This window comes from Juglans microcarpa x Juglans regia, chromosome 6D, assembly GCF_004785595.1.
Source record: "Juglans microcarpa x Juglans regia isolate MS1-56 chromosome 6D, Jm3101_v1.0, whole genome shotgun sequence".
NCBI classification, from domain to species: domain Eukaryota; kingdom Viridiplantae; phylum Streptophyta; class Magnoliopsida; order Fagales; family Juglandaceae; genus Juglans; species Juglans microcarpa x Juglans regia.
This window is the reverse complement of record NC_054604.1, coordinates 11,614,487-11,686,575: the sequence shown is the minus strand read 5'-3', so window position 1 is coordinate 11,686,575 and position 72,089 is coordinate 11,614,487. Positions and strand designations below refer to the sequence as shown.

Genomic DNA, 72,089 nt, shown 5'->3' with positions numbered 1-72,089 from the left:
TAGATGCATTAGAGACTCTTTCTCCTGATTGTAGAGTGGACATTCTTCAGATTTTTGATGGAAAATGAATTTACCAATTCGTGATTTAGTATGAAGAATATTTCAAAGTAGTTTCCAGATCAGTAATTTATGATGATCATGAATTTTTAGAGTCCACATTGGCTTGAAGAGTGATATTTAGAAGTCATGATGGTTTGATACTTGGGTTTGTAATGTTGCCTGATAAGTTGTTTTGACTGAGTATTTTCCATTGCGGCTTAGTGTCCAGACAACTTTATCTTGCTCAAGTGATCTTGCTGAGAGAGGAATTTTTTGTAATTCTGATACACTTTCCTGATCAAAGAGATTTTGCATTTTTGGAACATCCCAATTCCTAGGATTATTGTTTATGAGATCTAAAACTGTAAGCGTTGGATAATCTAGGGTCATACCTTGTATTTGCTATGGTTTGAAGTTATTCAGTGAAGGAATCCACAGGTCTGACCAGATATTTAGTGATTCTCCACTGTAGATTTGGTACCAACGACTTTTGTTGAGCAAGTCTTTTGTTTTGAGTATTCCCTTCCACATGCATGAATCAGTTGCCTTCTGTGTTGCCTCCTAGAAAGTTGTGTTCTTTAGGTATTTAGCAGTTATGATTGAGTACAAACCATTATTAGGTCCACTTAATTCCCACCTTGTTTTTGCAAGCATTGCTTGATTCATCTTCTCCATTAATCTGATACCCAGGCCACCTTCTTTTTTCGGTAGACAGATAGACTTCCATGACTTTAGTGTCATATGGTGAATTTTGTCTTTTGAGAATCCCCATCAAAAGTTTTGGAAGGCTATATTAAGTGTTTTGCATACTGATTTTGGCAATTGAAATTAGCTCATATGATATGAAGGTATCGTGCTTACTATAGATTTGATTAGCATGGTTCTGCCTACCTGGGCTAGTAGTTTTAATTTCCAACCTTCTAATTTTTTCTCCACTTTGGATATCATTACACTGTAATTTTCTTTTTTGCTTCTATTGAACGAGGTTGGTAATCCCAAATATTTCATTCTAGCTTATGCTGTTTTATCAGGCAGCCATTGAGAAATAGAAGTTTTTGTTATTTGGCTTGTATTCCTGGTAATAAACATTGAAGATTTGCTCAGATTTATCTTCTACCCAGACCAACTTTGATATTTTGCTAGACACTCTGAAATGTTTTGTGCCTTTTTTTCTGTTGCCTTTGCAAAGATAATTGTATCATTTGCAAATAATAAGTGTGACAATGTTGGACTATTTATACTAATTTGTACCCCTTCCAGTTTCTATTGAGCTTCGGCCTTTAATAAGATTCTAGATAGTGCTTTTGTGACCAGTATAAAAAGAAAGGGTGATATTGGATCACCTTGCCTGATACCTCTCTGAGATTTGAAAAAGCCTCTTAGTGAACCGTTGATGAGGATGGAGAATGACACTGTTGATATGCACTCATTTATCAAATTTATCCATTTTTGAGTGAAACCCAGATTTTTCATCACTACAAAGAGAAATTCTCATTCCACCTAATCAAAAGCCTTTTCCATATCTAGCTTAATTGACATCAAATCTTTTTTCCCTGTTTTCCTTTTGAGATGGTGAAAAAGCTCATGAGCTATGATAGTATTTTCTTTAATGTTTCTACTTGAGACAAAAGTTATTTGGAGTGGAGAAATGATTTTTGGGAGTAAGCTTTTGAGGCGGTTGACCATGATTTTGGTTATAATCTTGTAACTGACATTTGTAAGGCTAATGGGGCGATATTGGCTTGGACTATTTGTGCTTGACGTCTTTGGGACAAGAGCAATATTGGTATGATTAATCTACTTTATAAGTTGACCACTTCTAAAGAAATTCTGCACTGCTAGTATGACATAATGTTAACAATATTCTAGTAGTGCTTATAAAATAGGGTCGTCATTCCATCAGGCCTTGGAGCTTTGTTATTGGGAATCTGTTTTAGAGCTTCTAATATTTCCTTTTCTTCTGATATGGCAATTAGAGATTCATTCTCTATATACGATATTTGCTTATCAAAGAGATTATCCAAACGATCCGGAACGATTGGATTTGAAGAGGAATATATAGAGCTGAAATGATTAATAAAAGTAGATTCTATCTCAAGAGGGTCTATAGTCCAAATACCTAGTCCCAGTTTGATTAATTCAATAGCATTCATTCTTCTTCGGATAGTTGTTGTCAAGTGATAAATTTTGGTGTTGCATTGAAGTAAGCCAAGTGAATCTGGCTTTTTGTCTCCATAAGATTTGTTCATATTCTCTTTACTTGTGAAGTCTGTGTTGCAAAGCTCTTTCTTTTTCTTGGTTGGAGGGAGTCATAAGATTGTCTTGTGCCTTAAGAAGTTCACTTTCAATCTGAAGTATATTATGGTTGATTTTCCTGAAGTGAGTTTTGTTCCAAGCTTTGAGTGCTTCTTTGGTGGACTTAATTTTCTTGCATAGGATGTAGGATGGATTGCCCAGATGAAGTATACTCCATGCATCACTTATTATTTGGTGGCTTAAAGGCTCACGAGTCCAGAATTCTTCAAACTTGAAAGAAGGGGCTTGGAGTATATTGGTCGTGGTATGCAATAAGATTGGATAATGATCTGATGCTGATGGTGCTAAATGTTGTAATGTGACATCTAAAAAATGTAGTCTCCATTCTTGATTTGCAATTACACGGTCTAATATTTCTCTTATGAGTGCATTTTCTTATCTGTTATTAGTCTATGTGAACTTTGGGCTCATATAACCAATGTCGATCAGGCCATTTCTGTCCATGAGAGCTTTGAGGCCCTTATTTGGGTTGTTAGAGACGGGCCTCCCATATTTTTCAAATTGATTAATGAGATCGTTAAAATTTCCGATACAAACCCAAGGCCCCGGAAAAGCTTGATATAAAGAATCTAAGTGGCTCCAGAAGTTAACTTTGTTGTTCCATTGAGTTGGTGCATACACATACGTAATTAACCATAGTTGATGTAAATGATCAGAGTAGACTAAAATTGAGATTGCATTACTATTTATATATACATGTTCGATTTCTACACCCGGTCGCCATAAAAGTAGAAGGCCCCCTTTTTTTACAAACAGCAGGACTGTAAACAAAATGATGAAAATCTATACTATTAACAATAGATATGGTGTGGTCATCCGTCACCAAGGTTTTCGACAAAAAAACTACATTAGGGTTATATTTCCTAATATTAGCCCTTAAGTTTCTGATTGTTTTGGGGCGGGTTAGTCCCCTACAATTCCAAACCATTGTTTTCACTTAGCTTGTAGAGACATTTTTAAGCTTGTCTCGCTAACTGTTTTGGATTTTCCTTGGGAATGAGAGGGTGGTTTGCTGTAAGGATTGTATTTTGCTTTCCCTTTTAATTTTTTCTCCTTGCCCAAAGAACCCGAAAGCATTTCCAGAAGAGCTATGGCCATAGAAGATTCATCTATTTGAAGCTCTAGAGTTGTACACTCAATTGGGTCTTTTTTCTCAACTTTAATGAGATGTTGAGATTTTCTCTTGGGAGCTTCAGCAAGCTCAACATTTTGATGCATTTTTTAAGGTAGGATTACTTCAGTAATCTCTCTTGGACTTAGATCTTTATCAATATACTATGAAGCTTGAATGGGATCTGTAGATATTTTTGTTGCCATTTCCATCTGCATGGGACTAATTTCACACTGGGGATTTAAGTCTTCAATTAGTTGAAAATCGATCTGAGGTTGAAAATTCATCTGAGGTTGAGGTGGTTCCTTAACACTTTCAATATCTGGACTTGGAGCTGAAATCTCGGAAGAGTCACCTGGGACTTGAGTAGTTGAAGGGCCATACGCCTTGACCAATAATGGGCTGAAACATGTTGTGGGTTTAAAGGGTTGGACGGTCTTTTGAGCAATCTGAGGTGAAGGCATTGAAACAGGCCGTGTAGAGATATCTTGAGGGCCCATAAAAAGTGGCCTTGTTTCAATATGTGTGTGTTCAACAAGATGGGCCTAATGAAGACCAAGTCCTATCCCAAGCCTAGGCCAGTCTTTTTTGTTATGGGATTTATAACACTGCATAGCCAAGAAGATTTGATTCCATTAAGAGTTCCATGGTGAGTGCTTTTTCATTGACTTGATGGCTGAAATGATATTCTGAGATTCTTGCGTCTGAGGGATAAATTCGCATGCTGCCTACGCCTTTGAGCATGAAGACGAAATGGATATTTTGCTGAGGTTTGAACTGAAGTTGCAGGATTTTGTGGTTGGCTCAACAGTGAACACATTTACTTTTGTTGGTGAGAGAATTAATGGACTTTGATCACTGTAGTTGTATAGTGTTTGAGAATTTGCTGGCGTTGTTCTCTCGAAAATTTCATCTGCCTTTTGGAAGCTTAATGGAGAATGAAGAAATTGCCTCAATTCCCCTTTTTTTGCAGAGAGTTTCTCAAAATGCCCACTAGTAAGTCTATTTTGGCCTTCCAGAGTGAGTTCATACTGTTTATTCACAAAAATTGCTTGCTTTCCTTTGTTGTAACTATCTGTGGATGTCAAACGATTAAGGTTGTCTAAGTGTTCTGTTTCTTCATGTTGCCCATTGTCTGTTTGATGAAAGGCCTGAGCATTATCGGGACTGTTGTTAAATTTAGCTCTGATCCAAGGGCCGTATTTAAGCCTTGTTGGGGGTGAACTTAGGAAACCACAGAAAATTTGGGAATGACTAAGTCTTCCACATGCATAGCAAAAGTCTGATAATTTTTCATACTTGAAAGCCACCTATACTTCATGGTTTCTGAGCCTTGGCATCATGAACCCTTGTTGAAGAAGATTTGTAATGTCTAGCTCAACTTTGATTCTTATGAATTTTCTGAAGGCTAATCCATAGAGAGGGTCTTCTTCCACTTTAATCAAAGTTCCAATTGCTTTTCCAATTTCTATTGTATTGTTGAGAGTTATATGGTCTAGAGGTGAACCATGGATTTGCACATTGAAAATAGAATGGTTTAAATTGATTTCATGAAGAGTTGCACCCAGGGCCAAGGTTTCAGAATACGTAAATGCCCTTTAAAGTTCCAAGGGTCTTGATTAAGAACTCTGAACTTATCTTGAAGAGATCTAAAGGTGAATATAAATTTGCTTATATCCATGTCTTCAATGAGAAATTTTTTGATAAAGTTCCAAGAGGCTTTAATACTAGAATGAATTGCATATTTGTTCAAATGTCTATCTGCTACTAACCTTCCTATCAAGATTTTATCTGAGTTGGCCTTTTCTGTTTTTGGAGCAGGTTGAAGGTTCAGACCATTCTATGATAGAGCTTCCGTTTGTGAGATTAGTGATTCCATTTTCATCCAAAGCTAAAGTTGTGGTTGAAGAGGTTGCTGATTGAGAAGATGTTGAGATGGATTGATCGTTAAACTGAGCAACAACAAGTGCAGAAGAATTTTCCACCTCCTAGATAGAGAAGCTCTGACTTCTCTCTAGCCTGTTTTTATATCCATTTCTGCAATATATTATTTCAAATGCACAAGTAGTTACAAATCACTTTCTTCAAGAAAAAGCTAAAGTAGATTTTTGGTGGCTCTACTGCAATCGTTGGGGGCTCGTTGGTGACTTCCCGCTAGTATATTTTAGATTTTTTTTAATTTTTTTACATGTATTTTTTAACATTTTTAAATGTTTTTTTAAAAAATAAAAATTTACAACATCATTAAAAAACACTTCCTTAATCACTAAATAAAAAATAAATAAAAAATCCCAACGAGAAGAGCATCATTTTCCTTAGATTTTCTAGCAAAATAACAGACATCACATCTCTTATAGGAAAATGGTGGTATAGCAGCAAATTGGTGATGCAAAAAAGATTGTTTAGAAAAATAAATATAACCTAGTTTATAAGATAAATGATATTTGCAGTTTTAGAGTGTATAAGTCTCGCGTATTCCCTTTCAAAAAAATGGGTAAATATGGAACACACATAAAAGACTATTTTTTTTTTAATTATAGATCTCACTTTTTTTCAGATAAAGTGCGCGAGATTTGTACACCATAAGATTTTATCTAGCATTATTCAATCTATAATGCCACGAACTAGAGATGTTAGAGACAAAAGTTACAGCAGAAATAGGTGATACATTCGACAAAATAAAGAACGACAGAAATGGAAGGCAAAGCATAAACACTACCAAAAGCAAGATCTGTATTATGCTGCAACAAGAAATAGAGCCCATCCTTCTCTTCACCCTATCCAATTGTCTTCCATGCATATTGATCCGTGTAATTTATTGCACTTATCCTTAGCGTGCTCAGTCATGCCACAATGACTACAAATTGGTCTGAATTTTTGAGAATTGAACTTACCTCCATTTGGACGCTTTTGAGAAACCATAGGCCGAGCTATTATAGATGTGAGAAACAGAGATCATAGCTACTGAGTCATGACTCGAAATCATCTCAGATTGAACTTCATGTTGTTTTTCTTCTTAGGTAACCAAGAGAAAACTTTATTAATAGCAAGAAGGGGATCCATCTACCAAATTTGTGCTCACATAGGTGAAAAGGTTTCATTAAGTCGAAGGCCACAATAGTACTGTTTAGGCAAGGACCTATATTTTAGAAATTTATAGTCTAGAGACGAGTAAAATACCAACCAACCAACTTCTATAATTCAAAGATTTGAGGGTCGTCGCTCCGTGAGAAACGTTCTTTGAAGTCTGCCCAAACAACTTGTACAGTAAGCTCGCATATATTTCTTTTGGTATAGAGTTGAACAACCAAAAAATCACCATATCTATTTAATTATATAAAAGTCAAGTTTTCAATTGCTAACTTGGCATTCATACCATAAAATTCGGGAATGAAAGGATGCAAAGAGAGACTTGCACCAAGTGAAAAGAGAAGGTGATCTGAAATGTTAAGTGGTGAAATGAGAGAAACGTGTTTGGTCTTTGTTCAAACACGTTCTCCATATAAAAGGGTTTTCTTGACATACACTCTGTAATTCTCAGAATCGTTCTGGGGTGCATCCTAGGTTTTCTTGAAAGTGTGGGGCCATGTCGGCTGCCATTGGCCCCCCATCTTCTATGACAGAGGCATCTGATGGTGGCATGAAAACGTATGTACAAGCCGTGGTGAAAGGGGTGGTCTCTTCGTTCAAAATTCCGTTGAGATATCCTCTTGATATCAATGGCGAGAAAGGCTTTGTGTTTTCAAAAGGAGAGATGACGAAGGTTGCTGAGGAGATCAGATTTGCCTTAGTATTGAAGTTTGTTTGTTCCAGTCCCTCGATCGATGATATTGGGTTGTTTGTGATCAAGACTTGGGGGTTGCATGAGATTCCTACGATAAGTGTCATGGATGAGCATCATGTTCTTATTATCATGCAGTCTGAACGAGATTTCGTGCATGGTTGGGCTCGGGAGGGCAGATCGATTCTTGGTTGTGGTTTTAGAATGTTTAGATGGACGAAAGATTTTGATCTACGGAAGGAATCCTCTCTTGCACTGCAATGGATTTTTCTTCCTAGGTTGTTGTTACATTTATATAGATTGGATTGTTTGCAGATTTTCGCTACACAGTTTGGGCGCTATTTGGGATCGGATAACGCCACTCTGAATCGCATGAGGGCAACAGGGGCAAGGATGTGTGTTGAGATTGATTTGAAGGAGGAACCTATTCAAGGTTTTCCTATAGTTCCCTCGAATAATGTTACGGTCTGGCAAGAAGTCAAGTGTGAAAAGAATGGTTGTTATTGTTCCAAATGCTATCGACAAGGGCATATAGAGGTGGTGTGTAGAGTGGGGGAGAGGAAGCAGGTGATTTTTGTGGAGTAAAAAAAAGGCGGTCAAATAGGGTCTGAAGAGGAAAATTGGTGGAAGCTGATAAGGAGAATGAATGCGAGGTTAAAGGGAATGATGGTCCTCGAGTGCATTAGGAGGTGGGGAATAAATTGTTTGTTCCTGCAACGCTTATTGCGTCAGGTTCTGCAGTCGCGGGGTTAGGGCTTGGTGGTCTTGATGGTGTGGTTGCAGAAGGACATCTAGTGACGGATAATAATGATTCGGGGCTTGTAGAAAAGGATGGAAGGCAGTTGGTGGTTAGTGCTTCAGCTCAACCAACAGAGGGCGGGGTTGCGATAGTTAAACAAGGCATTTTGTTAATTGATTCTATTGGGATTCTGAGAGAAAAGGTGAATGAAGGATTTGAGAAGGCTATTATTGAAGGCATGGGGGGTGAGAATGTTTCGCCTAAGGTTTATATGTAGCTTGTATGTGCTCCGCTTGATGCACATTGTCTATCGGGAAGGGGGTTGAGGGATGAGTCAGTGGATGGTATTGTTTTGATAGTTGATGAAACACTGGCAATGGAGTGTAGGATGCAGTAGAGGGTGTTTCATGATCAGTCTGGTATGGTTAGTGGTTATGATTTGGAGCAGGAGTTTGAGAGGCCCCTATAGCCTCTTGCTCGAGATAAATCGTATGTGTCTGATACGGAAGTGGGTGCACCATCGACTATCTCAAAAACACAAGGAGCACAGGGGAAGAGGTTCTCACAGTGGGTTCATACTTGCACCAACAAACTTAATTTATGACGAACACCATATTGGTTTGGAATGTGCAGGGGTTAGGCACATCTTGGAAAAGCTTACGTTCTATTATTAGGAAAAATAATTCAGCTATGGTTGCTATCTCTGAGCCTTTTGCTGAGGATGATAAAATTCCTAGGTTGGCTTCTTTTCTTGATTTTCCAAGATTTTGTAGTAATGCATGCATGGGTGGTAAGTTATGGTTGCTTTGGAGGGATACTGTGTCTTTGACATCATCTCTATGTCAGAACAAATGATAACTGGTTGGTTCAATCAGGTGATGCCAAATTTTTAACTACATTTGTTTATGTGAATTGTCGCCAAGTGGATCGCAGGAACTTGTGGCAGGCTCTTGAAGAGGTACAAGTGGGGGATTCGTCGTGGTTGGTGACTAGTGATTTTAACATAATTCAGGAGGATGGGGAAAGAATTAGAGGCAACCCATGATCTTTGTCTGCAATGGAGGAATTTAATAGTTGTATAGATCACTATGGCCTTCTTGAGCATGGTTTTGTTAGCAGTTGAATGACCTGGTGCAACAGGCATGGTGGTCATTCATGGAGTTGGGCGAGGCTTGATAGAGCATTGGTTAACTCTGGTTTTTTAAGTAACTTCTCGGAGGCTAAATATGTGTGTCTTGAGAGGAAACACTCGGATCATTGCCCGTTGCTGGTGCATTGGCAGCATGAGGCACAGAGGTATGGTCCAGCTCCGTTCCGATTTGTGGACATCTCATGAGTCTTTCAGGTCTTTCAGGTCTTACGTTGAGCATGTTTGGACGAAGCAGACACATGAGCAGGGTCTGTTGAAGCTTGCCGCTTAACTGAAAAAGACAAAACTAGCTTTACGAGCTTGGAACCGACAGATTTTTTGTCACGTGAATACTCATATAAAGGAGCTTGAGGTGAGGTTGGAATCAATTGAGCATCAGTTGCAGAACTAGTTTGCAGAACTAGTTTTCATTTGAGTTGGAAAAGGAATTCTTGCTTACTAAGCTGGAACTTGAGACTTGGGAACAAAGAGAGGAGGTGTGTCTTGCTCAAATAGCAAAAAAGAAATGGCTATTGGAGGGCGACCAAAATTCTAAGTTTTTTCATGCGACTGTTAATCAGAGAAGGATGCAAAACTGTATTTCTTCCATGACTCTCTCGGATGGGTCGATTCTTTATTCCCCGTAAGCGGTGCATCTGGGAGCTGTCTAGTATTTTTAGGAGTTTGTTGCCGGTGATAAGGTATTTAATGATGTTGATCTATCTTCTATCCTAGAGGTGGTATATCAGTTGAGGATAATAATTCTCTGTGCCGACCTCTGGAGGAAGACGAAGTTAAAAGTGTCTTGAGTTCGATTCCGATCCATAGTAGTCCGGGACCGGATGGTTTTGGGTCTGGGTTCTATTTGAGTTGTTGGGAGATCATGAAGGGCGATTTGGTGGAGGCGGCAAAAGATTTTTTTCAGGGGTATGAGTTACCTAGATTTTATTCTTCATCATATATTGTCCTCATTCCAAAGGTGCAAAATCCTACAAGTTTTGATAAATTCCGGCCTATTAGTCTTTGTTCTGTGGCATACAAAATTTTCTCTAAGATTTTGGTTCAAAGATTGGCCAGGTTTCTTCCTTTATTGATTTCTCAAGAGCAATGGGCCTTTATCCTGGGGCGAAGTATTTTCGAGAATATTATGCTGTCTCAAGAGATGGTTAATTCTATTAATAAAAAAATTGCAGGAATGAATGTTAAGGTGAAGATTGATATGGCAAAAGTTTATGACAGAGTTGATTAGGGCTTTTTGTTTAAGGTCCTTTTTGCTTTTGGTTTCTCAGCTAATTTTTGTAGACTTGTGTAGGGGTGTGTGGACTCATCGTGGTCTTTGGTAATGATGAATGGCTCTTACAAGGGTTTTTTCAAGTCAACAAGGGGCCCCAGACAAGGGGATCATCTATCGCCTTACTTGTTTATTCTAATTGAAGAGGTTCTTTCTCGCATTCTGAGGCAGAATTTTGGAGAGGGAAGGATTCGGAGTTTCTCACATCCTTCGGGGCGCCTTTGATATCTCATTTACTGTATGTAGATGACTTATCAATTTTTGTTAATGGCGAGAAGAGATCCATTCAACGAGCGCCTTATACAAATTTTGGGAAAATATGAGAAATGGTCGGGGCAATTGATTAGTAAAGAAAAATTAGCTTTTTCTTTTCTAAACATATTTCTATGAGTAGGAGACAGAGGTTGAGGAGGTTGACTGGTTTTGTTGAGGGCTGTTTTCCGATGGTTTATTTTGGTGCTCCTTTGGTGGTGGGGCGTCTTAGAGTTCAGGATTTGGAGCCTTTGGTGACTAAGATAACAAAGAAAGTGGCAGGTTGGAAACTTAAACGTCTTTCTCAGAGTGGTCGACTTATTCTAATTAGACATGTACTTTCGAGCATGGCATCTCATTTGCTTGTGGTTCTTAATGTCCCCAAGGAGGTTATTAATAATATTAATGGTACTCTGTCTTCCTTCTTTTGGGGAGAAACAAATGGGAAGCAAAAAAGGAAATGGCGGGCTTGGGCACATTTGTGCAAACCTACGCTTGAAGGTGGCTTAGGAGTTTGAGATCTTGGTAAAATGCAACGTTCTTTCCATATGAAATTTGCATGGAGATTGTTGATGATGGATTCGATGTGGAAAAAAAAATTTTATGCGAAATACGTGAGAAATGGCCATGTTTCCTTGGTTGTCCCCTTGCATGCCGGGTCTCGATTGTGGAAGTCAATTTTGGGAGTTATTCCAGAGGTCTTAAGTTAGGTGCGGTTAAGGGTGAAGGAAGGGAGAAGTTCTTTTTGGTATGATCGTTGGTTAGCTAGTGGGCCACTTTCACAACACTCGGACTCCATTCTAAATCCCCAGTTACAAATTAAAGATGTATGGCTGGATAATGCTTGGGATAGAGATATTTTAATTGAGTTGGTGGGGGGATCAAAAGCTGATGAAATCATGAACTCGGTTGTAGCAGGTAAAGAAGGAAATGATGAATAAATATGGATGCCTAATAGTGATGGAAAATTTTCAACAACTAGTGCTTGGGATATCATTCCGGTCAAGGCCCCCGTTGTGCAAGATATGGATTGGTTTTGGCATGGGAAACTACCAAAGAGGATCTCTATTTGTAATTGGAAAGCTATATTTAATTACCTCCCAATTGATGACAGAATACAATTGGTTGGCATCTAAGTGTGCTTGTTGCAACAGGGGTCAACTGGAGTCTATTGATCATGTTTTGAGTAGAGGGGAGGTGGCGTCCTGGTATGGAGGTCTCGGATGGCGCACTGGTTTGTCTATGTGAGGAAATCTTATCTGCGTGGGCAGTTTCTTGGTCTCCTACCTAGCGTGATCACCTGGAGGTTGTGGTTCCACAGGTGTAAGGCTCGGATGGAGGGTTAGTCAGAATCAGTTGCTAGTATTTGGTTGGCTGTGAAGGCATGTCTGAGGAGCATTGTAGTGTAGATGCAGAAAGTTACGCCTATTACTACTTCGGACCGAGTGGTGCTTCAGGCTTTAGATATTCAGTCAAATTCTGTCGAGGAGCATGCTTCGTGTTTAGTGCAGTGGAAGAGACCAGTGAAGGGGCGTGTGAAACTTAATGTGGATGGGAGTTGTAGGGGAAATCCTGGCCGATGTGGGGGAGGGGGTGTAATTCGAGAGTCTAATGGAAGATTCATTGCTGCATTTGCTGCATTTCTAGGGCAGGGCACGAACAATCTAGCTGAGTTAAGAGCCCTTCTTGCTCGTTTGGAGTTGTGTAGGGAGTTGGGGTTCATGAATATTGAAATTGAGTGTGATTCACAGATGGGGTGGATTGGGTTACGCTAGGAAAGCTCGGTCTGGTATCTATGGGACTATTGTGACTCTCTTTTGCAGTTACTTGACGGTATTAATTTCTCTATAGTTCATCAATATAGAGAGGGGAATTTGGTTGCAGATTTTTTAGCACGATGCGAGGAGGAAGGCCTAATGAGGAGATTTGAGGTCCTAGATTTACTTCCTAGATTAGTGAGAGGGATGATGCGGATGGATAGATTGGGTTTGCCAAATTTTCATACCTGGTAGTTGCTAGTTTTTTTCTACTTGATTGGTTGGATAAGGGTCTATGTGTGAGTATTTTTTATTGGTTGTGGTTGGTTATGAGTGCATGTATAAGATTTTTCCTGTGCCATAAGTGAGAGTTTTCCAATAAAGTTCAGGGGTTCCATTCTCCTTTATTAAAAAAAATCTGAACAACGCGATGATCTTTGTGACTGGTCAAACAGTAAGAACATAGAGCATTTCCCATGCAATCCAAACAGAACATGTTGCATTCGCTTTTATGGGAATCTCCATGAATGGAGCAGGGAATGAAGTAACTTGCTCTCAAAAACTTTTGTATATTTATCGCAAGACAATCATACCTAAACACAACACACAAGCACATGATTATCTTCATGCTTGGATTTCTAAAGATGCATATGCTTCTTATACTTTATATGTTTGTTCTGTGTCGCAAGGTCTGGCGTGGTACAAGAAGAAAATACGCCTGCTCCTTTGTCGAAGCCAACGACATAGACGCCACCAATGAAGTTTCCTTCTCCATCCATTTCTCTGACGACTTCATCGACGACTTCTTCTTCTTCCGTTTCTCCTACGTGGGTGAGCAAAGGAAGTTGTCTGAAACGGTAGGACATGAAAATGAGAGAGAGAGAGAGAGAGAGAGAGCAAGAAAACAAATGGAGTGTGTTCAAAGGAAAGGGGCAGATTGCAATGCTGAATCGGTCCCATTGGTAGTGCACCCAATGACGCCATTCTAACTAAGGGATTTTCTAACCCGTGGCCATGGGCGAAGATTAAGTCTAAAAGACCGCTAACCCTAACACACATGGCGTAATAGTGTATACCGGCCAGAGGAAAGTGAAACTGAATTTGAATGTTTATGTAAATGTTTTATGTTTATTTAAACGTTTTAAGCTTGTGTGATCTTTCAAAAGAAAAGAATAGTCGAGGGATGCTATTCTAACTACTTGGTGTACTACTTACTGAATATTAAACTTACCTATGTTTTAATGTTTTAAACGTCCAGGAAATATCGAAAAAGAAACTGTGGAGCAAGACATCGCTAGGGAGGGGGAGCCAGACGTCTAGCCTACCCTTAGCCTACGTTGGGTCTTTATTTTGATGTTGAAAACTTTGGTTGGTTGTAAAATCGTTGGGGGCATGTATTTTGAGACAAAATGTTTTGTGAACCAAGTAGATGTGTCTACCCAGAAGATGACTATAGTTTTAACTTGTAATTAATGGTATCGTCATGTATTCTGATAAACAAGTTATTTTGGGACTTTGAAAAATGATAGAAATGGGGAAGGTCTCTTTTCCAAATTTTTAATTCTTGATACATGTCTCTTTTTATAAACTGTTGGTATGTTATTAAAAAAAAATCAAATCACAAGATGAAAAGTAGCAACTCGTCCCACTCTAGGGCAGGGTTGTTATAAAAAGACTGTTAATCCCAACACACAGGGCGTAACTGTGTGTACTAACCAGAGAAAAAGTGAAAAGAGTAAATAAATGTATGAATGATTTAGTTTCTTTATGAATAAATATGCAATGTGTGAGAAATGTTTTATGAGAAATGAAAACTTTTTTAAGAAAAAATCAACATTGTAATGTTTTTAAAGGAAGTGAATGCTTTATGTAAAGTATGTAGAAGAATGATGAAAACTTATGTTAATATATTTTTATAGTATGAAGTAATGTTTATTGAGTATTCGACTCATTTTGTTTTTATGTATGTCCCTCCCCCTCTCAAAAACAAAATGAGTAAGAAGCGTTAGGACAGATATGACACAAGGGAAGAACGACAAAATGTTAAGCATGTTTTACGTAATGTATGAAAGTCAATTTTTTTTTTTATAAAATGTCTTTTAATTTAATTTAATAATTTTTGTTGTACACTCTCTTTTAATATACAAAGCATGTCTTAATTTTAAAACATATAATCTTTTATATCATGTGAAGGAAGGGGAAAAAGTTTTAACATGGTCCGTAATTTCCGTCTCATTTTCTAAAACTATCTATTAAAATCCCACCATGAGAACGAGCGTTACACCCTTTTTCTTTTAATAACTTTTTTGAAAAGTATTTTTTATAATTATATTTTACTCGATAACTTTTGTTTTTTGTTTTTCTATTTAAAGCTGTTTAAAAGTTTTTAAAGTTTTCATTTGTAAGTAATCTTTTCTATTTTATTATTTATTATTATTTTGAGTCAGGCTTGCATCCAATGAAAAATCTCTACATGTGTATGGTTGTAAAACAAAAGGAAAATCTACTAATTTATTCATATCAATTGATTTGATCTATCCATTTATACAACATGACATGTCTATTGAATTTTTAAGTCAAAATCTTTAATTTGTTTTCAATTGTTTGTTATTTTTAAAATTGGTTAGAGGTTTTTAATAGTTTTGGAATTTATTTAAAATCGATTTTATTTAGATTATAATGCTTTTAATGAGTTATCTTATATGGCACTCACGTGTATATTTCTAATTAATCTATAGATATCATTGTAACTTGCACGTCGTTGCAAAATCTGATCGGAGTTGGACGAAAAAACTTATCACAAATTATTAAATGCTCAAGTTATAAGATTGAAAAGTTTCTATAATTGAGTGGAATTTAAATAAGAAAAATATTAAAGACATAAAGAGATTTCACTAACTGACGGGACAGTTAAATTTTTTTTTCTTTTCTTCTTTCACTTCTCCATGCCCCAATCCCCTCGCCCTTTCCTTTCTTGGAGCCACCCAAACAGATCGCCAGTCACAGATAGCACAGATGACGTCACTAATAGCCCTCTATCGGCAAGCCTCTCTTTCACTTTGTTTGGTTGGTGAAAAAATGAAAGGAAACCGACATATCTCTCTTTGTGTTTAGTTGTTAAGAAAATAATGAATTTATAACTTGTTTTTTGTTTGGTTGTTAAGAAAATGGAAGAAATTGTAAAGAAAAAGCGCTGAGAGTAGGAAGGGAGATGATAAAACCTGAATTTCCATACTTAGCAATTGAAGAAATCGAAACAAGGAAGGAAAGTTCAAAGAAGGAGAATCACAAATGAAGAGGATGACAAGTTCTTTTACTCTTTATTTTTCTGTTATATCTTTTTCTGTGTACAAGTACATGAATATATATTGAACTAGTGGGCCATCTGACGTGTATTTTTATATGTGATAGGAGAAATGGTGGAAAAAAAACGATGCGTACCTGCTGGCGAGGAATTTGAGCGGCGGCGATGACGTCTGCTGTTTGCTGGGGCTAACTTGGATGAACGGCGTCGAGTATTTGTTGAGTACAAGGACGCTGGTTTGCGACGTGGGAAAAGGGATAAGAGAAGGGAGGGAGGGGGAAGGGGGTGCGGTGGAGGAAGGGGAAAAAAACAATTATTTTAATATTTAATAAAAATTAAGAAATTAAAAAATAAAAAGCCTATTTCTTATTTTAAATCTTATTATTTAAATCACAGCCTCCCTTTATCATATTTCAAAGAAGAATTAGGTCTCGAATATTAAAATAAGATGTGATGAAATGAGAAATATGTGAATAATAATGAAATGATTTGAATTAAGATATTTTATTAAATTTTGAGAAATGAGAGAAAAAAATTAAATAAAAATATTAGAAAATTAAAATATTGTTAGAATATAATTTTTGTTTTGAAATTTGAAAAGAATTTAATTTTTTGTGTGTTTAATTTAAAAATTTGAGAAAATTATAATAATTAGATAAAAATGTTAAAAATTAAAAATTAAAAAATATTTATATTTGAATAATATTAAAAAAAATAAAATGATACAAGATGTGATTGATATATAGCAATCCAAATAGGCTGATAGAAAACTAATTTTATTCGATAGATAAGAGCACTCTTATTGGATTAGCTAAAAGTTAAATTCATTGAATATTTAGTTATTAGAGAGCAAAATTTGCTCACAATGGATTAGCTAAATTCTAAATATTAATTTAGCTATAATGACTTTTAAAAGTTTTTCTAAATTTGAAGGTTACTATACATACATCAAATACATATTTTATTAATTATTTCTCTCTTCCTTTCTTTCTATCACATATTTTATCACCATTGATATATTAATTTGAGTTAGTGATATTTTAATTTAATAAGAATATGATTATTAATTAATATATAATAGGTAGAATAGTAAAATATGATAAAATAAAATAAATTAATAATTAAAAAAATTAAATATTTTTGAAATTATTAGTTATTCATTACTATATAATGAATAAATGTATAATCTAATATGGAGATTTGATGTGAATAATCAAAATCAAATTCATCTTATATTATTTTATTGTTATATAATGAAAAAATAACTATTTCAATATAAAGATTTTTGTGAATGGAATATCCAAAAGTTAAATTTTTCTTATATTCATAAAAAATATCCTTTAATTTTGACTAATCTAATGAGAGTGCTCTAAGATAAAGAAAAAAAACATTATTTGAAATAAATTTTTTTGGCTCCGATCACCCATTTTGTTTTTCTACTTTTGTGTTGTAATGTGTGTTGGCTTTGAAAAAATTATAGGAGACTCATCCTACCAAACTTGTATCTTGTATCCGTTAGTTTATCTATAAAGAGCAATGCTATGTACAGTCCCTATTTAGAGATTACAATCCAATCCTAAGCAATTTTATCTTTAAAATATTTTAAAAGTATAAAAATATCCCTCTTAAAATGATTTTTTTCTCATTTAATAAAAAATTTACACATACAATCTTCAAATAGGAATTACAAATAGAATTTCTCATCTATAAATACTTTACATGCCGAGGAATAAAAAAGAAGTGCGGCAGCGGTAGAGGGCCGAGGCTCTGGACTCTGGACTCTGCAGACCCCCACTATTCATCTAGCTCAAGCGGCAGTATAAGTACTTTGGCTTCATTTCACATATATCTAATCCCCATAAACCCCCAATAGCCTGACATCAACTCTTATGGTCTCTGAGTAATGGCATCAGCTATTCTAACGAGGACTCGTTTAGGTCATTGCCTGATTCACTCATCCTACTCTGTCACTCACAAGCCCGACTTTTGACTTCTTACTTCACCGTATGTCCCAATTTTTTCTTAGAAATACTAATCTGGGTGTGTGTTAAATTTTAAAACATTTGTGGGTTTCGTTTATTTGTTCGAATTCTTGAATTTTTACTGATAAGAGAACCTGTGATTGTATTTGTCTATATTTTGATTTAATGCTGTTTTGATTGGTTTTGGCCTTGTGGGCGTTTTTCTTCGTTGGTCGGTGTATATATTTTGTAATTTTCTTATTGAATTTCGAATTTTTGTGGTGGCTCTCATTTTGGGACGTTCGTTTTTCCATATATCAGCGCTTTACCGATGAATATGCTTCTAGAAAGTAATGTGGAAATTTGTGAATTTCACAGTTTTTCTTCGTTTTGTATCGGGCCCCTATTCTTCATTATGTGCATCAACTTAGTGGCATTGCAGAATGGAAAGAAACTGTTTTGGACTTTGTGTTTGTTTATTATTTTTTTCTAATGGTTATCGTTATGTTTGAAGCATCGGGTATGGACTTATTTGTGAAACTTTGCCGATGTATCTTATGTACAGACTTTTTGCAATAAAGAGGCATCGACGATTAGTGATTTTTTTAAGACGCATAGAGGCATTTAATGCTTATTTCTACGAGAATTATGAAGTGATATCACTGCAAATTCTATAGCGTATGATCTGTTTTTATATGTTTTTGATGTATTTTGAAGGTCTAAACCAAATTTGGAAAATTTTCAAGAGATTTTTATCATGTAATTGTTTGACTATTATGTGTTTATTAGTGTGATGGAAAACTTTGCGTTTGTGTCTTAAAATGGTCTTAATGAACTGAAGGTATCCCTCCACTCTTATTATGCCCTTTCGGGTAATATCGTATCGTAATATGAATTGAAATGGTCTTTATATTACTTGCAGAAGAGATCATTTCACTTTCAAGCTAATCCCACCCATACAGCGTATAAAACGCCACTTCGGATTCCTTTCGTTATGGCTTCCTCAATGGTTGGCAGAAGAGCTAATTTTTCAACTCGAACATTATCTGCAAATGAGCCTGTTGTTTCCGCTGATTGGCTCCATGCTAATCTCAAGGAGCCTGATCTCAAGGTATCTGCTTGTTTTTCTTGAGTATAGTATTCTATTCGGGTGGAAATATCTTTTGCTTGGTCTTTTATATAACTATATATATATATATATATATATACACGTATATATAACCCCAAGGGGTGGTTTAGTGGTCCTGGAGCAAGCTGTATAAATCGTATGCACTGGGTTTGAAAATCTGAATAGATATTCTTGGGGCCATCAAACTAAGGGAACTTCCCATTAAATTATTCGATGTGCACTTGCAAGTAATCTTTGCCGAGGGCCTGTGCACCCCGAATTAGTTGGGATGGTTTTCCTGGATACCCGGTGCCAATGAAATAATTATGATATAAAAAAACATAATACACCTTTTCATATCTATTTGTATGTAACTATGCATCCGCACTAACATTAATGTTTGTGTGCTTGTATACAAATCTCTCTCTTTCATTAATAAGCTCATCTTTTTATCACTTAATAAATAAAATTTAAAAGTATACACTAATAATAGGACATAGGTACCCATCAAAATTCATTTTATTGGCATTGCCTCCAAACCAAGTACTTGGTCTGATCAACTGCATGATATGTTTATGTGAATACCTTGAAGGAGCTATTTTTTCTCTCAATCAGAATTGAGCTAATTGAAAAGATTTCCATTGATTGTTGTCAGATCAACAAATGAATACAAGCATCCATTGATATAGTTTCAACTCCTTTCCCTGCCAGATCACTTATAATATTATGGTAGGTACAAATGAACTAGTTAGAGCTTAGTTTTTAACAGGGTAGAGGTTACCATCTTCTGGAAGTCTGAGTTTTCTTCTTGAAGTCCCTAGAAGATGCTAAACGCTTGTCTTGATTTCGTCACCACCATTACATTTTTAAATGTCCATTACTGTAGAAGTTGGTTCAAGAAGATTTTCAAATTGTAATGTTCATAAGACGACTTGTGAATTTGAGATGGTAAATTATTGAATTCAAATAAATCCAGAAACTCTGATTGGGTTATAGCTTGATATGTCTGATCTATTACTTTTTTATTTTTTGGTTGGGAAATTCTTGATAAGTAATGAGATCACTTGCAGTTTTTTAATTGGTTGATCATTTGATTGTGATGTTGCATACTATTACAAATTGAGTTATACACTACTATATCACCATCTTGCTTTCAAAAACATTTTTTTATTTGTATTTTATAAGTATTTTGTTATTACACATTATATTTTTAAAATGTGCATTTCGCAACACATTGAGTGTTGTGCTTGAGCATTGCATCTAGGCTCTATGAAGCATTTGGGCTTTGCACTTAAGTGCACATGACACATTCACCAACATTGACCCATAGCCTGTCCCTCTGTGTGTGCGTGTGTGCGCGCGTGTGCAAAGGGTGGGGGGAAGGTGGGTAATTATAGCTCAACTGAAGTGACTTTTCTGTCAGGTTGGATAGCTCATATAGAATACCCTTAATTACTATAAAGGAGTCAACTTTTTAGATAGGGAGATAATTCTAGTTAATAATTTGTTATGTTCCCAATGCATATTCGTATGATATTTCTCATATCCTACTTATATATACTGCAAATACTTTACTAAAACTTTTGTTGAGTTAATTGTTATTTCGCTTCTAAAATATTAATGTGCAAAAAAAAAAAAAAAAGGAAAAAAAGGAAGGCTCCAAGTGCAAAGCCTGTATTAGCTATCTCAAACAGATATGGGCTCTAAAACCTTTCAAATATTTTTAGCTTTAGGCACTAAAACTTTCTGCAAACAATAAGTTCTGCATTTATAGCACATCAACCACAGCACATCAGCCCTTGAAACAAGCCAAGTATTACTTTTTTTGCTACATATAAGACAAGTGCTACACTTACACCCTCAAGATCCTAAAAGATCGTAATTTTTATGCATGTCTTTATTCAGGTGTTGGATGCATCGTGGTACATGCCAGATGAGCAGAGGAATCCAATTCAAGAGTATCAGGTACTCATTGTATTGGTGTTTGAAAGCACTCTATATTTTCTTTTTAAGGATTTTCATAACCATTATCCGAATAAACATTGCTATATGGTATCATCAGGATATACTCCCTATTCCTTTTATGTTGGAGTTTGTCCTCAGTTCTGATCCATTTCCCTGAATTAATCCCACTCCAACAGGTTGCTCACATTCCTGGTGCCCTTTTCTTCGATGTAGATGGAATAGCAGACCGAACTACAAATGTGAGATAGCTTCTCTGATTTCAATACTTGCATATACACCTATAAAAAACGTACATATGCTTGCACTTTCAAACACACATATGCATATATGTATATGTATATAGACAATATGTGCTTTTCTGTTGACAAACTTTCATGAATTATATATGCATGATAGTTAGAAATCTTGTTGCCACCTTTTTCTTATATGAGAATTCCCTCTTTACCCATTTGTGCTCAGGCAGTATAGTATGTATGCCAATGGGAAAATAATATTATTGACTTTTCCCAGAATATTTATTTTTTATGTTCCTTGTGTGCTGAGCATGTTGGTTTATGTGCTGTATTAGCACATATGTTTCGAATAAAGTTCCACTGAACTCCCCCCCCCCCCCCCCCCCCCCCCAAAAAAAAAAGAAAAGAAAAAAGGATTGTAGGGTGTTCTTTGAGTATATTAGTCATCCATAGAGGTTGTGGTTTCTGTATTTCTTATTGATTTATCTATTTTTATGATTAGCGTTTCTAGACATCTAGTCACTGAGTTGCTCTTAATACAGCTTTCATAATAGGAAGTCTCTATAAAAGGCCTTTGTGAGAATTCCTTAAAGGAAAAGGCTTTTAAAAGAAGGAATTAGGTTTGCTGCAGTATTCAGTGTTGGTGACAGCGCTAACTACACTTTAGTGCAAATGCTGCCTAAAGCCTAGGCGCAAGGCTCAAAGCACAAGCGTTTACCTGATTAAAGTAAAGCTTATATTTTTATTTAAAATATAACAAAATATTTGTAAAATATAATTTAGGCCTTGGTTACTTTTTATAGGTAAAATAAAACTTTATTGAATCAAGTAAATAGATGTAGCCCTAGTACACTGGAAGTATACAAAAGAGAACACCTAGTTACAAGCTAGGAACTTGAAGTGGATACAAGAAATTCATGAAAACTAGCCCCATTGAAATCAATAACATTAGCCCATAAAAATAAGGCATTGAAGAATAATCTTCTAAGTTCATCCAAAGAGTGCTCCCGATCTTCAATACTCCGACTATTCCTCCCTAGCCAAGTGCACCACATAAGACATAGGAGAATCATTTTCCACGCTGCAGCAATTTGGAGGTTACCTTGAAGACCTCTCCAACTAGCAAGAAAATTCACTACCCTTTTGGGCATTATCTATGCAATTTTGGTCCTACTCAAAATGTCATCCCATAGGACCCTGGCCATCTCATAATGTAGTAATAGATGATCCACAATTTCAATACTTTTTTACACATTTAGCACCGATCACAGACTCTTCTGCCAACAACGGAAACAACATATGGCATAAAGTCTGGTCTCCTAATGGGAGAACCAGGTTCAAACCCCCCACCCCCTATATAAAAAAAAAAAAGAGAAAACAATAAGACCTACTTTTTCAATTTATCCATGGTTAGTATTTTTCCAAGGGAAGCAATCCAACAAAAGAAACCAACTTTGAGAGGCACCTTACAACTCCAAATGTACATCCAAGGAAAAGTGTTGTGGTTATAACACGTCAAAGCCTTGTATGAGGACGGAACCGTGAATTTCCTATCCCCAGAATGAGTTGAGAGCATCCTATTCGCCTCAACACTATCACTGCTCGTAGCATACAATAAGAGAAAAAAAAAAAAATTCAATGATAGCACCTATTTCTCAATCCTGAGCCGCTCTGAAAAAACATGCATTCCACTGTAATGAGCCACTAGAACTATCCATAAGTTCTATCACTGAAGCCTCCTGATCACACATAGTCTAATAAAGTGCAGGGCACACAATCTTAAGAGCACTTTCTCCATGCCAACTATCATGCCGAAACTTGACCTTGGAGCCCTCACCTACCACAAATATGAAAAGTCTAGCAAAGCCCCCCAACCATTTCTAATATTTTACACAACCTTATACATGTGCGCCTCTAACTTCATTAGAACACCAACCTCCAAAGCGTTCCAATACTTGAAGTCAATAACAGCCCTCTACAATGCCTCCCCCTCCTAATGATACCGCCATAACCACTTCCGAAGGAAAGCCCTGTTAAATATCCACAATGTACATAGCCCCAACCCTTGACCAGAAATTGGGAAGCGAACCATATCCCAACAAACAAGGTGGAACTTGACCTCATCCCCAAATCCTTCCCACAAGAAAGCACCAAAAATCTTCTTAGTACTCACAGCAGTAGGTAAGGGAAATTATGATATAAATTACGTAGGAAGTTTAGAGAGAGTGCTATTGATTAATGTAATTTTGCCCCCTTTTGACGAGTAGGTTCGTTTCAACCTACCAAGCTTCACTCAATATTCTCTATCACACCTTCCCAATAGCCTTCGCCTTACTAGCAGCCCCCAAGATATTTCATGGGTAAAGAAGATTTCTTGCAACCCAATATACTCACTAAACTTCGAATATTGCACACAAAACCCACGGGGACCATTTCGGACTTCGCTAGCTTCACTTTCAGACCATTTTCGCTCATAGCATATTTTGAACCACTAAACAATTGTTATGTATGTGCATGTGTGTGAGTCTATAAATTTGTATATATACTGCACAATCAGTAGCTTGAACCAAAATTTTCTCCAATATAACCATTTTCACAATAGCCAAATAGAGAGAACAAAAGAAAGAGAAAAGGATGTGGTCAATTCAGGGTAATGATAATGATTTTCTAGAGAGAAAAACTAGAGGAAATGGATTTTGGGACTCGGGATAGTCCAAGGAAAATTTGCTAAAAATTTCCTACTTGAAAGTCCAAGGATGAGGAAAAAAAAAAAAGAATGCTTGTGTGCAGTATTGTAATGGATTTCGGGAGAGTCAAGGAAATTTAGGGGGAATGAGTATCGGGAGGCAAAGTAGACAGAGAGAAACTATTGACTGGGGGTGCAATGTGGTCTAGAGAAGGGAAAGTGACAAGATTCTTTTGTCTTCTTCCTTAGTGTTTATGAGAAACCATTGTGTATGGTGTAGCACACCATACATTGTTATTTCTACCACAAACAATTTCTAGGGCCATCGGACTGGAAGAATTTCCCCTTGAATTATCCGAGGTGCACTTGCAGGAAACGGATAATTCGAGGAGAGGACAGAATTTCGAGGACAGAATTTCCCCTTGAATTATCTGAGTCAGTACCTTGGATCTCCATAAAAATGGTGCAGGGAGGAGAGGACAGAATGTTGTGGCAACATGCTGGAAATTCAATTTTTTTTTGTTAGCTCTTATTATAAAGTGCTGACGTGCCATTGTGTTAACCAATTCTCTTGGAAGTGTATTTGAAGATCCAAGGTACTGACTAAAGTTGCTTTTTTCTGCCGGTTGGTGTCACTCGGGAAGATTCTGACAATGGATAATTTGAGGAAGTGCAGTATAATATGCCTGGACTGGTGTTATTTGTGCAAGAAAGATGGGGAGTCGGTTGATCATTTGTTTCTGCATTGTGAGGTGGCAAAGACTCTTTGGGATGAGATTTTCAGCAGATTGGGTATAGCTTGGGTGATGCCCAAGAGAGTGGTGGATCTATTGGCTTGTTGGAAAGGATCTACGGGCAGCCATCACATTGCTGATATTTGGAAGATGATTCCTCTATGCCTAATGTGGTGTTTATGGATAGAAAGGAATGGACGCTGTTTTGATGACAGAGAACGCACATTGGGAGAATTTAGAGAGTTTTTCTTTCACACTCTTTGCTTTTTGGCGAAAACTCTTGTACTGAATGGGGATTCTTTAAATGTTCCTTTTTTAGACTTTGCTAGTTCCTAGTTCATAGCTTGTATTTTGGTGTTTCCGCTTGTATACTTCCTGTGTACTTGGGCTATGCTTATCTACTTGCATTAATAAATCTCTTAATACTTATCAAAAAAAAAAAAAAGGGTACTCAACTCTGATAGTTTTCTTGCTGGGGTCTGCCATAGTGCCATTTATACATCACCTTTTCTATTAACTTGTATGCATTTCAGTCTCCCCTGTGGAAGTTATAATATGGAATTGATGACTTGTATCAGTTGCCACACATGTTGCCGTCTGAGGATGCCTTTGCCGCTGCTGTTTCGGCTCTGGGCATTGAGAACAAAGATGAATTGGTTGTTTATGATGGAAAGGGGATTTTTAGTTCAGCTCGTGTCTGGTGGTGAGTTGTGGTGTTGACAATAACTGTTCAAATTCACCGGAATCATGTTTCATGTCGTGGTTACTAATCATAGACTAATATATTTTCTCTGTTATTCAAATTATAAGGATGTTCCGAGTATTTGGGCATGACAGAGTTTGGGTTTTAGATGGAGGCCTGCCAAGATGGCGTGCATCGGGCTATGATGTTGAATCTAGTGCTTCTAGTGATGCTATTTTGAAAGCTAGTGCTGCCAGTGAGGCAATAGAGAAAGTATATCAGGGACAGGTGGTAAGTTCAAATCATTCAACTAGTTTCAGATTTTCCTTCTTATCTTTGATGGGGTTGTAACTAAATATTAAATTGCATATTGTTTTAGATTTATATTAATCATGCTTATTTTATTTCCTGCAAATCTTTTTTTTTTTTTCCATATAAATTCTTTTAATACTAAATATTGCAAAAAAAATTCTATACATGTCCTTGGGTTTCATAATAACATTGGGTTGTAAGAAGTGACTTCATATATCTAGTAGTTTCTCAAGTTCATGCTCTTGAAAACTGAGCTCGAACTGGTGGTGATAAATTTTTCGTCAAGTGGGATTTGCTTTTGGAAAAGAACTTAGTATTTGATCACCAAAACCAGAGCAAGTAGAAAGGTTAGGACTTTAAAATAATAAGCAGCTGGAAGCGGCTGGAAGATGGGACAAATTTTGTTGCCATTGAATGCCGCTTTGTATTCTTTTGATCTGGTCATGCTGAAGAGCTGAAGGTCTCTTTCTTGTGTTTACTTTCAGCAGAACTCATCTGTAATGGCAGATCATGGGAAATTCTTTATATTTTACATCTTACCCGGAAATGGAAAATATAGTGTTTGTTTAGTTTTGTGGCATATCTCTTGAGGCAATTTACATAATTTTGTATAAAAGTAAATTTAGTATTGTTACTTATCAAAAAAAAAAAAGTAAATTTAGTATTGTGGTTGCAACAGGAGAAAGTTTTTCCGGGAAACAATTGTCCTTGCCTTAATGAAGTTTTAATATTCTTTGCTGCAATTAACATATTTTATTAATTTATTGTACTATGTGCTCGCCAGAATGATAATTTTCTATTTAGAAAACAAATTCTTTGCTTCTCTACACTTTTCTTTATCTATGACACTGTTTTGGATTTTACTCGCACAATCTTGGTTCTAGTCATCTCAATGACATGCATTATTCTTCTGCAGGTTGGTCCAACAACATTTCAGACAAAATTTCAGCCCCATCTTGTCTGGACCCTTGAGCAGGTTAAGATTTTAGTCCATGCTGTTATAGCATTAAAATTAAGATGCATGCCTCATTTTCTTTTCTGAAAGTCGTACCTAGAATATCAGTTTTTACTAGTTGACATTGTTAAAATTTTAATTAAAGAGGTGAATGCACTTTTTATCCTGCATCTAATGTGCATTTTATGCTTTGCACCCATAATGCTGCTCATCTTTCTCAACTCTCTGATAATAAATAGAGAATGAGGATCGGGAATGGAGTTCTCACCATTCAACGACATGTTAACTCTAGGGGTTGTTTCTTACACTTGGCAAAGGTCGGAAATGTCAAGAGGAGAGGAGAGGTGATTGTCCCTGAAGGTTCGAAGGACAGTGGCTGGAAGAATTTTCTTACCACCTCGGAAAAGTTGCCGGCTTCTGAAAGGGAAGGGATACAGCTAGGGACATGGAGGCAGAGAGGTTTCCACCCTCCAATGGCGCCACCTTCGCCTTGGTTCTGAGGTTGCTGGTAGGGAATGACTCCGCTGTGGTGGCCGATAGTGCTCAGGTAAAGGGTACACGGCTTGGCAGTGAAGGAAATCACAACAGCAGGCCTACCTCTGACATGGGTGGTAGGGGAGCCTTTGTCGCTGGTACAACGATGGGGGATTTAGAAGGGGCTTTGTGGGCTATCAGAGGCCATTTGTTAGGTATATCTGAGGAGATCATTGCATTGATGAGGAAAGTGGACTTGGGCTTACAAGCAGTTATAGGCATGGGCAGTGGGCCTGTGCAGAATGAAGAACTTGTGAAGAAGGGAGAGCCCGCAGTGAATTTGGTAAGGGCTGTGGGGACTTTAGATAGGGGCTGTGGCGAGCCTGCTGGACTGGGCTTGAACAGAAAGGGGCCTATTAATGAATGTGGAAGGGCCAGGCGGGCTGGGACCGATAAGATTGGAGAGTCTTTTAGGCCCACCAACACGGTGTGGCAGGCTAAGGATTCATCTCGGGCTTGAGTCTCATCCACCTTCGGCTCGAGAGCCCCAAACCCGCCGTCCACCACACCAGCTGCCCCGCCGGCATCACAGAGAACTTCACCGACCCCCAACGACCCTACCAGCCCTAACAGAGCCCACCTAAAGGACACAGCGGCAACGACGACGCTCATAGGGTTGGCTCAAAATGAAGCTGATGCCTGTTCTCAGGCCACTGGAAGCTTTTCGTTGACACAGAGTGGGCCGTCGTCCTCTGGTGACCCCACAGTACGTAACTTGGACTACCTCTCGACCTTGGAGGGAGTTAAACAACTGCGATGAGGTAGAGGCCTCACCTGGGCTGTCTCATGTTGAAGCCCCCGTTGGACCCCAACTCTCACAACCTCTGGAGGCTCCCTCCAAGACCCAGGACCCTCATCCAATAGTGGCATCAATTGAGGAAGGTTGATGAAATCCGGCACTGCATAGGGATCTCCTGCAAAGGATTTGAGGATCAATTTAAAGCACTACTTACGGCCATTGAAGCAGGACACCCCCTCATAGCTAGATCTGCCTCAAAAAAAGAAAGGGAGCTTAAGAGGCTATCTTGTTCCATAAATTATGATGCAAGGGAAGGAAGTGCTAGTAGGGGGAGGCATAATGATAGGGAGAACCTAGGAGTCCCATGAAGCCCAAGATCGTTTCATGGAATGTTCGGGGTTTGAATAACTCGAACAAACTCCTTAGAGTGAAGAACTTAATAAGGGATTGGAAGGCAGACATTATTTGTTTGCAGGAGACTAAGTTGAAGTATGTTGATAGGAAGGTAATAAATAGTTTATGGAATTGTCTTTATGCGGGATGGACTAGCCTTGCTTCAAAGGGCGCTTCAGGGGGCATCATAGTGATGTGGGACAAGAGAGTAGTTGATTTGGTGGAGTTCATTGGAGAGTTTGAAGTAGCTTGTTCTTTCACAAGTTTGGATGATGGTTTTGGGTGGGGATTTATAGGAGTTTATGGGCCTAACGATGACAACAATAGAAAGTTTCTTTGGGATGAGATCGCTGGTTTGTGTAGCTAGTGGGATGGCCCGTGGTGCATCGCAGGTGATTTCAACATCACTCGGTTTTCAAGTGAAAGGTCGGGGGCTTCTAGCTCGGGGTCAACTATGGCTGACTTTTCAGCTTAAGTTTTCAAATTGGATTTGATTGACCTACCTAGGGGCGACTACACTTGGTCTAATGGGAGGGCATGGTCTAGGCTGGACAGATTCATTGTCTCTCCTTCCTGGGAGGCACACTTCCCCAACCTATGCCAAAAATGCCTCCCTAGGCTCTGCTCGGACCACTTCCCTCTCTTATTGGATTGCAGGGGTCTCTATGAGGAGCGGAGATACTTTAAATTCGAGAATATGTGGTTGAAGCTAGATGGGTTTACGGATAAGATTAGATCGTGGTGGTCCTCATCAGATCTCGGGTACTCCTAGTTTTGTTTTAGCCGTGAAATTAAAAGCCTTGAAAAATGACTGACGAAAATGGAATACGAAAGTTTTTTTTAACATAAATGACCAAAGGAATAATATATTTCATAAACTACAGTGTTTCGAGGAAAAAGAGGTGACTAGGACCTCTCGGATGATGAGAAGCAAGGAAAATGGTTGTAGTAGCTAAGCTGGAAAAAATACACTCATGGAGGAGATATCCTGGAGGCAAAAATCTCGGGTCCTTTGGTTGAAGGAAGGAGATAAGAGCACAAAGTTTTTTCATCAAGTACCTAATTCCCATCGAAGAACCAATGCCATCGAGGTCCTTCATTCGGAAGGGAGGGTTCTTTCAGACAAAGTAACTATAAAGGATCACATTGTCCACTATTATGACCACTAAGTGCAGCTTGGTTGGAGAGAGTGTTTGAAGAGGAGGAGGTGCTTAAAGTGTTAAAGGGGATGGAAAAAGACAAGGCCCCGGGTCCAGATGGTTTCACAATGGCTTTCTTCCAGGCTAGTTGGGACATTGTCAAGGAGGACATCCTGAAGGTCTTTCTCGAATTTCACTCATTAATAAAATTTGAGAAAATCCTCAATGCTTCATTTATCACCCTTATTCCGAAAATGGCAAGGTCGGTGGAGGTGCAAGATTTTCGTCCCATAAGTTTGGTGAGCGGGGTTTACAAAATCATCTCCAAAGTGCTAGCCTAGTGGTTGAGCGCAGTCACGGGGAAGATCATCTTGAAGTCCCGAAATGCCTTTGCAAAAGGAAGGCAAATACTAGACTCGGTCCTCATTGCTAATGAATGCTTGGAGAGTAGAGTCATAGCTGGCATTCCAGGTATCTTATGCAAATTGGATATGGAGAAAACTTTTGATCATGTATTGAATGTTCATTTTAGTAATGAATGTTCTGAGTAGAATGTTGAAAGGGATGGCAAATAGGGGTTTCCGGGGTTCTCTGTAGGTAGCTCCTCACATAGTAGTTTATTCCTCTCATCTACTTTTCGCTGACGACACTTTGATTTTTTGTGAGCCGGATCCCAATCAGATTTGCTCCCTGAGAGCCCTCGTGCTCTACTTTGAAGTTCTCTCTGGTCTCAAGGTGAATCTATCAAAATCTGAAATAGTTCCAGTTGGCTCGGTTAATAACTTAAGCGACTTGGCTGCCATTTTGGCTGCAAGGTGTTATCCTTGCCAATGAAGTATCTTGGACTCCCTCTGGGGGCCCCCTCATAAATCCAAGACAATGTGGGATGGGATTGGTGAGAAGATCGAGCGTAAACTAGCGAGCTGGAAGAGACTTTACTTGTCCAAAGGCAGCCGAATCACATTAATTAAGAGCACACTATCAAAGCCACATACTTTCTATCTTTATTTCCTTTGCCTGCAGGTGTGGTGTATAGACTGGAGAAGATTTTTCGTGATTTCCTATGAGGCAGTTTTGAGGATGTGAAAAAATTCCATTTGATCAAGTGGGATAAGGTATGCACACTTTTGTCCAATGGCAGATTGGGGGTTCGTAAATTGAGAACATTCAATAAGGCTCTCCTAGGAAAATGGTTATGGTGGTATCATAGGTAAAGAGATGCCCTCTAGAGGAAAATTATCAACATTAAATATGGGAGCATTTGGGGAGGTTGGTGCTCTAATGAAGTAAGAGGGGCATACGGCATGGATGTGTGGAAATTTATTCGTAATGGTTGGGAAGACTTGCTAATTGCAGGTTTGGTGTGGGTAGGGGCACACAAGTAAGATTTTGGCACAACACTTAGTGTGGCGATGTTGCATTGAAGACCGCTTTTCCCTCCCTTTTCAGAATTGCGTTCGATAAGGACGCCTCAGTTGCTGATAATATGGCCATCTTCTTTGACTCCCCTCAATGGTCAATGATATTTATTAGAGCGGCACAGGATTGGGAAATTGGAGATATTGCTGATTTCTACAGCGCGTTATACATGCTGAACTTCTATGCAGATGGAGAGGATCGATTGCTTTGGACATCTACAGGGAACAATAACTTCTTAGTCTGATCCTACTCTAAGGTATTATCGACCCACTCCTCCATTGCATTCCCTTGGAAGTGCATATGGAGGAGTAATGCTCCCCTCAAAGTGGCTTTCTTTGGTTGGCTAGGATCTCTCGGGAAAATATTGACTATTGACAAGCTGAGAAGACGGCGGCCTTTACTTAACAAATTGGTGCTTCATGTGCAAACATGACAGTGAATCAGCAGATCACCTTCTTCTTCTTTGCGAATGTGGAGAGGAATCCGGAGCAACAGGCAGATCGCAGCTATTTGGAAGATGGTGCATCTATGCCTAATGTGGTGCACATGGAATGAGAGAAATAGTCATTGTTTCGAGGACAAGGAGCGCACACCAGAAGGGTTTAGGGACTTTTTTTTATCATACCTTGTTACTTTGGGCTTCATCTATTGTATTGAATGGAACATCTTTTAATGACTTTTTGTTGCTTTTCACAGCACTTAGCCTGTAATTAGGCTTTTTTTGTATACTCCATGTGTACTCGAGTCTTGCCTAATTACGTGGATTAATAAAATCTTTTCATACTTATCAAAAAAATAAATAGAGAAAACTAACCAAAAGAACAAAGAGTTTTTCTGACAAGAAGCATCAGAAATATGACAGAAAGAAAATAAATAATGGCATAGAAAGAGAATTCCGGCAAGATGCGCCTGAAATCCAGGATGAGAGAAATGAAAGGAAAGAATTATTACCGATGAGAAGTGCCCCGGAAAATAGTTACTTCACAAGTCTACCTGTCATCAAGACAGGGAAGAAAACAAATGTATAGGTTCTAATATATACAGATTCTAGGGGATACTTGGGAAATGAGATGAGATGAGAATTTTGTAGTAAAATGGTTTGTGAATAGTAGTGATATAGTTTGAGTTAAGTATTTATTGGGTTTTGGGAAAAGAGAGAAAGAAAAAGTTGAATAAAAAATATTATAAAGTTAAAATATTGTTAGAATATAATTTTTGTTTTGAGATTTGAAAAAGTTGAATTGTTTATTGTTTATTGTTTAGAAATTTGGGAAAGTTGCAATGATTAATTTGAAAGTGTTTGTGTTTGAATGATGTTTGGAAAGGAAATGAGATGAGATGAGATGGGATTAGATGGAAATTGTTTCCAAACATCCCCTAACTCTACTTTTTGTGTATTTTTCAGGTTAGAAAGAATGCTGAGGAAAGAACTCACCAACACATAGATGCCCGATCAAAGGCCAGGTAGCTAATACTAATCCTGTATTTCTTCTTTATCATGTGCAATAATTTGTATAAACATTTTGTCGTTGTTTTCAGCATCAACTAATAAGCAACTGAAAAAAGCTCTGCATTATGAAAAAGGTCAGCCTATAAGTAGCAACCTTAAATGTGTTCCAAAAACTAGTTCTAGATCTAGTTGGATTTCTTTTAAGCAATTCATGTGCCTTCAAAGATGAAGTGAGTAGAAGAGACTTGTAACACCCTGAATTTAGTATGAAAGGGTGGTAAATGGGATCCCACACTAGTTGAGAGGTTGAGATTCTTATCAGTTTATAATGATATTAAAGTACTCCAATTGTAACTTTGTCTGGTGGTTTTGGAGTATAAGCCAGCTTTATTCGTTACAAATTATATCGAAGCCAATATTTATCAGGAATGTGCGACTCAAGCCGTGTCACCTTCAATAGAATGGCTTAGCGAGGATGTTAAGGATTTTAAGGGGAGAGTGTAATACTCTGGATTGAGTATGAGAAGGTGGTGAATGAGATCGAACATTGCCTAGCAAGAAAACAATTCTTACAGTTTGTAATAATTCCAAGGGGATCCAATTGAAATTCTACAGTTTGGACTTTGCTTAAGTTGTTACAAGACAAATACAAAATCTGCATTCGTCAATAAATTCTCAAAATAAATAAAAACATAAATAAATGATGTCTATCTTTGTATTTGAAAACAGCCCTTATAGGCTGATGGTTGTGGAATCAGCTTATACACTAGTTTTTTTTTTTTTCCTTTTCTCAAATGTTCTCAGTTCAATTAGTTTATTTATTCCTTTCCTTTTTCTTATGAATTTCTTATCATTATCATTGTACTTTCTTTGGAGTAAGTTCTCATATCTTAAACAATAAAATGACAGTAGGGTTGGTAAGAAGTTGATAAGAACCTCTTGGCTATGCCAAATATACCAAGTTATATAACAAACAAAATAGTGCAATTAAATTTCCAAGTGATTCAAGCATGCCCAAGATCTGTAAGCCAAATGCGATTATAAATGTTGACTAAGTCAATGTATGTGAAAATAAGTTGTATCACATTAAGGGTTCCCATGCGCGCCTTGGATGGTGTTCATATCTTTGCAATGTTTCATGAAGATGTTTGGTGGGCCAGTTTTGGTAGCTCGGCAAAGTATTGCATTATTATAGGTCATAAACTATACAAACAAAATAGAATTGAAGCTTGGATCCATCTGTTTCGTTTGCCTTTTTTTTTTTTTTCCCTATATAACTTAGGTATTTCACATTTACGATGAAGTTTATGACATTTATCGACCCCTCTTCTAAACAAAAAAAAAAAAAAAAAGTGAAGAAACATGTTGCCTATTTGACTGATTTGTGGGAAGAAACCTGTCTCTTGTTACTTATCAAAAGAAATTGACTCTTGTTATCTTTGAAAAATGTTTCAAGAGGCATTCCCGAAGTATATGGTGGTAAATAGAGTAAGTCTCAATATAATTTCCAGTACAAGCACTTTGCCCGATATGAAGCTTGTAGCTGATAGTAAAACACAACTCCCTGATGAGACTGGAGTTCAGTTGATTCTAGTTGCTTCACGGAGCTGCATCCAGATATGATTGAATGTTCAACTTGCAGGCCCGATATTTCTTTAGTCTACACTGTTTTTCCCCGTGCTTGGCCAATGATGGTTTTGTAACGCCCGTCCTCTTGGTGGGATTTTGATAAATGGTTTTAGAAAATGAGACGGGAATTATTGAACCTTTCAAAACTTTTTCTCTTTCCTTTTCAGGGTATAAAAGATTATATGTTTAAAATTAAAACATGCTTTGTATATTAAAAGAGAGTTCATAGTAGAAATCATTAAATTAAATTAAAAAGTCCTTTTACAAAAATTTACTTTCATACATTACGTAAAAACAAGCTTAGGCTTCTGTCGCTCTTCCCTTGGGCCATGTCGGTTCTGACACTTCTTACTCATTTTGTTCCTGAGAGGGGGAGGGACATACATAAAAAAAAATGAGTCGAATACTCAGTAAACGTTAATTAATACTGTAAAAGTATACTAACATAGGTTTTCATTCATGCATTTAACATTCATCTATATATTTTACATAAAACATTCACTTTCTTTGAAAACATTACAAGGTGGGCTTTTCTTTAAAAAAAAATTCATTTCTCATAAAACATTTCTCACACCTTGTTCATTCATTCATAAAGAAACTAAATCATTCATAACATTCAATTAACTCTTTTCATTTTTCCTCTGGCCGGTACACATTGTTATGCCCCATGTGTTGAGGTTAGCGGTCTTTTGGACCCGGATTCCACCCTTGGCTATAGGTTGAGAATCTCTTTCAGTCAGGGGGCAGCACTACTAGTACTACTTACCCGGCATTGCAATCTGCCCAGTCCATTGGTACCATCATTTATTCATTCATTCAGTCATGGCTGTTACGTATTTTCTTACATTAAAACATTTAGTCATTTCCTTTCCTTTCTTTTTATTCATTCCTTTCAGTCCTTTCCTTTTCATTTCTTTTCATTCATCAATTCGTTTCATTTCATAAACTTCATTTAAAAGCATTAGCATAAACATAAACATCATTTCATAGTATCCTTTAAACATCATTTCATAGCATCATTCAAACTTCATTTCATAGCCTTATTTGAACATCATTTCTTAGTATCAAACATAAACCTCAACATTTCATTTCATGGAAAATAAAGACAATAACTACTACATATAACATTCATTCACATGCATACAACTATTATTTTGGGTGCATAAATGGGGGTTGCCAAAGAAGGCCTTTACATACATATACTTTTATACATTAATACTTAGCATACTTTCATAAAACATCTTTTCATTCTCTTTCATTTCATAAAAGAACATTTTTCATAAAAGCTTTTCATTTTCATTTCATTTCATATCACTTAGAAAACTCTATAAGAGTATGAACATAATACTTACCTGGATTCCATACTATTTTCATTTCATGCAGTCCATTTATGTGCGAATCAGATGGCAACCTACATGTATACATAACCTTAACATTATTTCCTTTTCAAGTGCATATGTAACTTAAACTTAAAACTTACATAATACTACCATTTACTTACACTTCCTTCACTTAGACATAGTCTATTATCCAAGTCCATCCTCTATGCTTTCAGTTCTTATCCTTTAAAGTGAACCTCATTGATTCACTTTAAAGGTTAAGACATACTATCACCTTCATCGCACTCTTCCTACCAAGCTATCCATTTTGATGCATAACTTGAACCAACCAAGTTATACATCTCAATCCTAGTCAACACATACATCTTTTCCTCCATTCATGCATAATCTAATCAACACTTCATCATAACTCAAACCAAGCATAATACGCAATTTTAAGTCAACTCTGAGGCTTAAACATCATGTACTCATGCTTAGGACATCTATCCATTATATATGGTAAATTTGCCCTGCACATATGTCTAACCAATTTACACATGTACCTTACCCTTTTTATCACCTAAGATCAACATATAGTCCACTAAAATGTCTGATTGTGTAAACAAGCTTCATACACACCGATACTAACATCCAACTCAAACCCAACCAACATAACACTTCATATAACCTGTCCAACTACATAGCTTATCCTGACGCTTCACACGACATACACAACATACAACCACATGCCCACTACACAACATCCCACCACGTCCCATAGTTCACAACCACCTTCCAAATTGCACAGTGATCCATATCTAATCCTGTCACTTCATACGACGCATAACCACAACACCAACTTCACATTTCCAATCCACAACCACAGAACACACCACAACTACACAAATGCCCCAACACTTCACAAAGCACAACCACATCACAACTTCACATCACAGCTTCGCATTTAATCCCAACACTTCATAACATGCTGCCATCTCACCAACTACATCACAACTACACAATAATGCCCATCGCTTCAACTACTCCACTTCACAATCACAACCACACCACAAACTTCATATTTAATCCCATCACTTCACATTCACAACCACACCACAAACTTCATATTAATCCCATCACTTCACATTCATAGTCCACAGTTCACAAAACATATTTCACAATTCACAATGCACCACACAGTACATTCCACAACATCAAATAAGCTTCACAAATATAATAAATTACCGAGGGAAGGTTTGTGGGATGGCCGCTTGGCCATGGACGGTGGTGAGAGAGAGCCAGAGAGAGGTTGGCTTACGGGAGAGGGGAAGGAAGGTGGAGGTTGCGTGGAAGAGCTTCGTGATTCAGGTATGGTGGAGGCTCATCCCTAGTTGGGCTGAGATCTAGGCAGAGCTACGGCGGTGGTGGGTGGCTATAGAGAGAGGAAGAGAGAGAGAGGGGCTGCCGGAGGCATTGGGGCTAGATGTGGGTTGCTCGGCATGGGGAAAAGTGAGAGGGAGGTAGAGGGGTTGCTTGTGACACATGGTGCCGCACTGTGGATGGTGGCGACGGAGCCCTAATCTAGAGGGTGGCAGAGAAGAGAACGAAAGAGAGGGAGAGAGAGATCCACGGGGTGAGGGAGAAGCCGAGGGAGAGGAGAGGTGGTTGCGGCAAAGCTCGACTGCGTGCCCATGGGGCTGCTCACGGTGGCGGCATGTGGCTTTGTGCCGTGGAGAGAAGCCGGGGGCGAAGGGAGAGAGAGAGCTATGGGGTGAGAGGCAAAGGGGAAGAGAGGGCGGAGGGATGATCGGAGGTGGAGGGTCACTGGCGTGAGGCGATGATGGGGGTGGTGTCATCGACAGTGGCAGCGGTGTGGGCTAGGTTGCGGTGGAGGCAAGGGAGAAGAGAGATAAAAGCATCTAAATAAATAGAGTTTTTAACATAAAGTAAAATAATGAATATTAAATAATATTCATAAAGAAATAAAATCATTTAAATAAAATGATTTGCTAAAACTGTATTATTTTTGGCTCCAAAATTTATAAAGAGGCTTACTTTAAAAATAGGCTTGGTTCAATAATACTAAAAATACCCCATTTAAAATAATGTTGGACATTTAAAATATTTCGAGGATTTTTAAATACTCGGCTCGGTTTGGAAATCATCTGCTAAATTTAAAACACAGATTCAAGATTTAAAACGCAAAGGCAAGACTCGTGACTAATCGAGAGAAAAAGGAGCGGTTAGTCACAGTTTTAGACTTGAACACTGTGTTAAGTGGTTAAGAAAGTCATTTTTAGGTAGAAATTTAATTTCTATGATTTCTAGAGTCCTATTTTAGTGCAACATCATTGGATTTGATGGAGATTTAATCTTGCAGATTTGATGGAGCTGCAGCGGAACCTCGAAAGGGGATAAGAAGTGGTCATGTACCTGGCAGCAAGTGCATTCCTTTTGCCCAGGTGAAAGATCAAGTTATTGGATGATTTCTGTCGTATTGTGATGACGTGAAGAAACACACATAGCCTTCCCAACTGTTACATTGAATCCGATTGTTTTTGTTTCCAGATTGCATTTGCATTTAGCTTTATTTCAAATGTTGTACAAATTATGATTGTCATGGTTTAGGTTCTTTCTCAATATTTTCCTGCCTTTTAAGTCTAAATAAATTTCTTGACTTATAATATAAACAATGGGTTGGATTTAGGTAGGTTTAAGTACATATTATGCAAACTGTCAAGTGGTTCCTCTTCTGGTTTACATGTAACTTTTTGTGACCACTGTTTTGGATGAAAAAAGGCATAAGTTGTAAAGTTCTCACTGCATTATGTTTATTGACATCAAGTAGATATTTTAGATTTCTTTTAGTTTTATCATCTCAGTTTTTAAGAGTATTTCAATAGCTATGTTACATGATTCTTTCACTCGAATTTATTGTAATTCTTGGGAAATAAGACGATGTTGGTGATTCAGGAATTTGAAAAGGCTATGCTGTATGAATATAAATGTAAAGAATAAACTGAAAAATGAACTTTTAGGGATTGTGTGACTTATAATTTTTATCTCTCTGCTTAAAATATGAGATGCAATCAGTGACAAAGCGAGAATGTAATGTGTGTGTGTGTGTATAACAACTTATCAAATATATATATATATATATATATATATCTGTTACGTAGTTCCACATAACAGTTCATGCCACAGAGAGCAGTAATTGAGAAATTTTTTAAAAACCAAACACAACCATTACACGAGAGAATTTATTAGGATTTCTCCCTTCCCTCAAATTCCAATATTGTAGATATTGGGATCTGGATTGGCAATACAGATTTTGTTAAAACATTAGCAGTGGCTAATGGAAACTGGCATAATGTTTTTTCATGAGTTCCAGAAAATTACTTGATAAAGCCTGACTGGGTAACATCAACTGTGTGGAATGATACATGTTGGACCCATAAAAATAAGGTTTTTATGAAGTTGTTGTTATGCCTTTTCCTGTATGGCTTAGTTCACTTGATCCAAAAGAAATTGACATCTATTCCATGATATTTTATTTTGGTGGACGTGCATGGTGTTTCTTTGTAGTTGTTGGACGCTTCACAGTCACTCTTACCTCCAGATGAGCTGAAGAGACGATTTGATCAAGAAGGTAAGGATATATTTTTTTAAAGAAATTTTTAGGTCATTTCTAATCTCGTGACACTTTTATATCTCATTGTAAGTGTTAAATGCCTGATTGAACTTGACTTGAAAACTAATTCCGCATATTCCCTGTCTATTTGGGTAGCACCCTTTTTGGTGATTAATAAAGTTTAAATTACTTATCTTAAAAGAAAATAAAACTAATTCGATTTAAATATTAGTACTCTGTATAGGTAAACTAAATGCAGAATAAATACAAAAACTGTGAGATTAGCCATGAGACACATGTAAAACTCACCACAGCATGAATGCCTGTATACATAAATATTACACACGCACAAACGCACACTTGAAAACAGACACAAACATACATGAATGTATCTGAATATGCCTTTGAGACTGTGCTTGTAGAGTGCCACATGCAAAGCATTATGGGTATTTCAGCTACGTACATTGTTTTTAGGAATTCAAAATTGAAAGCAAACAAATGGAATTTAAAATGAATAGTTAATGGACAGGAAGGGAAAAGATTATTACATTGCTTTGTTTTCTTTTGAGGTATTCAAGGAGTGGAAAGGAATCTGATTAGATTGATGATTACTATTATACCTTATTTAAAAAGTTCAAAGAGTTTTATTTTGTTGATAGAAAGGTAATTCCATTTTCTAGGGTTCCACCCAAAAGTGGGAAAAATCCAGATGGTGGCTTTGGAGGAATGCTATTGAAAGCACTGTTCCATTCCTCTCCTGGAGGGCATTACAATGCTGAATGGTGTGTTCTAGGGGTGGGCAGCAGGTCAACTGGACCCGCTCTGCCCTTCCCATCAACCTGTCCCGCTAGGAGACAGGCGGGCAACCCGTCTGCCCCGGATGCGAGTGCGGGCAAATAGTAAAGATTAAAGCCCTAGTGGTTGGGCAGCGGGTGGACTACCCACTTGCCCACATGGGTATATATTGAAAGAACCCCATAATTCTCATATCCCTCATAAAGTTTAAGCAGCCGACCCCCCTTCTCCTTCTCTCTCTTCTCTTCTCCTCCTCTTCTTCTGCTCCTCCTGCTTCTTCGTCTCCTCTTCTTTTTCTCCACCTCTTCTTCACATCACACCCATACCCAGGGTGTGGCCATGGGTCTCTGTATAAAGACCCAGTTGTGGGTCGGATGAATTTTTTTTTTCTTGCATTTTTCTTTAGATCTTTGCATTTTTTTGGTTGGATTTGTGTATATTTTTTGGGTTATATGGACTTGGGTTTTGGATTTGTAGGTTTTGAGTTATGAATGGGTTTTTGATTTGGGGTTTGGAGTTATGAATGGCTGAGGCCAGACGGTGGGCCGGCAAAATCTGCCCGCCTGTGAGGTGGGGGCTGACAGTCTGGAACTTAGGGCGGGGCTGGGGGAGGGGGGCTCCCCGCACGTATAGGGCGGGTAGCACCCCCAGTGCATTCCCTCTAGCTCTAATGGGGACATATAGTCAAGCTGGCTAGCAGATCCCTATTTTTTAACCAAGAAAGAGTAATGCATTTGTCCGGTAAAAATGTCCTCTCTTTTACACTTAGCCGAAATGATACGCAATCTAATTCATCATTTTAGTACGTGTTTATCCCTTATGTTATCTTTCTTTTGTGTTTGCTAGTTTATGATTATGAAGGCTTTTATTTTTGTGGCCAACAAGTCTTTGCACTTCCCATCATTCACGTCTCTTGAAGTATTCCTTCAGTTGTAATTCTTCTTCCGAAGATTTTTACATTCCTTTTCCACCATATGATTGCTACCCAAGGTAGTTTAGAAATTATAGGTCTGAATACTAAGGCACTCACTTTGTATTCTTAATTTCTTGGAAATGTCTTGGAAGTGGTGAATTATCTAGGCTCCAATGATAATTCCTTAGTCACGGTTCTTTTTTAGCCATGAGAGTCATTGCCTTATGACTACAAGTATATACACAAACCAATATAGAGAACACTTGAGTTGTTTCAACAATGTACTTGACCTCTTCCATTTCATATTAGGCCTTGAGATTGCAATTCAATATCTATAACAAAAAGATATGTGACTAGGAAAATTTTTATTTAGAAGATTAGAAATTCTACATTTTAGTAAATGTTTGTTGTGTTTCATTGAAATCCCTTTTTTCTTTTTTTCTTTTTCTTTTTTTCTTTTTTTACACTGGTAATCTCATTGAAATCCAATATTAAGAGTAGTGGTGAATCAAATGATGGAGTTTAATATGGTTTGTGATTCCAAGAATAACTTAAGGCCATGTTTTTCTTTGAATATCCACCTAGCTTTTTTCTATAGTTTGCTTATGATTAGTTATAATAATGCTATGTTTGTGTTTCCATGGTAGAGTAGAGGTCAATTGGCCATACTTTTGTTCAGCTGGATTGTTATATAACGATACTAATAAACTAAATTCTAATGCAGGCATCTCTTTGGAAAGCCCTGTGGTAACTTCATGTGGCACTGGAGTAACTGCATGCATCCTTGCCTTGGTCTCTCTCTCTCTCTCTCTCTCTCATAATGTCTTATATTTGCTTCTTGTGTAGTTGGAAGGGACTTTGGCATTTTGTTTTTGTTAGACTTGTGGAGGAGAGGAAAAGATGTCCCTTCCTTTGGGGCATTTGAGTATATAGGTTATCATTTCGTCTTGTTTCCATTCAGTTAGTGGAAACAAACCAAGAGGATATATAGATTAAGATGATTGGATGCCTACAGGCCTTGTTTTCTGTTGGGAATTCATTATATTGGCAATAATAAAATAAAAAAACCTTGATGGAAAACTTCTTATGCTTTATGTTTTTCAGGGTCTCCACCGACTCGGGAAGCCTGATGTTGCAGTCTATGATGGATCTTGGACTGAGTGGGGAGCACATCCTGATACACCTGTAGACACTTCCTAAATGTTTATGCAACATAAACACGAGTTACTCGGACTATGAGGGAAGTGGTTGTATTAATAACAGTTAAAAATATCATTTGCAGTTTTGTGTTTGTTTCTAAAACCTCATCATGTGATGTTGAATTGGAAAAGTGATCATTTATGGGGAGCCCAGGAAACAAAACATGGGGGAAGAGACATTATGTACATTGGGGTGGCATTCTCAGGTGTCACATTTGATTGATCAAACATAAATAATCAGCAGCATGCTCTTCTTTTAAGAGTCCACCTTCTACTTATTAGCCAGCTCCTTTGGCACTATGCCCTTAGCTTCTCTTGAGAAAAATTGTAGAGGTTTAGCTTTATTGTTTTAGATGTTAGACCCAATTCAAACTTTTGAATAAGAAATTTGTCATAAATTTTGCCATTTCAGTATATGATGCATACGAAGTTGGGCTGAGAATTTGATACGGCAGGAGAAGAGAAAACATGTGATGTAAATTTTCATGGATTATGAATAATATAGCAAAATAAATTTCATGAAAACATAGTTTTTTTGTCCAAGTTTGCTAGAATTTTTAGCAATTCAGTCAGATTCATGAAATCTGGGCTTCCAATGAATCAAGGATTAAAGCCAGAATCATCCTTCCTACTAGATTTATTTGACAACAATAAATTTCAGTTTTGATTTCAATTAAATTAGGGTTCATCAGCTTAAACAATCAACTGACTGGGGAAGGTCACAATTATTCCTTTTTTTCAATCTCTTTAATTACAGGGCAACTTTTAATGGCAAATGTTCAGGTTGTGATCGTTACCATCTTTGAAGTAGGGGTGAACACTGACTTAGTCGGAGTCGGATTCACCGACTCCCTTAAATCCGACTCCGACTTGTCGGAGCGGAGTCAAATTTGGGCTTTCAGCTTTGGGCTTCTTTTTTATTTAGCTTCATATTTAGCCCATTTAAAAATTAATTTTTTGTGAGCTTTCAAATTTTAATTTTTCGAAAAAATTAAAGACTAAAATTAAAGTATTCACCATTAATTTACTTCTATACTAATACTTAACTTATTTTTATATTAGACTTATAATATAGTGTTACATGTTATTATATTATACTGGTGTCCAATTACATATTATTATACTTTAGTAAATTAGTATTATGTGTTATTAACTTATTATACTAGACTTATTAGTTATTTCTATACTAGTGTTTAATTTATTTCTATACAAGACTTATAGTATAGTGTCTAATTACATGTTATTATACTAATGTTTTAACTTATTTCTAACTTAATTATATACTAGACTTTCTAATATCTAATTAGATGTTATTATACTTTAGTAAATTAGTATATGTGTTATTAATTTATTATACTAGACTTATTTAAATACTAGCGTCTAACTTATTTCTATACTGGATTATGTATGGTGGTAATACTATGATGTTTAAATATACTAAACTATTATTAGTCTATTTATATTATAGTATAATTGTATTATTTTATAATAATTAGCTCATATTAGTATATTATTGAATTTTGTTCTAGTTATACAACTATACTAGTATATATGATAAATATATTTATAATATGTGTACAATATCAGAGTCAGATTTAGAGTCGGAGTCGAAGTCGAAGGGCAAAGGGAGTCGGAGTCAGTCCAACGACACCTCCGAATCCGACTGAAAATTAGAAAAGAAATTCAACTCTGACTCCGTTTTGTCAGAGTCGAAGCGGAGCCGGATTATGAGTCAGATTTTTAGATTTTTGCTCAGCCTTACTTTGAAACATAGAAGGAAGTGTCATTATTAGCCCTAGTTAAATTATCATTTTCACTATTTTTAGAATCCCTCAAAACTATTGAACCATTTATAATCAACTTCTAAGCTATTAATTTTGCCACTCGCTTCCCAAACTACCTACGTAAAATCTAACTTACCCATAACAATTTTTAAAATGATAATATTATAGCAATATTAAATTAAAAAGAAAAAAAAAGTAAACCAAAAGAAAAAAAATATATCTGATTTTCATTTTTTATTTATTTTATTTGTTGAATTTTTAACTTTTCAGTGAAGGCTATTTTTGTTTACTTTTTAACCTGGGGAGCTGGTATATTACAATTTTCTTTTCTTTTTCTTCTTTTTCCTCTTGACTTAGTGATTTAGTATAGCTATATAATATATTAGACTATATAGTAGTATTAATATTATGCTATTAGTATAGTATATATTAGTATTAGTTATAAACTTATAGTGATTTCTTTATAATTATAGACTATAGTTATAGACATAGTGATTTAGTTTAGTTATCAATTTATAATTATATAATTATATTGATGATGTTAATTGTTAATTGTTACTTTGTTACTAACTTAGAGTATATTAATTTATTATAATTTATGATAGTTCTAAGTTAATGCATAATGAGTTATTTACAATTTTTTACATTTTGTATATGAAGCAATAACTAATAAGCATAAATAATTTAATTATCCATGATTCCATACATCCATACATGCTTTATATTTACTTGCAAGTTGCAACTTAGGTCATAGTCTCATAGATGTCACACATTAGTTAATTGTGAATTGATAGGTTAATTGATAATATACAATTAATATAATATTTATTTATAATTACAGATTTAAAATTTTATATTGTAAAGGGGGATAGGTTAGATGAAAATTACATAATTTATTATACAATTATTATATAAAATAATATATTTAGGGATTTTTTAGATGAAAACTACATAATTTATTATACAATTATTATATAAAATAATATATTTATAAAAAAAAAATTGAATTCGGTCAGTCCGGTCCAAGAAAACCCCACCCAGGGACCTGAAGACTGAAATTCCCTTACTTACTGGACCGAAACCGACCATGCATTTTTTCGGTCCGATCTGGTCGGTCCGAACTGAACCGGTTGGTCCGGTCAGTTTTTCCAATTCGAATCGACTGTTTTACACCCCTAGAGGCAATTGTCAAAATTGATAATTAATTAGGATGATTGCTCGATAATGAGCTTGAGATCGAGACATGCATGTTACCGAAGTGGTTATATTAACAAGGAGCCAGTACTAATCATCTCACTATAATATAATAATTAGAAATTATATTTGCAGTCATAGAGTGCGTAAGCACCGCACATTCCTTTTAAAAAGTAAGTAAATATAGGATCCTATATGAAAAAATTAAATTTTTAACGGTGAACCTCACTATTTTTCAAAATAGTTGCGCGGTGTTTATACAACTAATAACTATATCTAGTATTACTTGTCTAAGAAAAGGGTATGCAACATTCGGTCATACAATAGTTTCACGAGTTTGAAACTTTATATATGATGTTGAAGTGAAATGAAACATATAGCATGAAGCTTGTAGGTTAGGGTTAAAGAGTATTTTTGACCAAGTTTGTTGTAACTTTTCAAGGAGCTCCTTAGTTTGAGCATTTTTCATGAAAAATTGAGACGTCAAAACATGACCATTTTATGTGAGGATGCAGCTAGCCACGTACTACTAGGACAAATTGTATAAGGAAGCCTCAATCAATGCTTGTCATTTGTACGTCGAGGTTCAGGAATTGGTCCCAGAAGACCACTTGTAGCTGGGAGCCTCAATGAGCAATGACTGCAGTTAGAGTTTCGGTTTTATTTTCTACCTTGTTTAGGTGCCGAAGGAGCCGATGCATGCTGAGGAAGAAGAGCAGCTGTAGCTGGATTCCAGGAAGATGCATGACTATTGGAACATGCATGGGGGTTGACTTGATTCAGCTTTTGATCGAGTAATTCTACATTCAACCGTGAAGTGAGTAAACGTTGCGTAATCACTTTGAAAAATAGTGGGGTTCACTATTAAAAAATTAATTTTTTTTCATGTGGATCTCATGTTTTATTCACTTTTTTCAAAGCGATTACCGACGGTTGCACAATTCACAATTGTAAATATCTTCTCTCGCTTTTAAAATATGTTCATGCTGATACAACCATATATGCACTACATACTACTAATATAGAGACATGGGGGAGTACAAAAGGAAAGTGATTGCCTAAGTACCAAACTCCACATAGGACTAGGACTGTAAATGAACAAGTACGTTTGATAGCCTACTCGAACTCGACTCATAAGAAAAAGAAACTTGCCCGTGAAAGTAGATGTCTACTGGATTAGTAAATGACATATACTCGACTTGACTAAGGCTCTTTAAGGCCCACTTGGCTCATTAATTCAATTCGATTAAAACTCATTCATACATTAATAAATGTATAGGCCGGTTGTAAAAAAAAGGAGAAAATTGGTGAACCAGACTGTACCCACCAAAACCAAATCAGTTCAGTCTTGAACAAGTCTGATCCGGTACCCGTTCCTATTTAGAAAAACCGGTTGAAAATCAATCTGGTTCCTGTTTTGATTTTTAGAACACCGGTTCAAATCGAAATGGACCAGTACATATATATTATTTTAACTTTATAAATTATATATAAAATAACTTTTATATGATTCTTATATTATATAAAATTATATATATTATATTATATATATATATTATATATATTATATTATATATATATTATATATATTATATACTAAATTGCTAATTAATATAACATGAAATTTTAAAATCTTATTATTCATGTCTAATGTCTATTAATATTATAATATAAAATTAATTTGAAAAATCTTAATATAACATTTGATTATAAAATAACATAAATTAATCTAATAATTTTTAATATAACATTTAAATTTTGATATAATATATAAATTTTAATTTTATAACATAAAATTAATATAATATTAATATAACATAAAATGAAGGATATGGGTCAATCACTTGCTAAAGTTTTGTTGGAGTATGATTTTGTTTATCCATAAAACTGGACCAGACCTGAAATCGAAAAGACCGGAAGTTCTGGTTTTAATGGTGAATCAGTTTGGTGTTGGTTCTTAGATTTCCAAAACTGGTATATACCGGCTTGATTCTTAAAAATGTCTAAAACCGGACCCGTTACACACGTATTAAAATGTATATATATGTATACATAAGTAAATAAAACAAGTATAGAGCCTTTTGTGATTAAGTATAGAGTTTGTAACCTAATTATGCCCAGTCACTTATACCTATATATTGAATATGCTTCATAGCTATATGTTATTTAGTTAGGTATTTAAGTTAACAAATTATGGTAACTATTTTATAATTTTTACAATAGTTAGTCGGTAGGATTTAATAATTTCATATGCTAGAATGTAGAAACCATATAATAAGTGTTGATATATACTATTATATTATGTGTATCATATTAGTAATTTATGTAGACTTAAATTATTTAATTATAGTGGGTAAATATCAACTAGTTACATATTAATTATTTATAAATTTTCACAATTCTCTAACTTAATAGAGGGTCTACTTGTTAATTGTAAAAAAATCTCATTAAATTTAGAATCTTTTTGCAGTTTTTTTAATTTCTTAGTTATTAAATTTTATTAAAAAAAATAAACAACTCGAGCTAAGCCGAGTCGGCTCAAGCTCATTTCTAGGTCGAGCTCAGCTTAAGCTCAAGCTAGGAACTCAGCTCACTAAATCGAGCTTGAACAAAGATTAGATAAAAATCTTGAGCTTAAGCTCGAGTTTTCTAAACCAAGCTGAGCTCAACAATCCAAAGACTGACTCGGCTCAACTCAACTCAATTACAGCTTTACAAAGGACTCGAGGCTCCAAAAGGACCAAACACTTTTGAGGGTCTGCTAGACCAAGTAGTCGGGTTGCTAATACTGAGAATAGACCTAGCCATATTGGCTTGGGATGGCTAGAAATCAATCCCACCTAGAGTGGATGTTGCCATCTTAGCATGGAGTGATTGAAGGGTGGATCTAGCTACCCTAAAACAGGTCAATTTTGAGGCCCCCTCTATTCATTTTTTAAAAAATTAAATTTTTTTATTTGTATGACTCTAGATTTAGTTTAGTGTGGGCAAATATATATATATATATATATTTTTATTTCGATGTAAGAAAACTAACATTTTAGCTTTTGACCACCCTTGACTATCAACAGAGCAACGTTGCGAGAGATAGTGGATAGCTTCTTAGCACACTATAAGAGATCAAGTTCTTACCAAGAAAAATGGCATATTTGAAGTTAGAGTGGTGCATATCACCAGGGAAGCTAGCTTGCCATTAGCATCGAAGTAAGGCAAGAGATCATGTGGTGTAGTGTGAGAAAAGATGTTGAAGCTAGGTCTACAACTCGACCAGAAACAACCAGGTTTGTACCCCGACTCGGCCAGACCCGAAACACCTCAGTTTAGGCGCCAACCCGATCCGATCCGATCTGATCCGATCAAAATAAAATCGGGTCGGACCCGTATGACCCGACCAAGTCTTACATCGTGGAATAGGAGCCAAATGATGCCTGGTGTTTGGTCATGGGAAAATGCATCTATCTCTTCTTCTGTTGTTCAATCTTCAATGATGCTTGGTGTTTGGTGAGCCTTTAACAAATGGCCCTGGTCTTCTTGGGACATAGATCGAGGGGAAGGTATTTCTTCTTCTTATATTATGGCGTTTAGGTTGCTGCTTGTACCAAGAAGAAGGCATTATGCATTAATGTCTAATGCCAAAGCTATATTAAAGCATGGCAGCTCAAGTCAAAACACAAACATAAACTCTTGCTTAATTTATAAAAGCTGCTGCTAAAGAAAGAAAACCTTTGCAGTCGAAGGGAATAAATTTGAATGTGAAAATAAAAGAAACATTCGATGTTGAATGTGAAAAATCCAAGTTTTAAGGAGTACCGGCAGCATAATATTTAAGAGAGAACTCTGGAGATAGAGATTGATGAGATACCTTTATTTTTTGAATTTTTTTTGTGGATTCTATTTTTTACAATGACAGATGTTCACTGCTTGTTCTGAGAGAGGAAAATTTTAACCAGATCCCTCTTCAGTGTTGGATGGGTTAGATCCCTTTTTGGTGCAACGCCCCTCTGATCCCAAACTGCTTCGGACACTTCTCGATCAGTGGGTTCGTCACCTTCTCCATCTTTTTCTTAGCTACTGCTACCAGTGCCTTGCCACCTCTCTTTGGAGCCAGTTGTGCTGCTGCGAGTTTGGAAGCCCCACTAGTTTACCCCTAAAGTCTGCAAAAGACGGTATTTCTTCTTCTTGAAAACTTCTCTCAGAGCCTCCTTCTGCTTCTGGGAAATCACCGTCAACACCTGTGCAATCGACAGCCTCACCACCTTTATCTTGGAGAGCTTGTTGCAGATCCACCTTAGTTTTCTGACACAGTTCATGGACCTTGATTCTTGCCATTACTGTAAGTCTAGGAGCTTCCTTACGGCAAATCTGTTTCTCTTTGAATGAAACCGTATGGAAGATAAGAATGGTTTTACGGACGGGTTAAAATCAAATATAAACCCGATAATTAGTCGGGTTGCCTATCCGATCATATAATAACCTGCCAAATTTGGGTCTGGTCAGGCCACTTTAAACAGTTCCATCGGGTTTACGAGTCATTTGCATAGCCCTAGTTGAAACCAAACTAGTGTGCCCAAAAATGATCATCGGTTGGTGCATGTATGTATTGATAGAGGGTGTTGACAATTTTAGCAAGCTCGAGTCTGGTTATGACCAAATACTAATTAAGAGCACCAACAAGTGAACCAATGTGGGAGCTATTGTTATATTTATATTATAGATTGTGATATTAAATGTGTGAATTTATTCAATATGAGTTATTATTTATTTTTTGTGAACCACTTCTACAAGGACATGTATTGGTCCAGTTGTAAGGGTGTGTTATTTCAAAAGAAAAGAAATTTCTTGACCACACCTTGATGATCTAATTTTAACAAGGCATGTGATGTGATAGCCCAAGGGATGCACGGCCCATTTGGAGGGACGCATGGTCCATTCGAATTGGTGACACAAGGTTGCACGCAAGCTTATATATGCTTCAAAATTGATAAATCTAAAAATGTGACATAGGTGTGTTTTAAACCAATAGCCTCCATTGGAAAATAGAGGTGTCCAACCACTAGATCAGGCATGTCCCTTAGTCTTTGAGAGAAACATTATGATCTTTAAACTAGTAACTGCTACATAAAAAGTTACAAGTTAAGAGTTATGATCTTTCACATGGTGTCACTTCATTCTCTATAAATAGAGGATAAGACCCACGAATTTAAACATTCAATTCTCCCATATTTTCCTTCTCACACACAATTTTGCAGAGAAATTCTAAAAGAAAAACTTCCAAATTGCTATATGCAGTTAGTGATTTTGTTGTATTCTAGAGGTAAATTGCTTGTAACTTAATAGCAAACTTTTTCGAGTGGGTGAAATTATCACCTTAAAGATATATAATGTTCTACATGCCTTAAAGTTGCATTTATTTTTTCAGATTACTGTATCCACTCAAATTTCTTCAACATCTAAAAAGAGAGAGAAGAGCCCTTTCTAACTGATAGTCTTTGAACAATGACCATTGGGGTGGCACCATAAATATGGAGCAACATGATGAAAATTTTCTACGTCATTTGTCATGTGTGATATCTCTTGATTATCAAGAAGCAAGCAGGAAGAGATCAAGGCATTTATATATATGTTCAAATTAATACATTCTGATTTGTGGACTTCTCCTGTCTTGTCTACAACTAGGTTTAAATACTATGATGTGTTAATTGACAACTACTCAAGGTTCACTTGGATTTATCCTCTCAAGACAAAATCGGAAACTTTTGACAGTTTTGTGAAATTTAAATGCCAAACTGAAAATCTTTTGTCTAAGAAAATTAAAACTTTTCAATCTGATAGTGGAGATGAATTTATTTCTACTCAATTCAAACAATTCCTCACTGCCAATGGGATCTATCATCGAATATCTTGCCCATATACTGCCCAGCTAAATGGTCTTACTGAAAGAAAGCACAAGCACATAGTTGAGATAGGTCTTGTTCTCTTAACTCAGTCTAAATTGCCAATACCTACTGGACAGATGCTTTCAACACCTGAGTTTACCTCATAAACAGATTGCCTAGCCTTGTGTTGAAAGATAACTGCCCATATTCCAAACTGTTAAACAAAGTCCTTGATTATTCCTTATTCAAAGTGTTTGGTTGTTGTTGCTATCCTCTTCTCAAACCTTATAACACCCATAAGCTTATGTACAGATCCAAAAAGTGCATATTCATAGGCTATTGCTCCAATTATCGAGGGTATAGATGTCTTGATCCCATGACAAGAAAAATTCTAACCAGTAGGAATGTCATCTTTGATGAGCACTCCTTTCAAGCATAGGATTGGAAACAATCTCTACTCAAGTCCTCTGCACAAGATCTCCCTCAACAAGTTAGTACTTTGCACTCAAATGATGTTGTCTTACCCGTTTACCACACTACATCAACACAAAGTTCTGATGTCTCTGTCAATGTCGCACCACCTGCTGAATCTGTTGAACCCTCTATTGAACCACAAATGTCTCCCAATTTCAGTTCTCCTTCAAAACCACCTCAAGTTGAGGAACAAATGATTTCTACAGCCTGCTCCATACCATAAACACATCAAGTAGAGGACACAACTGTTCTACTGCACCCTCAATTGAGACCATAGCTATTTCTACACATCCTATGACTACCAAGTCCAAGGATGTTTCTAGGAAAACTAAAGCATTTCCTTATTACAAGGTCTATTCAGCCATCAAACACCCTCTCATGGCTTTGCATACAGTAACTCCTAATACCACCTTACCAACTACACCACATCTTTATTCTCAAGCCATCAAGTCACCCCACTGGATTCAAGCCATGCAAGAAGAGTTTGATCCTCTCTTATGCAATCACTCTTGGACTTTGTGTCCAAGACCTCCCATCAAGAATGTCATTCATAATAGTGAGTGTAAAAAATAAAATAAAACAGAAAGCTGATGGATCCCTAGACAAATTTAAGGCGAAACTTATAGCTAAAGTAGCAACAAGATGGGATTGACTATACTGAAATTTTCAGTCTAGTAGTCAAGGTGTCAATAATCAGAACAATCTTAGCAATTGTTGTTCATTACACTTGACCCTTAAGACAAGTTGATGTCTCAAATGCATTTCTCCATGGGACACTTGACGAGAAGGTTTATATGGAACAATCAGCTGGTTTTAAAAATAAAAAATATCCAAATCATGTTTGCAAGCTACACAAATCCATCTATGGCCTTAAGCAGACCCCTCATGCCTGCTTCAACAAGCTTGCCACCACTTTAATTGCTCTTGGATTTTAGGAATCTAAAGTGGACTACTCTCTCTTTGTTTATCATTTTTCTGACACACACATATTTCTGCTAGTGTATGTAGATGACATAATTCTCACAGGAAATAATATTGCAACAATGAGAGATATCATAAATTGTCTTAAGCAATATTTTGCAATGAGGGATCTTGGCTCTCTTAGCTTCTTTCTTGGGATACATGCTCAATATCTGACCAATGGGATGCTGTTATCACAGTCCAAGTATACATTGGACCTTCTCTCTCTGTTCAAAATGACAAAGGCCAAACCAGCTAAAACCCTTATTCCAGCAAGCTCTCGGTTATCTAAGCATCATGGTGATCCTCCATTGGAAAATTCCACTGAAGATAGACAACTTGTTGGAGCTTTGCAATACCTCACTTTAACAAGACTAGACATAAGCTTTATTGTCAATCAGATTTGTCAGTTTATGCACAATCCCTTCGCAATCCACTGGACAGCAGCCAAAAGAGTGCTAAGGTATCTCAAAGGATCACTCAATCACGGTCTGTTATTCAATAAGGGATCACTCACTCTTAATGCATACAGTGACTCAGATTGGGCTGGTAACCCAGATGACAAAAGGTCAACAACCAGCTATGTCATATATCTAGGACCATGTCTAATTAGCTAGAGTGCCAAGAAAAAAAATTGTGGTTTCTAAGTCAAGTACAAAAGCTAAGTATCAATATCTAGCACTTACCACAGCTGAAGTTTATTGGCTCAAGATGCTTATGAAAGAACTGCAAGTATCTCTCAATACAACTCATAACCTATGGGGTGATAACTTAAGGGCATTGTCGTTGGCAACAAATCTAGTGTATCATGCAAGGACTAAACATATAGAAGTGGATTACCACTTTATTCGGGAGAAAATCAATTATCTCTCTACCATTGATCAAGTGGTAGACATATTCACTAAGAGACTTACTTCAGCAGGATTTTTACTACTTAGAGACAAGCTAAGAGTTACCACCACCTCACCCATCAGCTTGCAGAGGGATGTTAGAAGATCAAGCAGAGCAAACTCAGCAGACCAAGATCAAGGCTCAATTGACAAAGATAAAGGCTTGATCTCAGCCATCAATTTAGCCTCAGATGAATGTTCGCATGCTGACCATGCTCAAGGCAACAAGACAGTTGACACTTAATTTTCTTGTATAGATTTATTCTCTATTTAGTTTCCTTGTATATATTTATTTTGATTGAATGAAATCTTGTAATCTCATTATTTCTTTCTATGTCTCAATACCTACAATTATGAGAACTTATGTATTTAAGCGGCACTGCTGCATTGTAAAGTTTCAATTTGTGAAATACAGTTTGCATTTTCATTTTCTTTTATATTTTTGCAAACGGTACGTACATAGTAATACATCCTCGCCTTTCAATCGTAATACATCTGATTTGAACATGTTATATAATATTGAACTTCCATAAAAAAAAAAAATTATGTTTACCAATTCTCTTTAATTTTATGACGTTCCTCAAATAGCTAGTCTGAACTATTTGCTAGACAAAAAGTCTACTTGCACCCGGGGTGGAGAACCCCTGCGTACCCGAGATGCCACGTAGACATTAGTGAAACGGTGCGTTTGCACCGTGTTGATTTCTGACTTCTGAAATTTATGGAACCCCACATTTTCGTCTTGCACAGAAGACAGCAATGGAACCCCACAGAACACCCCGCACAGAACACAACAAACTTCCCAAGCAATCTTGACGCCTAGAACTTCAAAAGATTAATAGCGCCAGTAGCAAGAGAAAAATTTAGAAAGAAAATCTCAAAGATACTGATTGGGTTTCAGATTTTTTTCGATTCGTAGATAGATTGAATTGAATCATGAAAGGGAATGGACAAGTATAAAATGAATTAAATAAATAAAGTGAGAGAGAAATGAGAGATAGTTGGGACCATGAGCCTGGTGGGATTTCGGATTACCTATGGATATGGGGATTTCGGAGAGGGAGCTGCAACGAAGGCTAAGCTCGAGGGGGATGGATCGATTTTGCTGATCGAACGGAGAAGAACAAAGTGGAAACCCCGTGGGCCGTGGCTGGAGCTCTCGGCATAAGTGGCTGATACACTTTTTTATTTTTTTATTTTTTGGGCGATGTACCTTTCTTGTTTTCTATTTTATCTTCTCTCTTCTTTTTCCCAGAAACATGCTACTCGATGTAGTTTCTTCTCAGTCGACGGCCAATGCTCAGAGGGTTCGATGGCACGAAAGGGATCAAGTTGATGGCCAATGCTCAGTCGACAGCACGAAGACAACAAGTTCTCGCAATTTCTTTTGGCGCAGCGGCGCAGATGGATTAGCTGAGATGCAAACAATGTCTGAAATCAACAACGTTAATGGAAGGTACCCAACGGCTGGTACCTGTAGCATAATTGCTTATATAAACAAACTTCTTTCGAACGTTAATGGACGTAGTACGTTGAAATGGTTATATATAGTTTTTTTTTTTTTTTTTTTGGAAGGGTTATATATAGTTAATTGCTCAATCGAACATATTTATGAATTATAAAAATAATCATTATAAAAAAATTATTTTTTTATTATCAGTTATTTTTTTATTAAAACGAATTTATTCTTATTATAAATAATATTTATTTTTATTATAAATAATATTCATTTTTCTTACAGGAAATTATGCATGCATGCCGATTATCTTGAGGTAATTTACATTGAAAATGTAAAGGTTAATGGTAGAGCATTGAACTTTAATGGTGATATGACGTCTTAAATGTATACCCGGCAATTTCAGCCCAAACAAAAAGTCAGTCACAAAAAGTAATTTTCAAACGTTTTATAAAAAAAAATAATAATAATAAAATAAAATAAAAATTAAAAAAAAAAAAAAAAAAAAAAAAAACTTGTTAGTGTTTTCTAGGCTAGTATTTCTAAGAAATGTCACAAACAGGTAATTTCGTAAAGATTCTTTTCCATCACAAAGTCTAACAAGAAAAATAAGAATTTTGTAGCGATGAATTAAATATCCCACGTATGATCCAAAGGTGAATGGGTGGATTGAAATAGCTTATATATATAAGAAATTTTGAACAGAATAAATAAGCGTTATTAGGCCATCACACACTCTAGCAGTACCATCCATGACTAACAAGAATGTGTGTGTAGCGGAATGCGTAATATTCTAGGAGCGGTGCTACTCTACTGTCTGAATAACACCGCTCGTTTATATCATTTTTTAATTATTTTTTTAATATATTTAAATATTTTTAAAAAATAAGAAAAATATATTAATTCACTTAAAATTACTGTTTTAATTACTAAGTAAAAAAAAAAATCTGCAGTTATACACTAAAACGATACATTTTAAACGGCATGCAAACTTTTCTCATATTCTAGAATCTGTGTCAATAACAGAATGTGTACAGTAGGGACAGGTGTCATGCATTGAATGGAAATTTTGTACTGTGTTTGTTAGAGAATCCTTCTATAAATATGTAAACATACTGTAATTGAAATCAATGAGGAAAACCGAGGATATTGCAGGAAACTTTCTGTGCACTTCATTTTAGCAATTACACAAACACCTTGTGTGTTTCAACAGTTATAGAGTGTTCAAGTACTGCACAATCATTTAAAAAAAAGTAAAATATACTATTAAAATTATTTTTTTTCAAAGAGATTGTACGGCATTTACATATTCCACGATTACAAATATTATTTATCTTTAATTAAATAGCTAGGCATTAAAATATACATCCACAAACAATTCTGAGGAATAAATCTTTAGAAGCTATATATTTATTTACAGTTCTAACTCCACAAATTGGGAAGTAAATAAGCACTTCCAACTATTTTGGGGGAGTTGGGGTAGCTATGATAAAAGATCTCCTAACCATTTTAGGAGTAGTGCACGAGTAGGGCGGGCCAAAATAATTTGTACTCCCCAAACTATATATTCTATAATATCTAAATTTCATGCTCTCAAATTGTTCTTAGAATGCATAATGGTTTTTGTTTTTTTAAGAGAAATTGTCATAATTCATTAATCAAAGAAACTTACATCCATGACTGGATATATTATGGGATATCTTTATATTAAACATGACATTATCTGAAAGGTTTGGTAGTAGCGAATCCAGTGATCTAGTACGTGTGTCGAGAAGATATGCCGAAAGAGGTGGCGCATGAGGATCACGCGCAGTGGTTTTTGCAAACCCACCACTTTCGTCTGAACGATTTTCAACCTGTGAATCTGTTTATACCACACGTGTCTCTCGAAAGTTGCCGGAAAGCTATAAATCTATCTTTTGAAGAAAGCAAAATAAAACTAAATAAAAGAAATTTTGACAGACAAGGTGGATGAATGGAGGAATGAGGGAATGAGAGGGAGTAGAATGAGGAGGAAGCCGAAATCTCCTCCCCTCTGACAAAAATTAAATCTGGAACTCTTGATTTTTTACGAGAGAGAGGGAGGGAAGGAGGCGCTTCATTCATTATGGTTTATAAATATTCACTCCAAATATGAATTACATAAACAAATAAATGTATGTATATACATATAAGTAGGGGTATGCAAATTCATTATAAACAATATTCTCATTGGTTGGACAATGAACATAGCTTTATTTTGTAATTTATCCATATTATCATTTATTCATTAAGCTTTAATATTAATATAAATTTAAATAATTTAACTTATTATCGATCTAAATATAGTACCATTGATCTAAATAGACTATATATGTTATAACCAACTCTAGAAAACACTAGTTAAGTAACTAATTTTGGTGATTTTTTCAAACACTTAAATATAACCATTGAAAATCTCTCTGTCTGATGATCTCTCCCCCACCAAAAAAAAATTAGGAGCAGAGAAAACACAGGAGAGAAAAGTGGCTACGTGTGAGGTCTGTGTTCTTCAACCCTTTTTCTCTCTCCCCTACTCTCTTTTTACATTTTTCTTTCCATATTTTAAGCAATTGTTTCTACTTTTCTAATTTACTAGAAAAGCTCTGAATTTCGATATAGGAAACTTCAAAAATGGCCAAAACTACTGAGGTTGATGGAAAGCAAGAGCAAAAGCCATCTAAGAATGTTGAAAACGAAGATGTCATAGTGGCAAAGGTGGAAGGTGTAGAACAAAATGGGGAATCAAAGGAAGATAATGTGCAAAAAATGGAGGTAGTGATTGATAATGGAAAGAATGTACATGAACTAACAGCAAAGAAAGTGGAGGAGAAGGAAAGCAAAGCTGAAAGAAAGGATATGTCATTATCTCCTGTAGCTGAGAAGAATACCTCGCCTAGGGAAGAAAGCAACTTCCTCTCTCACTTAAAAGTGCATGAAAAAAAGGCATTTGCAAAACTCAAAATGAAGATTGATGAAGTTATCAAGGGAAAGCTATGGATTCATGAGAATAAAAATAATGTCGATGAAACAGTGGAGAAGAAGAAGAAAGATGAAGCTGAAAGAAGTGATGTTAATTCACAGCCACCTCCTACAGTTGATAGGAGTTCTTCATTTACGGATATGAGCAACTTTCCTTCAGATTGGAAAGAGTATGAGAAGAAGGCATTGGCTGAGCTAAGAGCAAAGGTTGAAGAATCAATCAATGGCAATCATTTGTTCAAGGCGAAGAACGAGCAAATGGATTTGCAAGAGAATGCAAAATCATTGAAGAAAGTGAGAAAAGAGATCAGGGAGAAAAAAGAAGAAAAGAGTGAAGAGAATGAAAAGTTGGTACTCGAAGGGAAAGAAAAAGAAGACGCTGACAAGAATGGTGCCAAAGAGAGCAAAGAGTCCAAGCAAGATAAGACCCATTTGCCTATTGAGGAAGAAAATCTTAATGTCGATAAGGATATTGCGCTTTGGGGGATACCATTATTGCCTAGTAAAGGAGATAATGCCACTGATATAATACTACTGAAGTTCTTGAAGGCTAGAGAATTCAAGGTCAATGATGCTTTTGAAATGTTAAGGAATACCCTTCAATGGAGGAAAGAAAATAATATTGATTCGATATTGAAAGAAAGCATTGATAGTACTGAACTTGACATGATGTGCTACATGAATGGCTTGGACCGCCAAGGCCACCCGGTATGCTACAACAACTTCGGGTTGCTTGGAGACAATGAGATGTATAACAAGATGCTAGGGACTGAGGAGAAGCGTGAAAAGTTCTTGAGGTGGAGGGTTCAGTTGATGGAGAAGGGGATTCAAAGACTTGATTTCAAGCCTGGTGGTGTGTCTTCATTGCTCCAAATCAGTAATCTTAGGAACACTTCAGGCCCCTCAAAGAAGGAGCTTTGGTGTTCTATAAAGCAAGTGGTTGGGCTTCTCCAAGATAACTATCCAGAATTTGTTGAAAAAAATGTAATATTTTCTTTACACTTTATAGTTTTTTATCTTCATGGTGCATGGTTTTACTCATGTTTAGGCCTCGTTTATTTTCACAATTCCTCTCAATTCATCTCATCCTAAATTATATCATTTAAAAAAAAACATATATGGTTGTGAAGAACATACCACAATAATTAATTTGCTTGCTTTCTTCAAAATTATTTTCATCATAAAAGTCATTGTGTTTTCCCTCTTTTACTTTTCATAAATTGATGATTTGCATGGTGAATACTGTGTTTTCTTCAGGACATATAAAAATCTGCTAAAGCCATTGTTCTCTCACATTCAAAACTAGGATTTTGCTCAAACACTTTCGTTTCATGATGTATACATGATCATGTTACAAATTATATAGGATTAAACTAGATATAAAGAACATACATCCAAATTTTACAACATTTTTTTCCATAGATTTCAAACCTGCATGGGTTTTACTTCCAAATTTCCAATGTAACCACTTAGATTTTGCTTCAAATTAATCTGCATTTTTAGATTTCTCTTCACAAAAACCGAAGGCTAACCACATGTCTTTGTTTCAGATATTCATCAATGTCCCTTTCTGGTTTTATGCCTTCACTGCTCTCCTATCACCTTTCCTAACCCAACAAACTAGGAGTAAATTTGTCTTTGCTCGCCCTTCCAAGGTTACAGAAACTTTGCTCAAGTAAGAAATATTTCCAATTTTCTCCTTATAACTGACTGCATGGATGGGTCTATCTGATAATATGGAAACTAAGTAAAAGCCTTACTAATGCAGGTACATCCCTGCCGAGGAAATTCCTGTCCATTGTGGTGGCCTTAAGCAGGAAAATGATTCTGAGTTCTCCAATGAAGATGCTGTAATGGAAGTTGTTGTCAAGGCAGGATCAACAGAAACTATTAATATCCCAGTGTCAGAGGTACACAGCTAGATTTTCTATATTCAAGTGGACATTATGTTTGTAGTAACTGGTAAAGTTCTTAAAATCTTAATATTCTTATGATTAATCTTCTTAATCTGTATGTCTCATGTGGTAAGTTGGGCAAAGCGTCAAATGAAAAAGAGAAATGATAGTTACAGTCGTGAATGCGTAAACGCCGTGCAATCACTTTGAAAAAAGTGAATAAATACGATATTCATATGAAAAGAAATTAATTTTTAATAGTGAACCAGACTTTTTTTCAAAGTGACTACACGGCGTTTGCGCACTCCACGACTGTATGTATCATTATTCAACGAAAAATAACTTGTTAATTGGTGATCTTTAGAGGACTTTTAAAACTTGTATATACAGTGAATGGTGTTCAATTCTATTAAATGCTTCTGTTCTTTTTTCATATTAACAGGCAGGAACTACTTTAATCTGGGAACTTTGTGTCACGGGTTGGGAAGTGAACTACAAGGAGGAATTTGAACCAAGTCATGAGGGATCGTACAGCATTATTGTTCAAAGGGATAGGAAAATGGGTGTGCAGGAGGGTCCAGTTCGGAATTCTTTCAAGAACAAAGAACCTGGAAAAGTTATGCTCATAGTTCAGAATGTATCGTTCAAGAAAAAGCGTGTTCTTTATCGACACAAGATCAAGAAGATCAGCTCCTCTACTTAAACTACGTACAGATATATAACATGACTTGCAGATCAAGCTAAACCTCTTTAAAAATACTACTTTTCTATGTTTAATATGTTGTTAAATAACAATAAGAATTTCTACCTTCCATTGAGTTAGAAAACTCTAGCTAGGTAGAGATTCCAATGGCAATTTCGCATGGCTATGATAAGGGCTAGCTAGAGCAATAAACTTGCTCACAATGTATTAGAAACTAATTAAGATCTATGAATATTGAGTATTAATTATGTTTAAAGCAGGATGAGGTGACTTTCATCATGTAGGTCTATGTAAAGTAGACTCTAGAGTGACAAATGGGAGGCTCTTTCTCTGTACTTCTCCATCAATCTTATAAAATCATTAACAAACATAACTCATGATCATGAGTAAGAGGTCTACGAGCTTTAGACTTTGATTGGTTTCTGATCAGTGTGTGCTTTACTCAAAGAAAGTTGAAACTTTGAAGGCATGATGCTTGATTTTATGTTGTTTGTGAATCACAATATTGTATTAACTCATACATATTGCTTGTCAGAAGTCGATTCTGATCTATGTATCCAAATGATAGGTTGATTGGTATATTCTGTTTTGAAAATTATAAAGGAATTCACCAAATGAATGAAAGATTGAAGTAAACATAAAAGAAAGATTTTAGATACTTTACAAGATCTGAAAATTTGGCCAAGGGAATTAAGTTCTCTAGTATTATTGTTAAAACTCAATTGACATGTTAGGTGTTTATCTAATAGTTGATTAAGAATCATTTCAAGAGGAATTAGAATGACAAGTTAAGTGTTGATAGACTAAGATCCCATTTGGAACTTGGACTGAACTGAGATAAATTCAGTTCAGTCTAATTTTAAGCTGAGTCTAACATCCAAACACCCAACTATCAAATCACTAAACTCATCTAAACTTAAAACCTTTTTACATGCGGGACTCACAACCTTTTTCAACTTCTCATAGATGCATCTAAACTTATCATAACATCCAAACACATCTAAACTCATCTTAAGTGGATCCCACAAAACTCACTTCACCATCTCAACTCACTACTATTCATAAAGAACTCAACTCATCTTAATTCAGCTCAACATCCAAACGGGGCCAAAATCATGCATATAACTTGCTATCTAAGAAATTTTGAATGCATTCAAGAGTACTAAACAAATATATATAACATGTTTTTAAATCCTTTTAATTCAACTCAATTAATGACTTGATAAGGTTTTGTTATTAGGAATCTATCAAATATGTATTGTTGAAATCTCATAAATCGGGTTCTTTTTTCTGTACAACACATTTAAGTCCAAAATTTATGACTTTTTTTTTTTCTGGGATAGATATAATTCGACCAAATTACAATTTTGGACCATCTTTCATTTAAGCATTCTCAGCCAAAACAAGAGCTGCTTCATTAGCCTCTTGTTTAATATGTCGAACTTCCCAATTAAGCATGAAAGAAGGAAATAGTGATCTTCTTAATATCTTCAATCTGCGTAGAGGAAGGGTTGAGAAGCCGAAGATCAGTACTCTGTATCAAGAGATGAAAGGTTTTGTGAATGCATTACTTGAGCTTTTATATAGGTAATAGACTGTTTAATCCAAACACAATAGAGAAAGACTGCTAATAGAACTGCCATTGTTTTTACAGTAGAAGCATCTGAAATAAAATCCTCTTACTGCTCTCATCCGCCAACTTCCACCTGTATCCCAGTTTATATTTTGAAACGCCATTAATGGGGCATTCCCACTTCAGTATTAGAGTGTTATCGCCTTAATACTCTCATACTCAGTCGTGCAATAGAGACTTGTACTCCCAGCTTTGAGTTTCCTTTGCCTAGTTGACAAGCCAATTAGTGGGATGGCTGAAAGTCTAGTCTCTTCAGGAGTTTCTTCCATTTTCTCACCAACCAACACTTGATGTAGATCTGCTATAACTTGCATGCAAGACTCTTTTGCCGTACTTCTTGATGTAGATCTGCTATAACTTGCAGTTTTTGACAATGGTACGCATATAGGACAAGAGGAGCTGGTGTTGAAGTCCCTGCCCCAAGCAGTCATGACTGCTTGCTTCTCAACCTCCAGCGCGCAGCGCCCAGCGCTCAACTGTCTATTGAATGCATATTAAATACATTTATACGGTAATGCGATATACATTCGCCTATAAATTAAAGCTCCATGCGAGAGTTTCAAACACACCCAAGAAGAAGAGAAAAGAGAGAGAGCCCAGAGAGCTATGAGAGAAAAGAAGATAGTTGAGTTGAGTGGAGTGTGATTCTCCTCCTCTGTAATATTTTCTTGTGTACCACTATTTAATTAGTGAAGCTCTTTTCTGTGGATATAGGCAGTTGCCGAACCACGTTAAATTCTTAGTGTCACTGAGTGCATAAGTGTACTATTTTATTACCGCTTTTATCCCTTCCGCTGTGTTGCTTTCCCCAACAAGTGGTATCAGAGCGATTGTTGGGAAGAGTTTTTTTTACAGAAAACACGTTTTTAATGTGTAGCTCAGTTTTCAAATTTGAGCATATCACTGTGTTCGTCTCATCGAGACAAGAAAAGCGGTGAAAACCAGAGTCCAGACAGACGCCTCATGCTCCCCCACGCGCCGTCTGAAGATCGGAGAGTGAGCCCACTCTCGACACACGCCAAACGCGCCCAGGAGAGGCCCAAGCGTGTGATACTCACTCTCGGCACGCGCCGCAGGTGCTCCAGAGAGAGTCTTGCGCGTGAATTCCACGCGCAATTGAATCTAGAAGGCGCGTGAGATACACGTGCCTAAGCGTTCCACGCGTTCCAGCGAGGTTCTGGCGCGTGAAGGACTCGCGCCTAGGCGCTGTTAGTCGCGCCACGTGCTGCACGCGCGACAGTGTTCCTGTTTTGGTTCTTTTGCTCATTCTTTGTGCTATCTGAGTCCGATTTTGACGAAACAAGACTCGTTTCCAACAAAATCAAGCTTTCCGGACACAACGGTGCAGTCCGTTTTATGATATTCCATCTTGAAGATCCTGTAATTGCATTTTATATTTAGAATCAGTCTAAATCCATGGAGGATTCAGCATTAGGCGCCATGATAAAGCTGACTGCCTCAAACTACAGTCTTTGGAGGCCTCGGATGGAGGATCTATTGAACTGTAAAGATCTATCTGACCCTTTGGAAGATGAAGGGAAGAAGCTAGATGAAGTTACGGATCAAGTGTGGAGAAAGATGCACAAGAAGACTATCGGTCAGATCAGACAATGGATTGACCATAGTGAAAATTTCACCACATGGTCCAGGAGACAGATGCATATAGCCTCTGGAAAAAGTTGGAGGATATGTATCAAGCTAAGACTGCTCGAAACAAGGCCCTCTTGATGAGACAGCTTGTTAACTTGAAGTTGAAAAGTGACACCTCTGTTTCCGAGCACACTAGCGAGTTTCAAAACCTAGTTAACCAGCTCGGGTCCGTCAACCTGAATCTTGGCAATGAAGAACAAGCCTTGCTACTTCTTAGTTCGTTACCAGATAGTTGGGAGACGCTGGTGGTCTCCCTCAATAACTATACTCGAGATGGCAAACTTACCATGACGATGGTTAAGGATGCCCTGTTTAATGAGGAGGTCAGACGAAAAGAGACAAGCATGAATCAAACTCATGTCCTTGTCATCGAGAGTAGAGAAAGGCCTCGAGATGATGATAGAGGGAGAAGTGGAAGCAGAAACAGAGGGAAGTCTCAACCACGTGGAAGGTCCAGCAGTAGCAGGAACCAGCAGACGGGTAACATGAAATGTTACCATTGTGGCAAAGTAGGCCACATAAGGAAACACTGCCGCAAGTTTTTAAGGGAGCAAGGTCAAAGCAGTAAGCTGAAGAAAGAAGATGGTGAAACCCTTGTCACTCTTTCGAGAGATGTGGCAATACTCTCCATCAGTGACGAGACGTGTCTGCACGTTGCAAGCCATGATGTTGAGTGGGTGGTAGACACAGCAGCATCATACCATGCCACTTCCCATAGTGAATTTTTCACTACGTACAAAGCAGGAGACTTTGGTACGGTAAGGATGGGGAACGCCAGTTCCTCGAAGATCGTGGGAGTTGGCGAAGTGCAGATAAAAACCAACGTTGGTTGTACCATAGTGTTGAAAGATGTTCGACACATTCCTGACCTTCAGCTCAACCTGATTTCGGGAACAACCCTTGATCGACAGGGCTATGACAGCTACTTCAGCAATGGCACTTGGAAGCTGTCACAAGGTGCCATGGTTGTCCCCCGATGACATATTTGCGGTACGTTGTACAAAACCCATGTGAAGATTGGTTTTGATAGCCTCAATGCAGCGGAAGACGAGGCTTCACCGAATCTGTGGCATAAGATACTCGGACACATGGGTGAGAAAGGATTGGATACGCTTGTGAAGAAGGCACTCATCAAGGTTGCCAAAGGAATAGCGTTAAACCCTTGTGAGTACTGTTTGTTTGGCAAACAACGCAGAGTCTCGTTCAATTCCTCTACAAAGAGAAGATCAAAGTTGTTGAGTCTGGTACACTCTAATGTATGTGGTCCCATGGAAGAAGAGTCATTAGGAGGTAACAGATATTTCGTGACATTCATTGATGATGCTTCACGAAATGTCTGGATATATGTTTTGAAGTCAAAGGATCAGGTCTTCGAGCACTTCAAGAATTTCCACACCCTAGTGGAAAGAGAAACGGGAAAGAAGTTGAAGTGTCTGCAAACGGACAATGGAGGAGAATATGTTTCCAAAAGGTTCGCTGCATACTGCGCTGATTGCGGTATTCGACATGAGAAGATGGTCCCATATACCCCTCAGCACAATGGTGTAGCCGAAAGAATGAATCGGACCATCATTGAAAGAACAAGATGCATGCTCAGTATGGCCAAGTTACCAAAACCATTTTGGGGTGAAGCTGTTCGTGCTACCTGTTACCTGATCAACAGATCACCTTCTGCACCACTGGAATTTGAAGTTCCTGAGAAGGTTTGGTCTGGAAAAGATGTCTCTTACTCTCACCTGAGAGTGTTTGGGTGCAAAGCCTTTGCACACGTATCCAAGGAGCTGAGACAGAAGCTTAATGTCAAGACAACTCCATGTATCTTTGTTGGATATGGAGATGAAGAATTCGAATACAAGCTATGGGATCCAATGACAAAGAGAATTGTCAGAATTAGGGATGTTGTGTTCCATGAAAACCAGCATATAGGAACTGAAGCTTCCTCGATGTCAGTAGAGCTTAGTTCCTATACACATCCTGCACCATTACAGTTCGCCACAAATAATGAGGATATGCAGGATCGAGACCCAGAAGCAAAAGAAGAAGCTCAGGGTGTCAAGCAGGGGGAGCAAGAACCCTCTCCATCCGCAGCTGGTATACCACCACAAGGGTTAGATGGTGATGAACCTCCTTTGGTTGATGAAGCTCAACCAAGAAGATCGGCAAGTGGCCGCCTACTGATTCCGTCGATGAGATATCCGAAATCAGACTATATTCTGCTTACTGATGAGGGGGAGACGGAGAGCTTCCAGGAAGTTCAAACTCATGCTGATAGAAGCCTATGGGTGCAGGCAATGCAAGAATAGATGAGTTCTTTGCAGAAAAATCAGACCTATGAGTTGGTGAAGCTTCCTGAAGGAAAGAAAGCCCTAAAGAGCAAATGGGTGTTCAAGCTGAAGAAAGATAACCAAGGAAAGCTGATAAAGCACAAGGCCAGATTGGTTGTCAAAGGATTCCAGCAGAAGAAGGGAATCAACTTTGAAGAGATATTTTTCCCAGTGGTGAAAATGATGTCTCGAGTCATACTCGAATTGGTAGCCAGCTTGAATTTGGAACTCGAACAGATGGATGTGAAGATAGCCTTTCTCCAAGGAGATTTGGAGGAGGAAATCTATATGGAGCAACCAAAAGGGTTTGAAGCTCCAGGGAAAGATTACTTAGTCTGCAAGCTAAAAAAGAGTCTCTATGGCCTCAAGCAAGCGCCGAGGTAATGGTACAAGAAGTTCGACTCATTCATAATGAGTCATGGTTACAAGAGACTTGTTGCAGATCAGTGTGTCTATATTCGAAGGTTCCAGGATGACAAGTTTGTCATTCTCCTTCTTTATGTTGATGATATGTTAATCATTGGTGAGGATAGGTCCAAGATTAACAAACTAAAGAAGGAACTATCCAAGTCCTTTGACATGAAGGACTTAGGCCCAGCACAACAACTTTTGGGCGTGAAGATTGTTCGTGATAGGAAAGTCAAAAGGGTGTGGCTATCACAACAAAAATATGTTGAACGGGTCATCAGACGTTTCAACATGGGAGATACTAAGCCAGTCAATACTCCACTTGCTAACTACTTCAAGTTGAGTAAGAGCTCGTGTCCTTCTTCAAAGAAAGAGATTGAAGAAATGGAAGCAATCTCCTACTCTGTAGCAGTAGGAAGCCTAATGTATGCAATGGTTTGTACCATACCAGATATTGCTCATGCTATAGGCATGGTGAGCAGATTCCTTTCAAATCCAGGAAAGGATCATTGGGAAGCAGTCAAGTGGATTCTCATGTACCTAAAAGGTACATCGAAGATGTGCTTGTGTTTTGGGGGAGCTAAACCAGTTTTGGAAGGCTATATAGATTCAGATATGGTAAGAGATCTAGATAGCAGGAAATCTACTTCAGAATTTCTCTTCACTTTTGCAGGAGGAGCTGTCTCTTGGCAGTCCAAATTGCAAAAGTGTGTTGCTTTATCTACAACAGAGGCAGAGTACATTGCCGCAGCGGAAGCTGGGAAAGAGATGTTGTGGATGAAGCGTTTTTTTCAAGAACTAGGGGTTAGTCAAGAAGACTACAATGTACATTGTGATAGTCAAAGTGCTCTAAATCTGAGCAAGAATTCAATGTACCATACCCGCACCAAGCATATTGACATCCGCTATCATTGGATACGCGAAGCGATGGAACAACAGTTGTTGAAGCTTGTGAAGATCCATACGAAAGAGAATCCAGCGGACATGCTGACGAAGGTGGTTACAAGTGAGAAGCTTGAGCTATGCAGAGACATAGCTGGGATGGAGAGCATCTAGGTAAATGGGCATGGAGGGGGAGAATTGTTGAAGTCCCTGCCCCAAGCAAGCAGTCAACAATGACTGCTTGCTTCTCAACCTCCAGCGCGCAGCGCCCAGCGCCCAACTGTCTATTGAATGCATATTAAATGCATTCATACGGTAATACGATATACATTCGCCTATAAATTGAAACTCCATGCGAGAGCTTCAGACACACCCAAGAAGAAGAGAAAAGAGAGAGAGCCCGGAGAGCTCTGAGAGAAAAGAAGAGAGTTGAGTTGAGTGGAGTGTGATCATCCTCCTCTGTAATATTTTCTTGTGTACCACTATTTAATTAGTGAAGCTCTTTTCTGTGGATGTAGGCAGTTGCCGAACCACGTTAAATTCTTGGTGTCACTGAGTGCATAAGTGTACTCTTTTATTACCGCTTTTATCCCTTCCGCTGTGTTGATTTCCCCAACAGCTGGCTCTCAATGACTTTCCTTTAAAACAAATTCAATCTTGTTTGAAGAGCATCTAGACAAGCTTTCTGGAGTGTCTGCAGCATTTGGATTTTTTAGTTGTTAGATTCAAGACCAAAGTTCAATCTTTTTGCTTCCCAATCAAGAGTCTCTCAGCTAGAGCATTTAGCTCTCTTTGCAAGCGTTGAGCACTCCAAACTGAGAACTTCCATTCCCTATACACCACCAAATCAATTAGTCTGCATTACCACAGAGGCCTACTAAAATTCTGCATATTTCTAACTTCTGATCACATTGTTAAAATGTTCTTTAGCAAAGGACCATTCCACCATTTTGTATCTTTATCAATAAGCCTGCTACACAAACATGATTTTCACTCAATATCTAAACTAGAGACTTAATTTGACACCCGCCTCGAAATCATCTCATCCTTCCGAACTTTTGTAATTTGTCCATTACTAAGTCTCCTTATCAATCCCTCATTTAGTAGAAGCTAGCTCACTATGATGTTTCTCAAAACATAGCAGGGTTTATCCTTCAATTATGCTTTCAAGAGGTCACTGTGTGAAAAGTATTTGAGTTTCAAAAGTCTTGTAAAGAGCTGGGAAAAGTAGATGAGATGAGTTGAAGTGAGTTTCAAATCCAGGCCTAATAGATTTGTTTTTCCCCATTGGAGTCTAGTGCACCCAATGAATTTTGGTTTCATTCCTTTCAGAAGCTAGGATTGTCTTGCCTACTTGGGACAGAACTTCATATTCCATCCAAAATGCTTTTGAAAGCCTTATTTCAAGATCTCCCAGTCAAACATGGAAAGCCCAAAAATTTCTCCTAGGTTTGGATTCAAATATGAGTTGAGATGGGTTGAGATGGTTTGTGAATAATAGAATAAAAGTTGAATTATTTATTATATTTTGTGTGGAAATTTAAAAAAATTGTTTTGGGATTTGAAAATATTAAATTGTTTATTATATTTTATGTGAAAATTTAATAAAGTTGTAATGATGAGATGAGATGAGATAAGATGAGTTGATGTGAGTTTTGAATGCAAACGAGGCCTAGTCTTGAGTTGATCCCTACTATTTCAACAATGTTATATTGTATACCTTTTTTGTATTGTTTCTACTCAAGAAAATAAAGGTATTTTCCTTATAAAGCTTTGCCTCGATGTCTTTTCATAAATTTCTATTATCTTTAGCAATCCACAACATTCAAAAGAATTTACGTTGCAAAAAAAGAAAGATTATTGTCCACAAAGAATATATGACTAATTTTTAATAGCTCTCTTGCTATGGGAACACTTGAGATACAAATCTTTTTGTATTTTCGACGAGGAGCTTAAAAGTTTGACACATATTATGAAAATATATTGAGACAGAGGATCACATTATCTTAAGTCTATAGGGTAAGTTCCTTTCTTTTGGTTTTCCTCATTTATCATAATTGAGTAAGAGTTTGTAGTGTCATAATTTATTATTAGTCCAGTTCATCTTCTTTCTTTCAAACCCCATCATATGCCTCTTTGATGTCCAAATTTCAATGCCATGTAATCTGATTTGGGAAAAGCTCAAAATCGGTCGGGTGTAACTCTTATTTTCACACCAGCCAATAGGATTGCAACATGTATGAAATGTATTTTTCTTCCAATGGATCTTACCTCACGGAATCAACTCTATCCATCTCCTCTCTCTCCACCCGATTCTCTGCTCTTCATCTCCCCTTCCCTCCCGATTATCCTCTCCCACAAAGCGATTCTCTGCTAGTTGCATACAGAGAGGCAATAATATAATTCTTGATAGGTGGAGAACCCAAAAGTTGGTGGCCCAAGATCATGAGATTATCAAATGGGTCAGTTATATTCGTGGGGATTCGACGTGGGTTTTGGTATATTTGTAGAGAATAGAGACAGAGAGAGGTTTAGATGTTGAACTGAGTTGAGTTGAGTTGAGATGATAAAATATTGTTAGAATATTATTTTTTAATATTATTATTATTTTGAAATTTGAAAAAGTTAAATTGTTTATTATATTTTGTGTTGGGATTTAAAAAAGTTGTAATGATGAATTGAGAGGAGTTGAGAGGAGTTTAAATTCCAAACGTACTCTTAGTTTGTGACTTTGAAAGTTCTCTGCAGCTTGACAATGTGAAATCAACTAATTCAGCTTCTTCAAGTTCCAGCATAGCTCGACCAGAGAACATAGCTGCCATATGATTCTAAGTTCCAACACACCAGAGAACTTGTATTTGTTGCAGACTGCATTCAAGTTGTATTATCAAGTTGTATTTGTTGCAGACTAGGTTGTATTATCAGATCTTCAACTTTCATATAGATCATGTACAACCATCCACATATAGATTGTGTGCATTTTTCAACAAAGCCTCGTGATTTCTCACATTTTCTCAGCAACCAAACAAAATTTAATAGGCAACCAAATCAGAATTTAGTCTATCTTATTATCAATCACTGACTGAGTTTCTAACCTCAGATATTCTTCAATCGATGGAGGCCGACAGGAGGGTTTCCGAAGGGATGATGGAGGCCGACTGGGGTGGGGGGAGGAGCTAGAAGACAGTGGATGGTGGGAGCAGGCCGACGTGGGTTGGGGGGATAATGGACAGTGAGAGCAATACTGACTGTTTTTTTCACACAGAGCAAAGAGAGAGAGACGGGAGGAGGCCGATGGTGGGGCAAGGAGGAGAGGGGCTTGAAGAAATTCATGAGCCTAACTCATCTCATAAAATCAGTTCTACAAGAGAGGATTGCTCATTACTTATAAACATACCCAAGACCTTGTCTACAAGCAATGTGAGATTATTCCTCAACACCCTCCCTCACGTGCAGGCCAGTTTTTTTTCTGGTCCTTGTCACGGAGTAAGTAGTGTGGGCCCCCATTCGTCCTGTGGCAGGCTCTGATACCATGAAGAAATTCATGGGCCTAACTCATCTCATAAAACCGGTTCTACAAGAGAGAATTGCTCATTACTTATAAACATGCCCAAGACCTTGTCCACAAGCAATGTGGGATTATTCCTCAACATGGCTCAATCTTCTGGCATCGTGTTTTAGGAGATGCTGTGAATATTTGATCTGCTGCATGTTGTTCTATTCTCAATGTAGCTGAAATCTACACGTGGCAGCTGTTTAATGGCCGGTGTAAATTAGCATTACACACCCGACCGGCTCCAAGTGCCACTCATCTAATTTTCCTATCATTTGATTATGAGTCCATATTTGGACCGGACGTGTTGTGGAGCTGGGCTTCACACCACCAAATGGGTGATTGACACCTCATCCTCCCCATTAATTAACAGAAAATATTTACCATACTTTTTAAGTGTTTTCATCTAGACGCTATGTGTCAGACATACGTAATTCACAGCTAATTTTGGATCAGCTACGCCTTCTAAATAAATTGGATAAAGATTTTCAAGTAGAATTTACTTCGTTGGAATATACAAACATTTTTAATTATTTTCAACTCATTTTATCTTATTATTATAATTTTTTTAAATTTTTATATAAAATATAAAAAATAATTCAATTTTTTTAAATTATAAAATAATAATAATATTAAAAAATATTTTAAAATCATCTCATCTCACTTCACTATCTAAACCAATCTTAATGTTATTTATCTATCTTATTCGAGGCATTACTAGGGGTGAAAATGGTCCGGTCTGGTCCGGTCCGGCGATGGACCAAATATTTTTGGTCCATCATTTTTCCGGACATGACCGGACCGAACACCCAAAGGGACCGGACCGGACCGATAGCAATCGGTCATGTCCGGTCCAGTCGGTCCGGCCTTTTTTTTATTATTTTATTATTTTTTTAAATAATTAATAAAAAAATTTATTGAAAATACTAAATTAAATTAAGTAACTTATTAATGTGGATTATGTAACAAACTCAATAAAAAGATATTTTATATAGTCAATGAAATTATATTGCTAATTTATATAATTACTATATAATTAACTAATTGATATTATATATTAGTTAATTCATAGAATATTAACAAGTGTTAATAACATATTTAAAATTTTATATTGTTAATAGTGATAGGTTAGATGAAGATATATATAAAATATTGTTAATTTATAGAATATTAATAAGTATTTATAATATATTTAAAATTTTATATTGTTAATTGTACAATTATTATATATAAAATATATATAAAATATTTTTTTTTATTTTTTTTTTCATTCGGTCCGGTCCGGTCCCAAAAACTCCTGGACCATGGACCGGACCGAAACTTTTCAGTCCTTTAAAATATAGACCAGATCGAATCAGTCTAAATCTCAGTCCGGTCCGGACCAAAACGGTTGGTCCGTAACGGACGGACCGTTTATCAGGCATTACAGTACCCGTGATTTTTTATAGGCAAAAATAGGAGATAACATTCGAATAACATACATGCCAATGAGTCATGATGTGGTTATTGTTGACATGCAGCGATGTCAAGCAAGTCTTAAGACCGTCTTGCTTCGAGCGCCAGGAAGGAACGTTGCCACACGCGCGCGTGTGAGGGAGAGATGTTATCGCTGAGAGGCTCTTCACGTTCTTCTGCCATCTTTAAACCCCTATTAGCTTTCCAACGGAAACCCCTGCTTATTTCTACACGAAAGCTCTCGCGGAGTAGCCCTAGAAGAAACCTCTGTTTCAGCTTGAAGCCGAGTGACCGAAATGGACTCGCTTCTGCCTCTTCAACTTCTGAAACTTATGTCCTCGATGATACTCCTATGTCTGGTATCAATCCCCCCGCCTTTCACTTATATATACATATATATATATTATATATGAATGTACGTAATCAAAGCTTTAAGT

General features: G+C 36.9%; 3 protein-coding genes across 6 annotated transcripts in view; all 3 read left to right on the top strand.

Annotated features, from left to right (window-relative positions):
• Positions 1 to 17,470: 17,470 nt before the first annotated feature.
• Positions 17,471 to 41,775, top strand: LOC121234687 (thiosulfate/3-mercaptopyruvate sulfurtransferase 1, mitochondrial-like). Of its 2 annotated transcripts, none has more exons than XM_041130739.1 (12): positions 17,471 to 17,723; positions 18,603 to 18,791; positions 20,694 to 20,753; positions 20,930 to 20,992; positions 24,985 to 25,109; positions 25,217 to 25,379; positions 26,317 to 26,376; positions 31,985 to 32,043; positions 37,358 to 37,439; positions 38,563 to 38,626; positions 41,041 to 41,108; positions 41,421 to 41,775. In XM_041130739.1, exons 2-12 carry the CDS (start codon positions 18,675 to 18,677, stop codon positions 41,514 to 41,516), a joined length of 957 nt encoding a protein of 318 aa, XP_040986673.1. In that variant the 5' UTR covers positions 17,471 to 17,723; positions 18,603 to 18,674; the 3' UTR covers positions 41,517 to 41,775. The 2 variants fall into 2 exon arrangements, with proteins under 2 accessions (XP_040986673.1, XP_040986674.1); XM_041130740.1 differs by having other exon boundaries at positions 17,472 to 17,656.
• Positions 41,776 to 56,734: 14,959 nt separating this feature from the next.
• LOC121234061 (patellin-4-like) lies at positions 56,735 to 60,154 on the top strand. The gene is made up of 4 exons (XM_041129866.1): positions 56,735 to 58,133; positions 58,700 to 58,824; positions 58,918 to 59,059; positions 59,487 to 60,154. Exons 1-4 carry the CDS (start codon positions 56,802 to 56,804, stop codon positions 59,745 to 59,747), a joined length of 1,860 nt encoding a protein of 619 aa, XP_040985800.1. The 5' UTR covers positions 56,735 to 56,801; the 3' UTR covers positions 59,748 to 60,154.
• Positions 60,155 to 71,670: 11,516 nt separating this feature from the next.
• The window catches only part of LOC121235715 (putative rRNA methylase YtqB), a 15,864-nt gene continuing 15,445 nt past the window's right edge, over positions 71,671 to 72,089 (top strand). The window contains exon 1 of one of the 3 annotated variants that reach the window (XM_041132090.1): positions 71,671 to 72,011. In XM_041132090.1, coding sequence (XP_040988024.1) covers positions 71,798 to 72,011 — 214 coding nt within the window. In that variant the 5' untranslated portion in view covers positions 71,671 to 71,797. The remainder of the gene's footprint in view (positions 72,012 to 72,089) is intronic. The other 2 variants (XM_041132089.1, XM_041132088.1) reach the window with 2 other exon arrangements.

What these genes read in the sequence shown, in the direction of transcription:
- LOC121234061 (XM_041129866.1), top strand. Translation starts at nt 56,802, where the DNA reads ATGGCCAAAACTACTGAGGTTGATGGAAAGCAAGAGCAAAAGCCATCT. An exon ending in GTTACAGAAACTTTGCTCAA is followed by an intron (nt 58,825 to 58,917) that starts GTAAGAAATATT and finishes TTACTAATGCAG; the next exon opens with GTACATCCCTGCCGAGGAAA. An exon ending in TTAATATCCCAGTGTCAGAG is followed by an intron (nt 59,060 to 59,486) that starts GTACACAGCTAG and finishes TCATATTAACAG; the next exon opens with GCAGGAACTACTTTAATCTG.
- LOC121234687 (XM_041130739.1), top strand. Translation starts at nt 18,675, where the DNA reads ATGGCTTCCTCAATGGTTGGCAGAAGAGCTAATTTTTCAACTCGAACA. An exon ending in GATGCCCGATCAAAGGCCAG is followed by an intron (nt 32,044 to 37,357) that starts GTAGCTAATACT and finishes TTAATCTTGCAG; the next exon opens with ATTTGATGGAGCTGCAGCGG. An exon ending in AGTGCATTCCTTTTGCCCAG is followed by an intron (nt 37,440 to 38,562) that starts GTGAAAGATCAA and finishes GTTTCTTTGTAG; the next exon opens with TTGTTGGACGCTTCACAGTC.